The sequence below is a fragment of the Pristiophorus japonicus genome, chromosome 8 (genome assembly GCF_044704955.1).
Source record: "Pristiophorus japonicus isolate sPriJap1 chromosome 8, sPriJap1.hap1, whole genome shotgun sequence".
NCBI lineage: Eukaryota > Metazoa > Chordata > Chondrichthyes > Pristiophoridae > Pristiophorus > Pristiophorus japonicus.
In genome coordinates, this window is record NC_091984.1 from 41974334 (window position 1) to 42046422 (window position 72089).

The 72089-nt window shown below is 45.8% G+C and overlaps 1 protein-coding gene across 1 annotated transcript; it reads right to left on the reverse strand.

Moving 5' to 3' along the window:
• Positions 1-8766: 8766 nt before the first annotated feature.
• ptger4c (prostaglandin E receptor 4 (subtype EP4) c) lies at positions 8767-44813 on the reverse strand. The gene is made up of 5 exons (XM_070888220.1): positions 43977-44813; positions 36879-37464; positions 14262-14350; positions 12022-12166; positions 8767-9113 (listed from the first exon to the last, which is right to left on the reverse strand). Exons 1-5 carry the CDS (start codon positions 44811-44813, stop codon positions 8767-8769), a joined length of 2004 nt encoding a protein of 667 aa, XP_070744321.1.
• Positions 44814-72089: the final 27276 nt, after the last annotated feature.

Here is a 72089-nt window from a genome sequence, read left to right on the forward strand (position 1 = left end):
CCGTGCTCCGGCAATCGACCTCAAACATGGATCCATCGCTGTATCTGGAGGTTCCGCTGTCCAGCTCGACTGCGAAGCGACGACTCCACAGCACCCCGGCGAAATCTCCAGGACCGAGGATCAAAACTTCATTTTCCGGGCTGAGGCAGCACTCCAAAAGAGGAACATTGACGAAAGAAATGGATTTCCGATGTCCAGGGTGGAACCTGTGGAAGAAAAGAGCACCACAGCCTACCTGCAGGAGAGCCAGAAGATGGCTGCCGCATCACGAGGAGCAGAACCTAAAATCAAAACGGCCACGGCCATACCACGAGGGGCAGCATTAGAGAAGCATCACATGACATCGAGTGGCTAATCGGATTTGAAGGCTCCCTTAAAGGAGACCGGTAACCAAAGACATTTGAAGGGGAAGTTTCAACTATTTGAGTACAAGGACTTTAAAGCTAGAGATGCAATTAAAGGGTGCAAGTATGAAAATGTACGCAATGTAACCATGAATTGTGATGCTGATTTAACTAATGTGACTGATGAGATGAATTCAGGTGTCAGTAAGGTTAAGAACAAGTTTATTATGCTTAACAATAATGATAGAGAATGTGAAATGCCTAATGTAACCATGCCTGTTGAAACCAGGACACCCAAAAGTGATGCAATTGATAGGCAAGTCTGCATTGTACATTCTATGTGTGATCAGACCCAAGGTGTCATGTATACTGGTAGGACACTGCCAAAAGACATTGGGTCCTATAGCGACCATGCTGATACCAATGGAATCCCATGTGGGAGACCCCCAGGTTCAGCAGGCTACCTGACCATGTAGCCTGGACCTTTGCAACAAATGAGATGCCCCTTGCAGGACACACACACACCCAGTGGGAGCAGACCCACTACAGGGACAGTGGTCAATGGGCAGCCCAGCCACCACCAATGGCAACCTGCACCAGACCAGCCCGACAACCGTTGGCCACCAGGGCTAACACCAGGAGCGTGAGGCCAACACCTTCCAGTTTCCCTGGCAAACCCTGGGATGACCTGACCCTCATCCCAATTGGTGGGCAAGGAGCCTACCTAGTCCTGTGGCCCTGCCCACCATCCCACAACTATCCACATCACAGTGTACACACACCACCCACTGCTGCCATAGCTACCCCCTGAGGGATCCCACAACAGTAACACCCACTTGGTCTGTGTGTGAGGGAGGAGAAATGTATGAGGGCACTCAAGCACAGGGATCACACTTGGCACCCACACAACCCTCACCACAACCTCCCTTAGTACACCACTGATCACCTCTCCAGGTCTTGACAATAAGGATATAAAAAATGCTTAAGGGGGAAGTGTTGTTATATATGCATATCTGCTTACTGTGTGATGTTTGTAACACTGTTATGCAACACTGAATGTACCCTTACACTGTACACACCTTACCTGTACACCAGAGGGTGCTGCTGCTGGAGACCTAAGGACAGGTAACCCAGTATAAAAAGGAGCTCACAGCTTGTTGTCCTCACTCGGGAGCTGCAAATAAAGGACTACAAGTTTACACAGTTTAAGTATCATACCCTGCCTCGTGGAGTCATTACTAAAGTCTCCATCTTATGCAGCTATACAGTGACTACACAGAGAGTATATCTATAGTCTGCATGTATAACATCACTCTCCCCCAAGTCCTTTGTGCCGATTACTTTGCACTATGGGCTCTGGCTTAGCTCTCCCCAGACTTAAGTACCAATAGCCCTTGCACCTCGGCTGTGCTTCGGCTTGGCTCTCTCCCTGTTAACCCCCAAGTCCTTTTGCCACAACGTTGGGTAGTGGTTACCAATTTGGATGGTTCGATGATGCAGTGGAGGTTCCAGTGTGTCCATGGCTACACACATCCATCCACCCCCGCCCACACAGCGAGATCATGCAGCAGGCCCATTACATTAACATACAGGATCAGACACAGTGCAATTACAAATAAAGGAAGTTACAATTTGTATCTTGACACCTTGGTTCAGTGACTTACATTTGTTACGTTTTGCAGTCGTGCGCCAGGATTGGGTAGATCGCATTCATGGTAAGTACTGAGGTAGCAGTACAGGTATGCGAGAACGCAGGTTCCAGAGCAACCGGATAGGGTCCTAGTCGTCTGATAGCGGTGCTGCACCTCCTGCTATTGGGGTGGGCTTGGTTTGCTCACCTAGCCAGGACTCGGGGCCTTTGCCGTTGCCTAGTGGTGGGCAGAGCCACAGATGTGTGTGGCCTCCCTGTTCTTCTTTAAGGGCTGCAGAATCTTCTGCCAGCTCACTAACGGTGTTGGGAACCTGGCTGTTCCAGGTCCCGTTTGGGGTACTCGTTGGTTCTGATCTTTCGCTCCCTGACATGGCTGAGGTAGTGACTGGGTCTGGGGGCTGCACCGTCTCCACCCGGGTGGGGGGCAATGGCGGCTGACTGCATGTATTGGCACCGTTTTCATTTCCAGGTCCATGGCGAATAGTGCCATTGGGTGCCTGCAGTATGGGATAGACCTGGGGCAGTGTATCAGGATCAGTGCCTTCACCCTCCTGAGGTTGCTGGCCTGTAGCTTGTGGGGACACCTGGGGCAGGGTATCAGGATCAGCACCTTTACCCTCCCAAATTCACTCGCTTGCTACTTATGGGGATACGGTGCAGCGTGGCTGAAAAAAAGATGGTTGCGGCCATATCATCAGGTGCAACGCTGAGGGACCAACACATGATGATAGTACAAAGGACTTGGGGGTTAACAGGATGTGTGTAGTCATGGACACACAAATGGATCACACCAAGAACTCACTGGATCTTCCTCATCCACCTTCTTCCGAGTAGCGTTGGACCATCACCTGCAACAATCCACAGAGGTAACTTGTGCACCACGCCATTGGGATCAGCTCCTTGGTGTAGGTGCGCAACTTTTCCTGTACTGCAACCAGCTTGGGTCGTTTTTCGTTCCATAGCCTCTCAAAGGCATCCTGGCTCATCACTGACTGGCTCGCTCCCATGTCCACTTCCATGAAGAATGGAATGCCGTTTATCTCGACTTCCATCTTCACTGGAGGACAATCAGTGGTGCAGGTATACACTCCATACACTTCTTCTTGGGGCTGAGCTGCCTCTCTGGCCAAATCATCATACTCCCTGCTGGTTTCAAAGTCATCTACCAACTCCTCTGGTAGACAGTGAGTCGTATTTCTTTTACACATACGCTGGAGGTGGCCCTTCGTGTTACAGACTTTGCATACATACTCAGCAAACTGACACTGGTGAGCCCTATGGTTTCCTCTGCAACACCAGCATGGTGCTACTCGATTAGCACCCCTCAGTGGGCTCCGAGTTCTGGAACCCCGAGGTCTGTGCTCTCTGCCCTGCGCAGAGCCACGTTCTACAGTCTTGCTTGTGAAAGGCATCATTCTGTGTACAGTACTTGCCGGGTTTGAGTCCACAGGATGAATAATTTGCTTGGTGCTGATGGCCTTCTGCAGGTTGACTGTGGTGTCAGCAGATAATAGCTTGTGAAGGAGACCCTCGTGGCCAATTCCCATAACGAAGATGTCTTGCAATGCTTCGTTGAGGTGTGCCGAAATCACACGGTGCCGCAAGTCTCCTGAGGTTGGCAGCATATTTTGCAATCTCCTGGCCCTCAGGTCTGTGGTGAGTGTAGAATCTGTGCCTGGCCGTGAGGATGCTCTGTTTTGGTTTTAGTTGGTCGCGAATTAGTTCAGTTAGTTCATCGTATGTCTTATCCTTGGCCTTCGTGGGTGCCAGCAAGTCCCTGATGAGGCGGTAGACCTAGCGCCCACAACTGATCAGCAGTATAGCCTTGTACTTCTCCGCCAATGTGTCCATCTCCCGTGTCAGGTCGTTTGCCACGAAATATTGCTCGAGCCTTTCCGTGAAGGCAACACAATCATCACACTCTGCGAAATCTTTTAGTGTGCCAAAGGTAGCCATAATTGCGTGAAAGTCCGTATTCTTGTTGCCAGTTGTTATGTCTGTAATACACTTCTGAATGACTCCACGAGGCAATGTGTTGTACTCAAAATGTAGTGACCTTGGTCCTTTATTCATAACTCCAGAGTGAGGCACAAGCATGGTGAGCAGCCTTTTATACTGAGCCCTGCACATCTTTTCAGGTGACCCTCAGGTCTCCCACCGCAGTGCCCTCTGGTGGACAGCCTTTGTCACAGGAGCAGGAAACCCCGATCTCCACCAGTTGCACCCTCTAGTGGTGCCAGCATAGTATATACACCGTGTAAACCTTACTGATTGTACATCATGTGACACGTCTCCATCTTATGCAACTATACAGTGACTACACAGACAGTATATCTATAGTCTGCATATATAACATATGGGGCTTGCCTTATCCACGATACTGTAAAGTACAGTGACTCAAACGTTCCTACACGAGCATAGTTTCAGACCATCACCTGGTCCCCACTCATGCGTTTTCTGGGGCTCGAGCAGCAACCGATTACTCTGGTGATGCTTCCCCATGTTACTGGCTGTCTGCCAATGAATCTGCTTCAACCTCTCGTACAGATTCTTGGCAAACTCATCCCGGTTTACTTCTCTCACTTGACCTTCGGTGAGAACCTGTGCCAGAACATGGATGGGCATGCGCATGACCCTCTTGTTCATGAGCTCATGCGGGGAGGACCCTGTGCTCCTGGAGAGGCTGGCTCGGACCCCCATCAAAACTAATGGCAGGACCTCATCCCACTTTTTCGAGGATGGCCCTGTTTCCTTCTGCAGCCTTTCTTTGATGGTCCGATTAAGCCGCTCCACAACCCCTGATGACTGTGGGTTGTGAGCCTCATGCCATTTACCCTCTATCCCCAGAACCTTCAAGGTGTCCTGCATGACTTGCCCCGTGAAGTGGCTCCCCTGGTCAGACTCCATGATCTGTGGCAGTCCCCACCTGGAGAACACTTCCCTTACCAAAATCCTTGCCGTTGCCAACGCCGTGGCTGATCGGCAAGGGAAGGATTCCACCCACTTGGAGAACACGTCTACTAGGACCAAACAGTAATTGTAACCCCCCCTTTGTGGTGGGCAATGGCCTGATTTAATCGACCTGTACCGACTACCATGGTTCCTCTACCCTTCTCGTGTGCCCCAAGGGAACCTTCCTATGTTGCGGATCGGGTTTGTTCGCCGCGCACACCAGACAGTCCATGTAAAAATCGCGGACATCCTCCCTCAGTTGCGGCCACCACCCTGCCTGTTCTATCCTTTGCCAGGTAGTCTCCGTCCCTGGGTGTCCCGCTCTTGGGGGCCCCCGTGGGCCAACTGGAGGAGTTCTCTTTGGTGCGTCTCGGGAACTGTCCACCGATTCCCCCTTAAAGAGCAACCCCTCCTTTACGGTGATGCCCACTACCCCGAACGGACCTTCTACCTTCTCGCCCTTGGCCAGCTGCTCTAGGGCGACCTTGAGGATGGGATCCTGTGCATGGACTTGTCTCAAGTTCGGGGCCAATGTTACCCCTGCACTCCCTGGTATCCCCCCTTAGTCCTGGATCGCTGCTAGTGGGCTGGACCCATATGGATCCCAAAAAATTATTTCCCTGGCTCCCTCCTTTGCTAATTTGTCTGTCCTTTGGTTGTCTTAGAGTGAGTCTTTACTTTGTGGATGTAATGACAGCCCGGGGTCCCCGTGGCCTCCAAGACCTTTCTTAGCAAAGGTACTGTTGCTAAGGGCTTCCCATCTGTGAATGTGAAACCGTGACGAGCCCAGATGGCCAAGTATTCGGTACACGAGTTGCACGTAAACATTGAACCCGAGCAGATGGTGTATGGGGCTGGGAACTCGTCGGCGTGGGTAACGACGTACAACACTGCCGACAGTTCGGCGTGCTGGGCGCTCAGGGTGCTCGGGAGTTTAATGGCCCTTGCAATGCCTGTCGTTGGGTCATAAATCCCGCACCCGGTGAAAAATGTTCCCCATTCACTACTGAACTAGACTCGTCGACGTAGATCTCGCCCGGCCCAGAATCCTATGTCCACTTCCCATACCCCTTCCACCGTACATTTGTAAGCCGTCCCTGGGTAGATCATGTTGATGGCCAACTTGCGCTCACTCAGGCCTTGCACACTCAGATGCATTTGTGAGAGCAATAAAGTCCAGCGGGCAATGCGAGCACTGCTCGCCCGTCGTCCTTTATCCTCCCTTCTAATAACATCTGAGTGGGGGTATGGTGGATTAGTAGAATGATCAGGGATGATCCCTAAAGAGCTGTGAGCACTTTACGGCCCAATGCGTGGCAAGGAAATGCCTCTCACAATTGGAATATCCCCGTTCTACATCCGTGAGGACTCTTGATGAGTACACCCCAGACCTCAGCTTGCCGTGCTGCTCCTGGAGCAGCACTGCGCTCAAACTGTCCCCGCTGGCTGCTACTTCCAAAAATAAGTCCTCCCCACCATTAATCACCTCTAGTGAGAGTGAGTGTGCCATCTGCAGGTCTCTCTTGAGGCGATTAAACTCTGCTGTGCAGTCCTCATCCCACTCCCATCCGACTCCCTTGCGGAGGAGCCGAAGCAGAGAGGCTGCCGTGGCGGCGTAATCTTCAATAAAATCCCTGCAGTACCCCGTGAGCCCCAGGAAGGATCTCAACCCCATCCCTGTCATGGGGGCTGGTGACTCCTGTACCACCTTCCACTTGGCCTCGTCTATAGCCCTTTCCCCAGCCCTCACGATCAGCCCGAGGAATTTTACTTCCCTCTGACCGATCTGAGCTTTCTTAGGATTGACCTTGAATCCTGTCTCTCTCTCTCAGCAGCTCCAGCAGCTCGGCCAGCAGTGGACCATGCTCCTCCCCCTCATCGGAGAACAATAGCAAATCGTTCATATACTGCACCAACTGCTGGGGTTTGCTGAATCCCTTTTAAGGCGTCTGTCATGCATTGCTGGAATATGGAGGGGCTGTTATGAAATCCCTGGGGGAGGCATGTCCATGCTGTCCCTTAAAGGTGAAGGCAAACTTGTACTGGTCTTCTCGTTTCAGGGGAAGCGACCAAAACCCGTTTGAAATGTCCAGCATTGTAAATGTGGTTACGGTTGCTGGAATACTCGCTATCAGATCAGCTAAGGCCGCGACTGTGGGTGCGCAGGCTGGAATATTTTCGTTCAGCACCCGATAGTCCATGGTGGCTCGCCATGGCTGGTCCGGTTTCCTAACTGGCCAAAGTGGCGAGTTCACCTGTGTGGCAATGGGCCTCAACACTTCCTGTGCTACCAGGGATCCCAGTGCCGTCTCCAAGTCGGCCTCTGCCTCTCTGGGGAAACTGTACTGCTTCTGTGGCCGTGACATGTGGTCCTGTGGTATTCGGACTTCCACCCCAGTCACCCTACCACAATCGTGCTTGTGTGTGGCGAACGATGCGAGGTTGTCCCGCACGTTTGTCTGGTACTTGGCTGGGGTAGTATTGACCAATTGCTCTAGGTCGTACTCGCCTTCGGCTTCATGGTATACATGCTGCCTTTTCATTCCCCTTTCCTTGGGATCATTACAACTTCTTTCTCCTTATCGGAACCCACTACTCCCCAAAGGCAGTGATTCCTCAAATCCGCTATAATTCTGTGGGCTAACATAAAGTCGGCCCCTAGGACTCCTGATGGTGGAATTACTGGAGCGGTCGGGATTTCCCTGCTCATGGCAGCGTCTACCCTTCCCTGTTCTGGCACAAAAACTGTCCGAAGGGCGGCCACTAGAACATCAAATTGTTCCGCAGTCGGTCCCTTCGCCTCGACAGGTTTAGTCTTGGGCACTGGAGGATCCCCTTTGCCTTGACCTCTCCTCGGGGCCGGGCAGTCTTTCCTCCAGTGTCCCATCTTCCCACACCCGAAACACGTCCTAGCCTTCCCTGCGCTAACCCCTTTCTGACGCCATTCCTTTTTACTCGCTGGCCTTCATTTCATGTACCTTGCCCTTATTTGGTTTGACCTCCTCCTCTGAGCCAGTTTTAAAGGCCAGGCTTAGGAGACGGAGCACTCCGGCATTCGCGAGGTCCACGGAGTCAAACCAGGCCTCCACTTTTACCCTTATTTGTTGCAAACTGTTTGCCACGAGGGTCCTGAACCAATGGTTTCTCGGCCCTCCCTGCAACTGTGCTCTGTCGAGCACCCCACCCATGGCCTTTTCGTAGATGGGCCAGAGCCTGTCCACGAATGCCTGATGTGCTTCCCCTGCCAGTTGCAGTGTCCTTTCTACCCTAGAGAACGGACTACCCTGGGTGTGACCCATGGCTTTCAGGATTTCCTCCTTTTAAGCCGGCCGTGGTCCCCTGTCCCTGTTTGCTTTCAGCGGACAGGGCCTGTTACAGTTTCCCATCCAGGGAGAACAGCAACAGTTTGTGAGCCTCACTACACCCGTTAATCCCCCCCAAACTGGTCCACCTCAGTGAAGTGAACTGAGGGGTCCCCTTCTTTCTTTAACTTGGGCACCCCCGAGATTATATTCTGCAGCTGCGGGGTGGTGAACGGAACCACGTCTATGGGCGGGCCGAACTTCTGCTGCCTTATGGGACACATCAGTCCCTGTGGCACTTCAGGTGGTGGTTAGATATTCCTACCGTGCCCCCAATCCTCGCTATCTTCTTCCTCTTCTCAGTCCACCCGAGCTTCCCCCGGGGCTATCAAACAAACCATGCCTTTGGCTTTGGATAGAGCTCGAGTCAAACTTTGGATGTTTTCTTGGCAGGGCCCGTGATTCCCACTCTCAATGGCCCTACTGCTAGCTACCCTGCAAGCTGTCTTAATATCTCTCAGTTGCCCCTCCAGCCCGTCAAGCGGGTGTTCTCCTCCTGTACAGCCTGCTCATTGAGCTTGGCCTCGATGACCCGGCATTGCAGGTACTCCCCGGTGTTACGGGAGGTTTCCTCCTGAGTACGCCTTTCCTGCCTCTCCTCGCGTAACTCATCCACTAATCTGTTCCCCACTATGGCCCTTGTGGCTGACTGCTCCTCTGACTCTTGGAGCTCTGCCTTAAGCCTACCGACCTGCTCCCGGAACAGCTGGACTTGCTTCTGCAAACACAGGAGCCAAATGGCCTTTTCTTTTGCCTTTTTGTGCTCCGTACTCCCCGTCCACTCAGCAGCTTTGTCCTCAGGACCTGTAGCCCACAAAAGGTCTAACACCCTGTGTTACATTAACTTTTCCAAATATGTACGAGGAAACCCCATTGCCGGACTCTTGACCTTGAGATCTTCCATAACTGTCTGTTCACTCAAACCAAGGGTCCCTTCGTGGTCGCCAGATTCTGTAAGTGGTTTTGCCAACTTGGTGGTTTCGAATCATCCCCCTTACAACAGTTCTAGACCCCAGGAATTATAGTGGTGAACAGAATACTCAGTTATAGACAGATCTTTCGGTCTCAACCGTCACAATGCTTTTATTCAAGTTAAAGCACACACCTGCTTCCAGTAAAACACACCCTGGTGGTGTAAAACAAACACAGTACAACACACAACACTGGCCCATCTGAACAGGCCTCTATTGAGAAGTACCCACTAAAACACCCCTGCTTGGCTCAACAGGGCACCACCGAATCTATCCAACAGACTGTGCATACGCCTATGATCCACGCAGAAACCTCCCCACTAAACCCCTAAGGCTTGGTTGAGACACATGACACCCCTTCACACAATGTGGTGGTCTAGAGGATGTGTGGGTTGGGATAATGCTCACCAGTTACCCCTCTGGCTTACTCGCTGCTTCTTCTGACGAGGCTTATCTTCTGGTTCTGTACCAATCTGTGGTTTCCAAGTCCAGTCTCAAGGTCAGCTTCCCAGTCGAAATAGCGAGGCTCTCTTTGCTCTTAGATGGTTTCTTCTCTCCATCCCTGACGGAGTGCTCGGTCCTTGAATGCATTGAATAAAGCAGCAAGCGTAGAAGAGGAGAGAGAGAGATGACAGCAAATTGCCTCTCTTATACATGAAAGATGCTTGCTGAATTCTCGTGCCAAAAACCAGTCCTTTGCCTGAGGCAGTCCAACTAAGAGCAATGAATCACATCTTCAGCCTGTGTCTTTGTTACTGGGCTGTTCCTGGGGATAAAGGCTCCAACGAGTCTGGGTAGCCAAATAGCTTCCTTTGTCCTGAGGTTCCCACGCTCCGGGGCTCTCAGTCATTTTGATGGCTTGAGCACTGACCAGTTTACCTGATCTGTCACTGATGAGTTCCCATTACATGACAAAAGAGTCCTCCACCTGCTTTCAGCCATCCCAGACTATCCCCGCCCATCTGATGTGTATTCCTGTGGAACAAATCTCGGCCTGTCCCAGCTCTTCTGAAATATGAAAAAGTAATGTCCAAAACTTAAAGTCCGAAATGTTTACGCCGTTGCTGTCGATGTTTACGCCGTTGCTTACATGACCAATGTCGACGTTCGCCCTAGTCAGTGCAACCATGTCCAGGTCGACATCTGCCTGTCTTCGAGCACACCTGCCCTGCCCAATCAGCCTCCCTGGATTCGGCACAGAGGCTGTAACACTCGATGTACCCTGCTGCACACCGCTTGGCCCCGCTACTTCCTCGGAGCCCAATCCATAAAATATGGATTCGACTGAGGAAGAGGTGGTCACAGGTATAATGGACCCTTCAGTCACACCACACCACCCCCCGCCTCCCCCCGCAATATCCCCTAGGACATGTTCGGCACATGAAACATAGAAACATAGAAAATAGATGCAGGAGTAGGCCATTCAGCCCTTCTAGCCTGCACCGCCATTCAATTAGTTCATGGCTGAACATGCAACTTCAGTACCCCATTCCTGCTTTCTCGCCATACCCCTTGATCCCCCGAGTAGTAAGGACTTCATCTAACTCCCTTTTGAATATATTTAGTGAATTGGCCTCAACTACTTTCTGTGGTAGAGAATTCCACAGGTTCACCACTCTCTGGGTGAATAAGTTTCTCCTCATCTCAGTCCTAAATGGCTTACCCCTTATCCTTAGACTGTGACCCCTGGTTCTGGACTTCCCCAACATTGGGAACATTCTTCCTGCATCTAACCTGTCTAAACCCGTCAGAATTTTAAACGTTTCTATGAGGTCCCCTCTCATTCTTCTGAACTCCAGTGAATACAAGCCCAGTTGATCCAGTCTTTCTTGATAGGTCAGTCCCACCATCCCGGGAATCAGTCTGGTGAATCTTCGCTGCACTCCCTCAATAGCAAGAATGTCCTTCCTCAGGTTAGGAGACCAAAACTGTACACAATACTCCAGGTGTGGCCTCACCAAGGCCCTGTACAACTGTAGCAACACCTCCCTGCCCCTGTACTCAAATCCCCTCGCTATGAAGGCCAACATGCCATTTGCTTTCTTAACCGCCTGCTGTACCTGCATGCCAACCTTCAATGACTGATGTACCATGACACCCAGGTCTCGTTGCACCTCCCCTTTTCCTAATCTGTCACCATTCAGATAATAGTCTGTCTCTCTGTTTTTACCACCAAAGTGGATAACCTCACATTTATCCACATTATACTTCATCTGCCATGCATTTGCCCACTCACCTAACCTATCCAAGTCACTCTGCAGCCTCATAGCATCCTCCTCGCAGCTCACACTGCCACCCAACTTAGTGTCATCCGCAAATTTGGAGATATTACATTTTGAGGGGGGTCGTCATCATCATCATCCTCCTTGGTCTCTTCTCCGGTCAAGAAAACCTGTACAAGGATTGGTGCTCCAGTGGACTCAGCATGTTCATGCGTAATATGAGAGGAAAGCAGAAGGGGAAGGGAGGGAATTTCAGGATGACATTTTAACGCTACATTGCGCAGACATATGTAGGCATATGTAGAGGAGCAACACAACTGCATTATATATCACCAAGAGACACTGCATGCAATGAACATGAACAGAATTTACAGAGACTGCATGGCATTATAATAAGATTTCTTGGTCCCAGCATTACATTACATTACTTAGCATCATTTATACATTATGTTCACATGACTCTCAATTACATGAATGCTGCACAGCCCGGGGATTATGCGTGACTGATGTGGCACCAACACCAGATCTGCACCCCCACGGGTGGCCGAGCGATCATGAGCCCCTGTGAGGGCTGCGGCCCGCTCCTCCAGATCCGTGAGCTCTTCCAGCTCTGCCGGCCCTCCTCCGGTGCACCGACGCTCACCGCGATTGAAAACACTTTTTTCTGCAAAGATGACAATAGCATGGTGTAAGAGAATTGCCCAGGTTCTAGGACGCAGCACACAGATAGACATCCACAATTACTCACCCCAAATACCTTTCAACACTGTCCCATTAATGCACCATTAGCATGCAAGTGATGATGCCTGATGAACACATCTTAATACATGAAAACAATATAATAACATCATTGATAGTAATTATTATGTGACACCAAGCTTACCAAGATTAACAACATCACAATGTGCCAGATTTACATTTTAATTAATGAGTCAGTGCATGATTAATGTTATCAAAGTTATTACTTACTCTCGTGGCCAAAACAAGGTCGTTCCAGCGTTTGCGGCAGTGGACTGGCCCCCAGCGGACCTGGGCAACCGAGGACACTGTCTCTGCAATCTCTGCCCATATTCACTGGTACACAGCCAGGGTGGGTTTCCCACGACCACCCCGGGTCAATTGGTTCCAATGTGCCTCCACTTCGTGGACCAAGGCAGCTTGGGCATCCATCGTGAAGCGTTTTGCCCTCTTCCTCCCTCCTACCTTAGCTTCCACCATTAATTGATCCTCACTATCTATTATAATAAGTGACCTCTATCTTTTTTTATGAATAAGAAACAGAGATGAATGATTTCTCCTCGAATGAATGACAGCACACAGAACAAACAGGTAGGCAGTCTCTCTTTTCTTTCTCTCTCTCCCTCTCCCTTCCTCATCTGCGCATGCGTGGGTTGACCCCTGGCCCCCGAATCACGGGAAAAAGAAATAAAAAACGCGCATGCACAGTAAGGCCGTTGCCAAGGATGCCAGCCTTACACGAGGAAAAATACCGCTCCCGTCTGATCACTACCACTACCGCTACTGTCGGGGGGGAAAAAACAAAACTAGCGGCTTTGGAACTTAGGTGCATTCCGGCAGTATTGAAAAGTCGAAAAGTCGCTGGAATACTGCCGAGATATGGGCAGTAGCGGTAAAAGTGTAAAGTCTTTTTTAAATCTCCCTCTTTATCTCATCTGAAAACTCTATAACCAGGAATGTTGAGCTTCCATTCCTGCCCTTTTAACCATGTTTCAGTATATCATACTTTCACGTATCTAGCTGTGCCTTCAGTTCATCTGCCTTATTCAGTCGACTCCTTACATTGAAGTATATACCATTAAGCAATGCCAAATCCCTTTGTTGTCTGTTTTTACATAGGATTACATTACATAGGATACACGACACAGAAACAGGCCATTCAGCCCAACCAGTCTATGCCGGTGTTTATGCTCCACTCGAGCCTCCTCCTGTAGTTCCTCGTCTAAATCTATCTGCATAACCCTCTATTCCCTTCTCCCTCATATGCTTGTCTAGCCCCCCCCCCCCCCTTAAATACATCTATACTATTCGCTTCAACCATTCCCTGTGGTAGCGAGTTCCATATTCTCACCACTCTTTTGGTAAAGAATTTTATTCTGAATTCCCTATTGATTTTTTGGGTGACTATCTTATATTGATGGTCTCTAGTTATGCTCTTCTCCACAAGTGCAAACATTCTCTCTGTATCCACACTATCAAAACCTTTCATAATTTTAAAGACCTCTATTAGGTCACCCCCTCAGCGTTCTTTTTTCAAGAGGAAAGAGACCCAGTCTGTTCATCCTTTCCTGATATGTATACCCTCGCACCCTCTCCAGTGATTTAGCATAGCTTCCCTACTTTTCAATTCTATACCTCAAGAAATAAACCCTAGTGCTTGGTTTGCTTTTTTTAATGGCCTTGCTAACTTGTAGCACAACATTTAACGATTTGTGTATTTGTACTCTGAGATCCCTTTGTTCCTCTACCCCACCTAGACTCCAAGTAATGTGTCCTCCCTTTTCTTCCTACCAAAATGTAATACTCCACATTTATCTGTGTTGGAACTGAATTTCCCAATGATATGCCCATTCTGCAAGTTTATGAATGTCCTCTTGTAATATGTTGCAGTCCTCCTCAGTATTGACTAATGCCCCCAATTTGGTGTTACTTTTCTGTCCACCTGACCAGCCCACTGCTATCTTCCTGCAGTCTACAGCTTTATAGTAAGCCACTCAGTTGTATTCAAGAAGGCGGCTCACCACCACCTTCTCGAGAGCAATTAGGAATGAGCAATAACTGATGGGCTTACTGGCGACATCCATATCCCGTGAATTAATAGAAAAAATATCTAACAGCGAAAGAGGGGAAAACATCAAAGCTCCAAGAGAGGAGAGTAAATAGTTGCCTTTCTTCGTTCTCTCCTTCACATTGCTGCTGCTAGATTTTCCTTTATCTGGGAGTCACAATGCTCCTGTCAATAATTGAGTGAAAAGATCAGCGTAAATACTGGGAGCTAGAACCGCCACTTTTTTTTACCTGCTTGACGCTCATTTTACCGCTGAAATGACGGATAACGCCTATATATCGCCCATTTTGGCACAAAATGGAAACTGGCGGGCATTTTTCGGAAACTTATCGCCAAGCATTACTTTTCCCATGTGCTTAACACCAAGAAAAAATAAAAAATAGCATTGGTTAGGTTCTGACAGTATGATAACAAAGTGTCACTCATTAAGTGAACATCAGCTTTCCTTAAATCGATGGTTCCTGGCAGCGACATGGGTCTTCCTGTTATAATTTCAAATGGGCTTAGACCTGTAGTTCTGTTCGGGGTTGCCCTAATGCTACATAGCACTATTGGTAGTGCCTGGGGCCATGGTGTTCCTTCTTGGTGATTTGTGCTTTGTCGATGCTGGCTTTATGTCCTTTCAGCCGAAGGTGATCCAGCAAAGCTCGTAAATCTTGTTCATGCTGTTCTTCTGTGTTTGAAGCTAGCAGGATATCGTCTACATATTGTTTGGGTAAGCATGTTAATTCCGCCCCTGTGTCTAAAAGACAGTCCACAGCCTTATCGCCCACCCTCACAGTTATATATATATATAGCCCATCTCCCCTTTGTTGTATTAGTGCGAGGATGGGGGCCAGGGTGGGCTCTAATCGTTTTTTGCTATCCCAAGTAACTCCTTCTGTTGTTGTATTGTCAGTCGCTTAAATGCTTCTATGAGGTCGTTATCTTGTGACAAGCCTGGTTTGTTGGCTGAATTGTATCCCTGGCTGCGTCCTCTTCCCCAGCCATGACCTTTCTGTTTTGCCCTGCACGTCTTGGCCCAGTGACTTTCTTTCCCACAATAATGACATTTTCCGGGTAATTTTCCTAATGACTGTTTATCGGAATCCTGGGATTTCCATCCCATAGCCTGTATAGCTCGGACTTTAGCTCCCATATCCCGATCTAATTGGTTACATCGATCCATCAATGCTGCAAAGGTAGTTCCTCTACCTTCCCAGTCCGGTAACACTACCTTAAGCATTTTGGACAGTTCTGGCTTTAGACCTGCCACGAAAGCTGCTTTCAGGGGTCCAAACGCTTGTTCATCCATTTCCTCATCCGTATTATTCATACCCGAATGTTCTAGCCACGTGCATCTAAACCGCTCGTCATACTCCAGGACCTCCTCTGTTCCTTTCTGTTGGCAGGCTGCAATTTTTCCCCAGTCTGTCTTAGCTGGACTGAAGGCTTGCAGCCAGTGTTTAATCGCTTCCCATCCTGCGTCTAATTCTTGCTCATTCTGCCCCAAAGCTTCATCTACCTTGTCGTGCAATTTTCTTCCCTGTATTTTTGGCACCATTATGGTCAAAATTTGCACTCCGTCCCAGGGATGAAGTTGATATATATTTCTTAAGCGGTCCAATTGGTCTCACATTTTTACTCCCCCTTTCTTTGGATTGGGCAATTCCTTTGACCATTTATCAATTTTCTCTGGGTCTGCCGGATCATGAACTAAGTATTCTTCGTACACCCTTCTCTTTGTTTTTTTGGTTCCGCCCTCATCCACAGTCTCTTCTGATTCGACTACAACTCGTCTTTTTTTAAACGGGGCAAAGAGCACCCCTAATTCTTCATCATCCTCCGACACTGTATTGTCGGAGGATTCAGAAACCGTATCTATTCCTCGGTCGTGTCTTCGGGTTTGCGCTTTTAATTTATCCAAACATGGGTACCCTGGGAATTGATCAATACATTTTCCTTTTCTTATTACTGTGTCTTGACCAAATGATTTTTTCCATTCTTTAATTTCACCTTTAAGATCTTTAACTTCCGCTTCCAGCTTTTCAAGTTCAAGCTTTTTCTGTCGCAGCTGTGCACAAACTGCTTGCAATTGGTCCTTTGTACTGGTCAGTTCTCGATCATGTTGGGAATGCATTATAATTTCATTCCGCTTTCGAATCTGGCCCATAACCGCTAGGAACCATCTAGTTCGCTCTTTATTTTTCATACGGGTCGTTTTTCCCCAGACCCTTTTAATCTCGTCCAAGGACCATTGTCCTTTGGAGGTTCCGTACTTTTGTTCGATCTTAATACAGGTTTTAGATAAGTTGAATTGTTGCTCTATGTATTCTTTCAACTGTTTGAGAATTAAATCTAGCGAAACTTGAGGTGGTGCCCGCCCACCTTTAACAGTTGTAGGCAATTCTTTGCCCTTTTCTCCTGCTGCCATTTCTTTACTGAGTTCTTTACTGGGGTCTCGAGTCGTAGACCTGCTAGCCGATCAATAGGTCGGTGATTAATTAACTAACACACCGCCGAAGTTTAGACGTCTATGGGACCTTGAGCCGACTACCAACTGGAGGGTTCGCAAACCAGAGGCTTTCGGAATCGCGTAGAAGGAGAGACGAATTTAGACTTTTGACCGAGGACTTTTTAAAAAAAAGAGGAGTGCTTACCTCAATATGTAGGTCCGATGTCCAAAATTCAGTTTCTTCCCTCAGCAACCCTGCTCGCAGTGCCAAAATTGTTAGATCTCTTAATTTCCAATGAAATACGAACTCCAATGGTAGTTTTAACTTTTTAATTTCGGCAGAGAGCAACAAACTTCTTGGCTTTCCAGGTCTTTGTTCTTACTGAAACCACATGGTCAAAATGGCTGTATTTATGCCTGGATCAATTTACAGAAAAGAACTCACCTGCTTTGATCTTATTGGCTCAATTGAAAGTCTTTTAACGTTTTATTGGCTCGCTACCCAAGGTCCGAAAATGTCAAGTTGATTGATGAGTTAATGCAACATGCCGAACTGCATGTAGCAGCCTTGACTTGGGGGTCTGTGAATTTTCACAGTCTGTCTAAATGAGCCTGTTTGAATACTCTATCAGCTGCATTATACAGGTCACTGAAGCCCTGTATGCACGCAGGAGGGATTTGATCAGCTTCCCTATGACCAGGGAGGCACAGAGTGAGAGGGCTCTAGGATTCTCCCGAATTGCTAACTTCCCTAAGGTGCAGGGAGCAATAGACTATACAGACATCGTGATACGGGCACCTTTTCAGGATGCAGAGGTTTTCAGGAACCGCAAGGGATTTCACTCCCTGAATGTCCAACTGGTTGTCGACCACCAGCAAATTATACTGGCAGTGAATGCTCAATTTCCTGGCAGCATCCATGATGCGCACATTCTGCGTGAGAGCACTGTATCTGACTTGTTTAACTATGAGCCACAAGGTCAATGCTGAATGCTTGGGGACAAAGGATATGGCCTCGTCACCTGGCTGATGACCCCCCTGCGAGACACCGAGCCGAGAGGCAATACAACAAAAGCCACAGAGCAACTCGCAATATCGAGGAGAAAACCATTGGAGTGCACTTTAGATGCCTGGACCACTCAGGGGGTGAGCTCCAATACCACCCTGAGCAGGTAGCTCAATTCGTGGTGATGTGCTCCATGCTGCAAAACTTGGCCTTCACGAGGGAACAAGAAGTGCCTGATGAGTCTGATAATCCACCTCACCAGAGAGAGGAAGAGGAGGATGAGGAGGCGGATGCTGAAGCCATCTCCCCCGCCCCCCTGTAGACCGCAAAATGGGCCCATGGTGCATGATAGTTGCAAGACCCTTACGTCAGGAGCTCATCAATGATCGCTTTGCCTGAAAGAACGTTGGTGTTATTTACAAGGCTGACACACTGCTGAGTGTGCAGGTCACATCAATGGTGGGCATCACCTTGGTGACAGTTAAAGTTTAAGTTGATTAAAGTTAAGTGTGATTATACCCTTTGATAAGGAATCACCAGCGTGTAATGGTGCAGCTATCTGAGCCAACGTGCTGCAAGGTTTTGTTAAATAAAAAACATTTAAACTGAACATTAGTCTGAAATCATCAGTATTTCAGTACAAACCAGCCCTCCCCCCCCCCCCCCCCCCCCCGCCACCGCTTCTCCTCCCCACCTCTACCTGTTCCCCATGCCCTCCTGACTTCAAGCTGCCTGGCCGAGGAGGTCCTCAGGCGATGCTTCATTGGGGGGGAGGGGGTGACGGCTGTAGTGCTGTTTGGATGGATATGGGAGAGGACTGTCCCAAGGTGAGAGCGTGCTCCAAGCCATAAGCAAGATGTTGCTGCTAGCTCTCATGTGTGGTTGGCAATGGGAGTGCGTAACCTTGGGGTGCAGTGCGGTTCTCCGGGACCACTGGGAGCTCTCTGCCACCAGTGTTCCTGGCCACCAGCTCCAGGGCCTCCTCCATCCCTTCCATTTTATTTGCTATTTGTTGGACAAAAACTCGGTGCCAACTATGTTCTTGGCGCTTAGTGGGCTTTTTGCTGCTGGTGTATCTCTGTTGTGCCTCCCGACAAGCAAACACCACAGCCACACACGCTTTCAGTGCCCCTGAGCTCCCTCTCTCTCTGTCTCCTGTTCTGTGCATGTCATGATGACCTGTGACCTCCTGAATCGTGGGAATCGAGTGTTGCTATGCCGTTGCTAACGACGGCGACACTTTACGGCAGAAGGTCAGAAAAATTTAACGCTACCGCCCATTTGATATCGCTCACGGTCGCGCCCATTTTCAAAAATGTAAACTAGGTATTTTGAGAATGGGCTGGAAGCCGGCGATCTGTAAGCCCTTTTTTAACGCCCACGCCAGAAACAACGCCCAAAAGTGGAGGTTCTAGGGCATTATATTTCTTCTTTTGTACTCAACCCACCCTTTTCAGTAAAATTATGGACAGTGGGAATTCTCCCTCCTTTGTCCCTTTCCTCTCTTTATGTTGCAGATTTGCTCTTATTCTACCCAAAGAATTAAAAAATTTTCATGAGCCAACTGTTAATCACAAAGGTGATTAACAGCTGCAGTTGGGAGATTCCTTATTGGGGAGAGACTGTTAGATCTCTTAATTTCCAATGAAATACGAACTCCGGTTGTAGTTTTAATATAACTTTATTCTGGCAGCAGCAACAAGCTTCTGGCTTTAAGCCAGGTCTTTGTCCTTCTGAGACCACATGACCAAAATGGCTGTACTTATACCTGGTTCAATTGACAGAAAAGAACTCGCCTTCTTTGACCTTATTGGCTCAATTGATAGTCTGTTAACCTTTAATTGGCTCGTTACCCAAGGTCCTAAAATGTCAAGTTGATTGATGACTTAATGCAATGTGGTCTGTGTTTTTTCAAAACTGCAGCCAGGCTGCAGAGCTTGAATTCTATATCACTCCCCACTTTGATTCTTTCACAAACTGAATCATAAAACATCAGCTATCACTGGTTAAACATTCTACAAAATAATTTCATACATGTTAATAGAGTTTCCTTCTAAAATTTGTTGATGTGTTTCGCCACATGTCCGGACTAGTAGCTTCCACACAAATTTACAACAACCTGAGTTCCATCGTGGCCACAATGGAAGTCTGGTTTTAGTAGGTTAATTAACCTTATTCCAATTTAATCCAAATCAATATCTTAATTCAACCAGTAAACAACCTTCCCTGAAGTATAACATACCCCTGTGCCACGTACAGACGGTCTGCTGGGACCTGCAAGGTGTCTCACCTGCGGGACAGCAGCTACAACCACCTGGTCACAACAACATTTAATCAACATAAACAAACAATATAAAAGTAAAACAATTACAACAACTAGAATTAAACCTTCCACCAATGAAGTTCCTATTGAACCTAGCCATTCAGTGAATGATGGGGGTTGCTTAAGTTTTTCTACCTCCTTTTGGATATGCTCCGCTAAGTGGGTAATTTCTTCGGAGCTATCTGGGATATATGTGCAACACTCAGTTCCGAGTAGGGCGCAAGTACCTCCCATGTAATCAAGGGCCAGTCTATTCTGTAGGGTTACTGTGCGGATTGCGACCATTTCTGCATTGATTTTAATATGCGCACACACCCAACAACTAGAAATGTTACCTTGTTTGGCATAAATGTATGACATATATAAAAAGGTATTTACATGTAATTCCCTTGCTACCTTACTATTTCCCGTTGGTGCAGAGGGTCGGCTAGTAAGAAGTAGGCAAATGCCTAGAATACCTACAATCAGTAATACAGTAAGTTTATACATTTTGGCAAAATGTAATTATAAGGTCCCTCCCACTTGGCACCCAAAGGTTCTTTATGCAACTTTTTCACATACACCCAGACTCCCGGGATGATGTCGTGTCCTCCTTCGGGTGGATTACCCCAAGTTGCCGATACCTGTCGGGGAAACAGAACTAATAGCATTGGTTAGGTTCTGGCAGTATGATAACAAAGTGTCACTCATTAAGTGAGCATCAGCTTTCCTTAAATCGATAGTTCCTGGCAGCGACATGGGTCTTCCTGTTATAATTTCAAATGGGCTTAGACCTGTAGTTCTGTTCAGGGTTGCCCTAATGCTACATAGCACTATTGGTAGTGCCTGGTGCCATGGTGTTCCTTCTTGGTGATATTTGACAAGCTGTTGTTTCAGAGTTCGATTCATTCACTCTACTTGTCCTGATGATTGTGGATGATAAGGACAGTGTAAATCCCACGTAATGTTCAGTAACCTACAGACTTCTTGGCAGACAGCACCTGTGAAGTGTGTTCCCGGATCTGAGTCAATGCTACTCGGGACTCCCCATCGGGGAATGTAATCCTTACACAAGACCTTTGCAGTGTGATTGGCTGTGGCTCTTTTAGTTGGGACAGCTTCTACCCATCTAGAGAATCTGTCGACCATGACATAGAAACATAGAAACATAGAAAATAGGTGCAGGAGTAGGCCATTCGGCCCTTCTAGCCTGCACCGCCATTCAATGAGTTCATGGCTGAACATTCAACTTCAGTACCCCATTCCTGCTTTCTCGCCATACCCCTTGATCCCCCTAGTAGTAAGGACCTCATCTAACTCCTTTTTGAATATATTTAGTGAATTGGCCTCAACAACTTTCTGTGGTAGAGAATTCCACAGGTTCACCACTCTCTGGGTGAAGAAGTTCCTCCGCATCTCGGTCCTAAATGGCTTACCCCTTATCCTTAGACTGTGACCTCTGGTTCTGGACTTCCCCAACATTGGGAACATTCTTCCTGCATCTAACCTGTCTAACCCCGTCAGAATTTTAAATGTTTCTATGAGGTCCCCTCTCATTCTTCTGAACTCCAGTGAATACAAGCCCAGTTGATCCAGTCTTTCTTGATAGGTCAGTCCCGCCATCCCGGGAATCAGTCTGGTGAACCTTCGCTGCACTCCCTCAATAGCAAGAATGTCCTTCCTCAGGTTAGGAGACCAAAACTGTACACAATACTCCAGGTGTGGCCTCACCAATGCCCTGTACAACTGTAGCAACACCTCCCTGCCCCTGTACTCAAATCCCCTTGCTATGAAGGCCAACATGCCATTTGCTTTCTTAACCGCCTGCTGCACCTGCATGCCAACCTTCAATGACTGATGTACCATGACACCCAGGTCTCTTTGCACCTCCCCTTTTCCTAATCTGTCACCATTCAGATAATAGTCTGTCTCTCTGTTTTTACCACCAAAGTGGATAACCTCACATTTATCCACATTATACTTCATCTGCCATGCATTTGCCCACTCACCTAACCTATCCAAGTCGCTCTGCAGCCTCACAGCATCCTCCTCGCAGCTCACACTGCCACCCAACTTAGTGTCATCCGCAAATTTGGAGATACTACATTTAATCCCCTCATCTAAATCATTAATGTACAGTGTAAACAGCTGGGGCCCCAGCACAGAACCTTGCGGTACCCCACTAGTCACTGCCTGCCATTCTGAAAAGTACCCATTTACTCCTACTCTTTGCTTCCTGTCTGACAACCAGTTCTCAATCCATGTCAGTACACTACCCCCAATCCCATGTGCTCTAACTTTGCACATCAATCTCTTGTGTGGGACCTTGTCGAACGCCTTCTGAAAGTCCAAATATACCACATCAACTGGTTCTCCCTTATCCACTCTACTGGAAACATCCTCAAAAAATTCCAGAAGATTTGTCAAGCATGATTTTCCTTTCACAAATCCATGCTGACTTGGACCTATCATGTCACCTCTTTCCAAATGCACTGCTATGACATCCTTAATAATTGATTCCATCATTTTACCCACTACCGATGTCAGGCTGACCGGTCTATAATTCCCTGTTTTCTCTCTCCCTCCTTTTTTAAAAAGAATGTTAGTGTATCCTTGGCATGAAGGAAGAGATATATAATCAACCTGCAGATGCTGGAATGGTCCACACAGCGGTCTGCTATCAACTGGGCATGTTTTTTAAAATCTCCAACCCCACCAGCTTTTCTGGAACTGTGCCGTCATCTGTTGTGAGGCCAAGTGTCCCCACGAGTGGATCTGTTGGGCTAAAAAAGGCATAAGCGCTTGTGGCGCGACTGGCTTGTCGGTAACTCTTTGTCTCCAGACACTATCTTCACATAGCTTAATTCCTGCCTCAATCCATGTCCATTTTTCCTCTCGGGAGCACTCGCCTTGCATTGTTTGAAGGTCTCGTGTCAGAGTCCTGAGTGCTTTCAATCTGCACATCTGTGTCAGTTCTTCTGGGGGAACGCCCTGTGAGGCGGCATCTTTAGCTGCCTGGTCGGCTAGGGCATTTCCCTGTGCTTCCGTGGTATTTTCCTTGGTATGGGCCTTACACTACAGGATGGACACTTCCTGAGGTAATTGTATGGCCTCTAGTAAGTCTCAGACATCTTTTCCATTTCGGATAGGTGTACCAGCAGCAGTGAGGAATCCTCTTTTCCGCCATAACAGACCAAAGTCGTGAGCAACTCCAAAAGCATAACGCAAATCTGTGTAGACATTAGCTGTCTGTCCTTCTGCTATTCGACATGCTTCTGACAGGGCCCGTAACTCGGCCTGTTGTGCTGACGTTCCTGAGGGTAAACATCCTTTTGCCACTACCTCATATAAGGTTGTAACTGCCCATCCTGCTTTTCTGGTACCATTGTCAACAAAGGAGGAACGACGTGTAAACAGGATGAGGTCTGGGTTGTGCAGAGGCTCCTCTGCTGCTAAGGCTGCTTCTTCTGTTTCTTTTAAAATCTCCACGCAGTCATGCTCTTCACTTTCTCCCCCATCTTGCTCCCACGATTCTGACATCGGGAGCATAGTTGTGGGATTAACTGGGCTGGCCCGGACGATATGGAGATTAGGAGCTTCCAAAACTGCTATCCAGCGGGTCCATCTGCCGTCACCTGCCATCACCTGAGACATTCTTTTCAAAGACAGTAAAGCATGTACGGTGTGGGGACACTTGACAATCAGCTTTTGGTCGAGGACTAGACCTGCAGTGGTCATTACCACTCGACATGTAGCTTCCATGGCCCTTAGGCAACTTCCCCATCCGAGGGCTACCGCATCCAGTTTTGCCGAATAATAGCCAATCGGTCTTTGCCGATCCCCATGTTCTTGTGTCAGTATAGCTGTCATATATCCTTCTTTCTCGTGGACAAACAGGGTAAATGGCTTACCACTGTCGGGGATTCCCAGAGCCGGTGCCGAACACGAAGCCTTTTTCAAACTCAGGAAGGCCTCTTGCTGTTCCTGAGTGAGGGTGATGGCTTCTTTAGAGGCATGTTTCCCCTTTAAGATATCATTCAATGGCTGAGCAAGCTGTGTGAAGGAGTCAATCCAATTTCTGTTAAAGTTACACAATCCCAAAAAAGACCTTAGTTCCTGAATAGTGGTGGGTTTTTTAGCAGCCCGAATGGCTGCAGTTCTATCCTGGGTAAATTCTCTCTTTCCTTGTGAAATCTTTTGTCCCAGGTATACAACCTCTTCTTGGGATATTTGTGCTTTGTCGATGCTGGCTTTATGTCCTTTCAGCCAAAGGTGGTCCAGCAAAGCTCGTAAATCTTGTTCATGCTGTTCTTCCGTGTTTGAAGCTAGCAGGATATCGTCTACATATTAGAAACATAGAAACATAGAAACATTGAACATAGGTGCAGGAGCAGGCCATTCAGCCCTTCTAGCCTGCACCGCCATTCAATGAGTTCATGGCTGAACATGAAACTTCAGTACCCCCTTCCTGCTTTCTCGCCATAACCCTTGATCCCCCGAGTAGTAAGGACTTCATCTAACTCCCTTTTGAATATATTTAGTGAATTGGCCTCAACTACCTCCCCTGTGGATGACAGGGGAGGTAATTCTCATGTAAAGCCATGTGGAATACCGTAGGGCTGTTGTGGAAACCCTGCGGTAACCGGGTCCAAGTATACTGTTGTCCTTGGACCGTGAAAGCAAACCACTGTCGAATTTCCGGTGCCAGAGGCACCGACCAAAATCCGTTGGCCATATCTATAACTGAGAAATATTTATGTTCCAGTTTAAGGGCATTAAAAATGGTGGAGGGATCTGCGACCAAAGGAGCTTTTTGGTCAATACACTGGTTAGCTTTCCTATAATCGACAGTCAAACGCCAAGTCTCATTAGATTTCTGTACCGGCCACACGGGGCTATTGGAGGCGCTATGCGTTTCATTAAGCACCCCTTGTTTCTCCAATTGCAGAATAACCGGTAAGATTCCCGCGATGGCAGTTGGACTGATGGGATACAATTTAGTGCAAGGAGGCTTGGTCCCGGTAAATGACGCAGGCTCCATCTGGAGTAGGCCACAATCATTCTTATCTTTAGCCCATATCGTGTGTTCCTTCAATTCTTCTTTCTTCAAAGTTCGAATTGACCATGTCACCCGACCATCCTCGAAATGCAACGATGAATCTACTTGGATCCATTCCCAAAAGGGGTTGATCTACTGGGCCTATCCAGACCGGCGTGGTTTGTTCATGTGGACCCAGCCCTATAAGTACCAGTGTTGTCCTTTTAATTTCCATTTTATGGCCCCCAACTCCATAGGCTGTACGTGCCCTACCATCCAACGGCAAAACGTCTCCATATTGTAGGGGTAAGCATGTTAATTCTGCCCCTGTGTCTAAAAGACAGTGCACATCCTTATCGCCCACCCTCACAGTTATATATAGCCCATCTCCCCTTTGTTGTATTAGTGCGAGGAGGTGGACCTGGGTTTTTTGCTATCCCAAGTAACTCCTTCTGTTGTATTGTCAGTCGCTTAAATGCTTCTATGAGGTCGTTATCTTGTGACAAGCCTGGTTTGTTGGCTGAGTATCCCTGGCTGCGTCCTCTTCCCCGGCCATGACCTTGCTGTTTTGCCCTGCACGTCTTGGCCCAGTGACCTTCTTTCCCACATTAATGACATTTTCTGGGTAATTTTCCGAATAACTGTTTATCGGAATCCTGGGATTTCCATCCCATAGCCTGTACAGCTCGGACTTTAGCTCCCATATCCCGATCTAATTGGTTACATCGATCCACCAATGCTGCAAAGATTGTTCCTCTACCTTCCCAGTCCGGTAACACTACCTTAAGCATTTTGGACAGTTCTGGCTTTAGACCTGCCACGAAAGCTGCTTTCAGGGGTCCAAACACTTGTTCATCCATTTCCTCATCCATATTATTCATACCCGAATGTTCTAGCCACGTGCATCTAAACCGCTCGTCATACTCCAGGACCTCCTCTGTTCCTTTCTGTTGGCAGGCTGCAATTTTTCCCCAATCTGTTTTAGCTGGACTGAAGGCTTGCAGCCAGTGTTTAATCACCTCCCATCCTGCGTCTAATTCTTGCTCATCCTGCCCCAAAGCTTCTTCTACCTTGTCGTGCAATTTTCTTGTGTTTTTGGCACCATTATGGTAAAAATTTGCACTCCGTCCCAGGGATGAAGTTGATATATATTTCTTAAGCGGTCCAATTGATCCCATGTTTTCACTCCCCCTCTCTTTGGATTGGGTAATTCCTTGGACCATTATCAATTTTCTCTGGGTCTGCCGGATCATGAACTAAGTATTCTGCATGCACCCTTTTCTTCATTTTTTTGGTTCCGCCCTCATCCGCAGTCTCTTCTGATTTGACTACAACTCGTCTTTTTTTAAACAGGGCAAAGCGCACCCCTAATTCTTCATCCTCCGACCCTGTATCATCGGAGGATTCAGAATCCGTATCTATTCCTCGGTCGTGTCTTCGGGTTTGCGCTTTTAATTTATCCAAACATGGGTACCCTGGGAATTGACCGATACATTTTCCTTTTCCTATTACTGTCTCTTGACCTAATGATTTTTTCCATTCTTTAATTTCATCTTTAAGATCTTTAACTTCCGCTTCCGACTTTTCAAGTTCAAATCTTTTCTGTCGCAGCTGTGCACAAGCAGCTTGCAATTGGTCCTTTGTACTGGTCAGTTCTCGATCATGTTGGGAACGCATTATAATTTCATTCCGCTTTGGGATCTGTCCCATAATGGCTAGGGACCATCTAGTTCACTCTTTATTTTTCATACTGGTCGTTTTTCCCCAAACCCTTTTAATCTCGTCCAAGGACCATTGTCCTTTGGAGGTACCGTATTTTTGTTCGATCTTAATACAGGTTTTAGATAAGTTGAATTGTTGCTCTATGTATTCTTTCAACTGTTGGAGGATTTCATCTATCGAAACATCAGGTGGTGCCCGCCCGCCTTTAACAGTTGTAGGCAATTCTTTGCTCTTATCTCCTGCTGCCATAATACTGATTTCTTTACTGGGGTCTCGAGTCGTAGGCTTTCGAGCCGATCAGTGGGTCAGTGATTAATTAACTAACACACCGCCGAAGTTAGACGTCTATGGTACCTCGAGCCGACTACCAACCGGAGGCTTTTGGAATCGCGTAGAAGGAGAGGCGAATTTAGACTTTTGATCGAGGACTTTTATTAAGAGCAATCCTTACCTCAGTATGTAGGTCCGATGTCCAAAATTCAGTTTCTTCCCTCAGCGATCGTGTTCGTGACGCCAAAATTGTTAGATCTCTTAATTTCCAATGAAATACGAACTCCGATTGTAGTTTTAATATAACTTTATTCTGGCAGTAACAACAAGCTTCTGGCTTTAAGGCAGGCCTTTGTCCTTCTGAGACCACATGGCCAAAATGGCTGTACTTATACCTGGTTCAATTTACAGAAAAGAACTCGCCTTCTTTGACCTTATTGGCTCAATTAATAGTCTTTTAACCTTTAATTGGCTCGCTACCCAAAGGTCCTAAAATGTCAAGTTGATTGATGACTTAATGCAATGTGGTCTGTGTTTTTTCAAAACTGCAGTCAGGCTGCAGAGCTTGAATTCTCTATCAGAGACTATTGAAATCTGTTTTGTTTTCCATACAATGTAGTAATGACAGTGATCATAAAGGGATTTGAAAAGGACAAATATTTATTTTCTTGTCAGCGTAGACAGCAAGTACAATTGCCAGCAGTGGAATTGTATATTTGAGGAGATATGCCAAACAGAAGGCAACAACCACAATGACAGCATTAGCTTGCTCGTATTTCTGGAAGCATCATTATAAATGGATCAATCTTTCTGCACAGTTCCCATGCGATTTTGCTTGGAACACTTATTACTCCTCAGCACATTCAGCCTGAATGTATTTCATCACAGATTTCTGGACTTGGAACAAACCTTTTCAGTTTACACAATGTGTTGTGAAGTTTCCCAATGTTATTGCGCAGTCAGACTCAAGAATGCAAAGCAGTCTTGGGGTTTATATAGAATTCATATCCATCAGGACTTCTCTCCCCTAAAAGGCTGTAGATGCTAGGTTACAGAATCATAGAATCATACAGCATAGAAAGAGGCCAGTTGGCCCATCATGTCTCTGCTGAATTTTGAAAGAGCTATCCAATTAGTCCCACTCCCCTGCTCATTACCTAAAACCGTGTAATTTTTTTCCCTCTTCAAATATTTAACCAATTCTCTTTTGAATGTTACTATTGAATCTTCACACACTTTCCACCATGTTAAATTGTGAAATTGACTTCAACAAAACTGGTAACAGCAAACAAAGACCATGGGCTAGATTTTCCATTATTTTTGCATGCATAACGCCCACTTAACGTCCATTTTACCGCTGAAATGAGGTATAACACTCAGATATCGCCCATTTAGCCACAAAATGGAAACTGCCGCCCATTTTTCAGACACTTATCGGCGAGTGTTACTTTTGCCATGTACGTAATGCCGGGAAAAAATAATACCGCCCGCCCACTTTTTTGGGGCGGAATCATCAGAATGGGCAAAACCAACAGCCATAATATCGTCCAGGGTTACTTTCCACATGTAATTAATGCTGTGATTCAATAATACCGACCGCCCACTTTTTTTTGTCATAAAGATCACATTTGCTGAAGCTAACGCCCAAGAGATCGCCCAGCGTCACTTTCACCACCTCGCACACATCTCGCCCACAATATCGTTCACCCAAAACACCGCTCTGAAAAAGGGGAACTGTTCTGAACTAATCACAGCGATGTGGGCACCATTTTTCAAATCGCAGGTCACTTCATTGAAAAGGCTGCTTCAACTTCGGCGGAGTTTGGATTGACTCTGGAGCTCTTCTCAGATGAAGTGACCATCTCAACACACATATTTTCAGACTCTGGACAATTGGGTTTTACTGTCTTTAGTGAGGAAATTATTGCTTTTGATCAATCGCTATTATACTTTCATTGGAATGGGGCCAGCCATTTCTCAGCCTGAATCGATTAATGCGCAGATGCTGCAGAGTGCAAATGGCACAATGTCTAATGCACATCATTATGTGCCCAATCTAAGACTTACCAGAATGAGGAGGAGGTCAAGACCATACACACCCCACACTTACAGGGAGAAGAGGTCTTACCTCGATGTGTGTGAGCAAACCTGCCTTCGGAGACTGCGCTTCCACAAAGTGGTGATCACTGAAATATGCCAGCTCATCAGGCCAGATATGCAGCCTGCCATCAGGACATCACTGTCAAGGTCACCGCGGCACTGTCTTCCTACGCATCCGGTTCCTTTCGGGCCTCCGCGGTTGAGATTTCCCCTCTGTCTCACCATACCACACATCACTGCATTAGACAGGTCACAGAGGCCCTGCACGCGCGTAGGATGGACTTTATCAGCTTCCCCATGACCACAGAGGCTCAGACCAACATGGCTGGGGCATTCTATTGCATTGCTAAGTTCTCCAGGGTGCAGGGAGCAATACAGTGCACTCACATCACCATGCGGCACCTTCTCAGGACCCAGAGCTTTTTCGTAACACAAACGGATTTCACTCCCTGAAGGTCCAACTAGTTGTCGACCACAACCAGATCATAATGGCAGTGAATGCCAGATGTCCGGGCAGCTTCGATGAGGCTCACATCCTGCGTGAGAGCACTGTCTCTGACATGTTTAAGAGTCAGCCACAAGGACAATGCTGGCGATGATCCCCCCTGCGTGACACCCACACCGAGGCCGAGAAGCGATACAACCAGAGCCACAGAGATACACGCAATGTGGTCCAGAAAACAATAACTGTGCTTAAGCAGTGCTTTAGATGCCTGGAGCACTCAGGAGGGGAACTACAATACAACCCTGAGCAAGTAGCTAAATTCATGGTTGTGTGCTCCATGCTGCACAACCAGGCTGTCAGGAGGGGACAAGAATTGCCAGAAGGGAACTGATGGTCCACCTCAGGAGAGAGAGGAAGAGGAGGTTGAAGGGCTGGATACTGAGCTAGGGTCAGACAATCAGGCTGACTATGCAACCATGCCCACTCCCCCTCCAGACCGCAGGAAAGGGCCCATGGTGGCTACATAGCTGCAAGACTATTACATCAGGAGCTCACAAATGAGCGATTTGCCTGAAAGAACGTTGCTGTGATTGACAATGCTGACACACTGCTGTGTGTGTGCGACTCAGACATCAATGGTTCCCATCATCTTGGTGCCAGTTAAAGTTTAAATTGATTCAAGTTAAGTTTTATTTAACCCTTTCATGTTAAGGAATCACCAGTGTGGAACAGTCCAGCTATCTGAGACATTGCGCAACAAGGTTATGTTGAATAAAAAACATTTTATACGAGCATTGGTCTGAAATCATAAGTATCACGGGCAAAAACACTCCACACCCATCGCACCTTTTTGACCATTGACATCAATCAAATGGTCAACATGTCCAGCAACACAGAATACAAATGCAAAGCAGGAGGGTGGCCCCCTACCCCCATACATTACAATAAATTGCATACACCGAGATGGAGATATAACACAGCCATCACCTGCGGACATGCACCTCACTTTCCTTCCCCCCTCCCCTTCTTCTCCCCACCTCTACCCCTTCCCCTCCTCGCTCCATGCCGCCTGGCCGAACAGCTCCTCAGGCGGTGCCTCATGGGGGGGGTGGGGGGGAATGAAGGCAGAGGCAGTGGTTGCAGGGGAACGGGAGCGGGAGCTGCCGAGGTGGGAACATTCTCGGATCCAGAAGCAGGATCTTGGTCCTGCCTCTCATGTGTCGTTGGCACTGGTGGTGCGGAACCTGGGGGTGGAGTGCTGCGCTGGGAGGCCTGTGCCAGCAGTGTTCCATGGCTATTGCCTCCAGGGCCTCCACCATCCATGGAACGTACTCAGTCATGGTGCCGGAGATGGTGGCCAGCTGTCGGGATATGCTCCCCAATGCATCAATGATCTGGTCACCAATGTCTATAGTCCTCCTGGACAACTTTACTATCTCTCCGCTCTCATCTGCTGCTCATGGACCAGACCTGCTGCGTCCATGAAACAGCCGTGGGGTCGACGCTGTCCTGAGGACAAATGGGGTGCCCTGTGGCGAGATGCTTGGGCCCAGAGTGGAGGCGGGAGTGGCCGGAGGACCACCAGATAGCCTTGGGGTGGAATGCCTTCTGGAGCCTGACGATGCAGGTTCCTCAAAGTCCACGCTCTCATCTATAGAAAACAGACCCAGCAGATTGACGGGTGACGGGTGAGAATCGGAGCTCCTCAGCAGATGTAGGATCGTCCGGCGAGTCCGGCCCTGCGCCCGCACCTTCTGGCCTCTGTGGTCTTGCCTGGGGCCGCGCTGCTGGCTGAGCTGCAAAACACAAATGAGGTTATTAGAGGAACAGGGGTGCTAGGGTCACAAGGTGAGTCCAGTGCTACACAGCATATGCAGGACAAAATCATCGTAGACATCACATTTCATGACCATCAACACATTGTGCATTCCAATGATTTTCATGAGGTCAACATTATTTCTAGGACAATTTTAGAAATCATCTATCATATATGATTATTCAGATATGAGTGGGTGTGGCATCTATTGACTTTGCATCACGCAATGGTGTAAGCTTTACTCACGTCGCATCACTTCAGGGTCTGCAAATGGCTGTCCGCGGGTGCTTCCCCATGAGTGTGAACACCTGCTCCTCCATGTCAGTGATAGCGCTGGAGACTGGTGGCCCCCCCACCTGTTCATCTCTGCACGGACCTCATCATCGATAGCTTCTTCTGTAAAAGGTAACAGGACGACATGGCATGAGATCATTGCGTGATATCATTGCTAGGTATTGTCACAGAGACTGATACAAAACATAACCGATAGATGTAATCATAATTATTATGATAATTATCATTCTTTACCTAAAGACGTACACTGTGACTGCGGGCTTTGAGTACAACATTCTCGGTAAAAGTGAAAGACCTCACATCTGATGATAAGTCACTCATGACTCTTACAAATCAAATTATATAAATACATAAGTACATGTAAATAAATGTAATACTTATTTTTGCGAATCTGACAAGGTCATTCCATCGTTTGCGGCTTTGGTTGCTCTCACACACCTTGTTGGTCGCCGATGAGACCACCTCTGCTATCTCGGCCCACATCTTCTGGTAGGCCTTTGGGGTGGGCTTCCCACGCCCTCCCTGGGTCAAATCACCCCAGCGTACTCGACCTCCTGCAGGAGGGAGGCATTTGCCTCATCCGAGAACCTCCTGGTTTTTTTACGCCCTCCAATGTGCTCCTCTCCCAGCTCACTGCTCTCTCTAGCATCAGTCTCAACAGCGTGCTGTGTCGCCTCCTCCTCTCCCTCCCTCCATTATAGGCACCAAATTCGGGCAAATATCTGACTGGTAACAGCTACATTTTTTCCCAATTTGCTCTAAGCTCTAAACTCTCCCTCCTTCCTCCCAAAGCAGCCACAACATACCCACACACGCCTTCAGTCCCTCTTAGCTCCCTCTCTCTGTCTCCTCTTATGCGCATGTCATGATGACCCTTGACCTTCTGAATTGCAGAAATTGAGCATTGCTATGCCGTTACTAAGGACGGCGACACTTTATGGCAGAAGGTCAGAGAGATTTAACGCTACTGCCCATTTCATATTGCTCGCAGTAAAGCCCAATTTCAAAAATGGAGACTAGAGGCTTTGAGAATGGGCGACAAGCCAGTGATCTGAAAACCCATTTTTACTGCCCATGCTGGAAATAACGCCCATTTTTGGGCGATCTGCACAAAAGTGTAAAATCTAGCCCATGTTGTTGTTAAATACCCAACCTACTATCCTACCCTGGCTGGCTTACATGTAACTTACATGTTCCACATTGTGCTTGATTTTTATTGCTTTCTGAAATGGACTTGCATTATAAAAACAATCCATAACTAGGAATGGGCAATAAATGTGGCATTACATGCTATCCATTAGTCCTTAAATCTGAAATGTTTACTATGTTCACAAACTAAAACATTTAATAAAACAAATTTTAAAATAATATTGAAGATTCACCAGAATGATACTGGGGCTAAATGGGTTAAATTATGAGGACAGGTTGCATGCACTTGGCTTGTTGAGGTTTTTAAGGTGAGTAAAGGAGATGATAAGGGAGATAGAGATAAACTATTTCCTCTGGTGGGGGAGTCCAGAACAAGGGGGCATGACCTTAAAATTAGAGCTCGGCCATTCAGGGCTGATGTCAGGAAGCACTTCTTCACACAAAGGGTAATGGATATCTGGAACTCTCTCCCCCGGAAAGCTGTTGACGCTAGATCAATTGAAAATTTCAAAACTGAGATTGACAGATTTGTTTGGCATAGATATTAAGGATTATGGACCAAGGTGGGTAGATGGAGTTAAGATACAGATCAGACATCATCTAATGGAATGGCAGAACAGATTCGAGGGGCCGAATGGTCTACTCCTGTTCCGAGATTCCCAACAAATTTAATAGTCTTCACAAGTTCATTTAAGGGTAATAAAAATGAAGTTTTGTTCTGTGAATCAGCACACCAATGGATTTCTTTATTTGTAAATCTCTTTTTATTGAACATAAAAATACTTTACGTAATTGATTCATCTGAGAGAAAAGTCTGCAAAGGAAACAATTAAGTGAAACATATAGTCAACCTCTCCCAGCATGCAATGCAGGTGCAAGTGGAAATTCAAAATATTTGACACAGGAATCACCATTACAATTGAATTATTGATCATGAGAGAAATGGCTGCGGCTTGTACATAAATTACAGGTAAACAATACACACTTACTTCACTATAATAAATTAATAATTGCTGTAGTTTTGCTCACATTATGCAATGCCTGCACAGTGTGTTAGAAGATGCAGTGCCAGGTACGGTAGGCTCGACCAGCAATTACCAACAAGCTGACTTCCTGATCAGAGTCGAGCCATCAAAGAAAGGTGGATTTCAGGTGCTCCCACAAAGAAATGAAGGTGAAATCAGAGGACAACTCGCGCGAATCAGTGAGTAGCTGGTACATACAGATCTGTAGGGTCTCAGATACAATGTCTGGTCTGTGGTGAGTTAACTGAACTCAGTAGGGATGCTGCGAATGGCCACAATGGCGTTGGGTTAGATAGAGAATAATGAACCAGGATTCTCATTCCTGATGGCTGTCCAGCGACAGCATAATAACATAAGAAATAGGAGAAGGAGTAGGCCATATGGCCGCTCGAGCCTGCTCTGCCATTCAATAAGATCATGGTTGATCTGATCTTGGCCTCAACTCCACTTTCCTGCCGGTTCCCCATAACCCTTGATTCCCCTATCGTTCAAAAATCTGTCTATCTCCACCTTAAATATATTCAGTGACCCAGCCCCCACAATTCTCTGGGGCAGAGAATTCCAGAGATTCATGACCCTCTCAGAGAAGAAATGCCTCCTCTTCTCCATCTTAAATGGGCGACCCCTTATTCTGAAACGATGCCCCCAGTTCTAGATTCTCCCACAGCACCTCCCAAATCTACGACCTGTACCACATAAAAGGACAAGGGCAGCAGGTGCATGGGAGCACCATCACCTCCAAGTTCCTCTTCAAGTCACACACCATTCTGACTTGGAAATATATCGCCGTTCCTTCATCGTTGCTGGGTCAAAATCCTGGAACTCCCTCCCAAACAGCATTCTGGGAGTACCTTCACCTCACAGACTGCAGCGGTTCAAGAAGGCGGCTCACCACCACCTTTGCAAGGGCAATTAGTGATGGATAATAAATCCTGGCCTTGCCAGTGATGCTCACACCCCATCAATTAACAACCCCATCTCCCCCGCCCCCCCCCTTGCTGAACGTGCATTGCATGTGTGGCAGAATGAAGAGGACAGGATTAGGCTCAACTCTGGTGATCCTTGTGTAAAATAGTTTGCTAACCTACCTATTTGACTCAATGTTTGCCCTCCAGAACTAGACTGCAACTGGGGAAATGCACCCCAGCAAGCAGTCAACACCGTCAGGAGTCTCGGAGAGAAAATTGGAAAGATTTTTTTTTTAACTCAGCCTTTAATTCACCCCGGGGCAGGACTGCTACCCGTCACATTGGTCATTTGTAGAGTAACATTAACAGAGGCCCGGTAGTGGGTCATTCTTCTGCCCTCTCAATTAGGATAGGCTGCTTAGCCTGGAGAGGGAAGATAATGCAAATAGCTTCCATAAAAATAAATGGTTTTGATTCAGACTGTTATGGGCCAAGAACTGTTAAATATTTTCTACATTTCCAGATTTACTACATCTTTACACTGCTCTGATATAGCCTATGTAGTATTTGATTACTGGTCTGGTGCCTACCTCTGGTATGGTTGTGTAGTATTGACATAACAACATCAGTCACATGTATGGAGAGATCACAGAAGTTACCGTGTTAGCCCTTATTCAAAATCTGAAATGTTATATTTATGATCCCCCATGAGGTGCTGACTGATCGAGTGTGTGTTTCCAGCATTTTCAGTTCTCATTTCAAAGCGCTTAACATCCTGATAATGTAATAAGGCGCCTATATAAATGCAAGTTATTTACCTACTGGTCCTAGGCTATTCTCTAGTAAGTCCTGGATAGAATTTATAAACTGATATAATGCCAGTCTCTGGTAAGGCATGGATAATATTTACATACCATTGTGGTGCCAGTTTCTGGTAAGGCATTGATATTATTTACATGCCACTCTCCTGCCAGTGTCTGGTAAGGGCTGGTTAGTAGTTATATACTAATCTGGTGCTAACTTCTGATACTTAAAGCCTGGATAGTTGCCAAACAAGTGTTATAAAATTCGGTACTACTAAGATAACAATGTTACAAAACTACCCCCTTTGATTTAGCTTTGTCTGTTACGCTTGTGATCTGATGAGTGGCTGGATGTGAATTTTGTTTAATCTTAAAAACTGTAACATTTTATTTTCACCATTTCCTAAAACCTAGATTTTCGAAAGTGAAACATTATAGGGTCGGTTTTGAGTTTTGGGCGACTATTCTCGAAGTGAGGAAGCAGCAGTAATTTTGAGTCTCATTAACATTGGGCCAACGAGCTGTAGCGGAGCCAAACGGGTTTCCCAATGTAGCTCGCTGGATTGAGGCCTACCAAAATTTGACCTCCCCGGCTGGCAGAAAGGTAAGTGCATGGGGAAGGGGAGGCACGATAGCGGAGGGGAAGTATCAGGATGGCAGCGGCCCATATTATTAATGTGGGGACCAGAGGAGCACTCCTGCTCCTCCTGGCCTGACAAAATAACATCAAGCTTACTCTGGCCGAGTCTTTTCTCTAATTTTGTCCATGGGAAATGATCGAAGCATGCCATTTCCAAACCATAGGACCCCAATTTGTTTATTGAAATGGGCCTACAGCATGAAGCAGGCAGGCACAAGGGGTGCCCAGTGGTAGGCCTCTTTCAAAATGGCTTCATCTGCATTGTCAGGGTTAACGGGGAGGTAAGGTTATCGACCCCATTTTGAGGCCATTACTACCCCGTTAATGCCAGGCGATACAAGTTAAAATCAACCCCTATGAGTGCTATTAGACTCTATTACACACAACTAGACATATGAATGATTCGGATTGTAGAATAGGGCTTCAAAATTCAGTGAGATGCCTTAATATTGCTGGTATGTCCAGATAACTTTGCCTCAGTGTACAACATTCCATTTAAGAGAATGGCAGCAGTTTCTATGCCATAAATGAGACTGACTCAGTATTTTCAAAGTCTATAAATAAATGTTCAATACTTTCTTTAAATGCTTTTTTCTGATATGCCCAATGAAGGTGTACTTAAAGTGCAATTCAAAATGTCAAACGTTCTCCTCTCCTGGATCAGGGCAGCGTTGTTTTGTGCGCTGACTCCTGGTATGGTAGTCTCCTGCATTATTGTGCATAAGCTGGCTTTAGTCTGTGAAGGAGCCTCGGAATGAATCTTGGCGAGGCCAGTGTGATTCTCCTGAGGGATACTGAAAGGGTGAGCTGCAGCCTCCCATGCTCGCTGGCTTGTGAAGTCTGCAAAAGAATGAGTCAAGGCACCAGCTCTGTGGCAGGCTTCCCTGTGCAACGCTTTGCTTTCGTCTTTTGCTCGGACTGAGGCGTAGCTGGTGGCAATGCTGTTGGTATACGAGAGTGGTGTCTGCTGGCCACTGGCCCAGCCCACCCTGCGTGCCTGGCCGTCCCTTGCAGCGCTCACCGTTCGCTTCAGTCGCTCGCACCCCATGGTAAGAAGCTTTTTCCGACAGAGTATGTACACCCAGGGATCCAGGATTGGATTGAATGAGGCAAAACGGATGGCTAAAAGGTCACCACGGTAGTCCAGTTTCTCGCCTGCCTGGATCTGTGCAGGGCCATACAGCTGATTCACAAAAATGCGTATCTGATTGGAAAAAAAAATGAATGCATTAATTTAAAATACTTATTTAATCTCACCAGCCATTCAATTAGGCACAGATCAGCAGAAGGGATTTCCCTTCCACCTAACTGGGTTCAGTTTGTTTTTTTAACTGCTATTCATCTGCATAATCTTTCCAGAAAGTGACAAAGTCTCGGACCTACTAGATTATAATCTACTATTACAATGTTAACTCTGTTTCTCTCTCCACAGCTGCTGCTTAACCTGCTGAATATTTCCAGCTTTTCTGTTTTGTTTTGAAGAGCTGAATTGGTTAATTAACATGTGAATCACTTCTCCAGCATATACATGCTTTTTTTTTCTGTTACAGATAATAGGGATAGAACTTTACAATGAAAACAGGAAATGCTAAAGACATACAATAGTTCCACCATCATCTGTAGAAGAGAAAAAACAAGTTAATGTTTCAAAACTAGGTCCTGGTAGGGTACATTTTGCATGCAGCCACACATAATTTTCCGATATGCACTGGCTACATGCAAGGTCCTGCCAGTAACAAGAGGTCTTGCAAAATTTACTTTTTTGTCTACAACCAAACATTAACATTTCTTTGCTGTGCATTTCCAATGTTTTCTGTTTTATTCCAGATTTTTTGAAATTTCCTTGCTTTTATTTGGGATGTAGCTTTGAGCATTTCACACCTGAAATTCAAAGTGTGTTTAATAAAAATTATTGCTTATTCATTTATAATTATTGCTTGTTTTATAATTAGAATCTACTATTACAATATGGTTAGCGTAGTTGTGGAAAAGGACAAGGAACGATAAAACATAAAAATACTCAAGTCTTTCTTTTCTTTCTTTCTATCATAGAAACATAGAAAATAGGTGCAGGAGTAGGCCAACTGGAGGAGGGCTAATTTCTGTGTATTGAAAAGAGATTTGGCCCAGGTGGATTGGAACCAAAGCTTGGCGGGTCAAACGGTAATTGTCAAACGGTAATTGAGCAATGGGAATCCTTCAAAGAGGAGATAGTTTGGGTACAGACTAGACACATTCCCACTAGGGGGAAAGGAATGGCATCTAAAGCAAGGGTTTCCTGGATGACTAAAGATATAGAGATTAAAATGAAAGAGAAAAAGGAGGCTTATAATATATGTCAGGGTCATCATGCTGTAGAGAACCAACCTGAATTCGGAAAGTGCAAGGAGAATTGAAAAAGGAAATAAGAAAGGAAAAGGGATTGTATGAGAATAGAATAGTTTCCAGTGGCAGAAGGATCAGTAACCAGAAGACACAGATTGAAGGTAATTGGCAAAAGAGCAGAGTACTAATGAAGCAGTACTTGGTAAAGAACATAAGAAATAGAAGCAGGAGTAGACCATTTGGCCCTCGAGTCTGCTCTGCCATTTAATAAGATCATGGCTGATCTGATCATAGACTCAGCTCCACTTCTCTGCCCGCTCCCCATAACCCTTTACTCCCTTATCGCTTAAAAATCTGTCTATCTCCACCTTAAATATATTCAATGACCCAGCCTCCACAGCTCTCTGGGGCAGAGAATTCCATAGATTTACAACCCTCTGAGAAATTTCTCCTCATCTCAGTTTTAAATGGGCGGCCGCTTATTCTAAGACTATGTCCCCTACTTTTAGTTTCCCATATGAGTGGAAATATTCTTTCTGCATCCACCCTGTTGAGCCCCCTCATTATCTTATGTTTCAATAAGATCACCTCTCATTCTTCTGAACTCCAATGTGTATAGGCTCAACCTTTCCTCAAAAGTCAACCCCCTCATCTCCGGAATCAACCGAGTGAACCTTCTCTGAATCTCCTCCAATGCAAGTATATCCTTCCTTAAATATGGAGACCATAACTGCACACAGTACTCCAGGTGTGGCCTCACCAATACCCTGTACTGTTGTAGCAGGACTTCTCTGCTTTTTTACTCTATCCCTCTTGCAATAAAGGCCAACATTCCATATGCCTTGCTGAATTACTTGCTGTACCTGCATACTAACTTTTTGTGCTTCATGCACAAGGAGACCGCAGGTCTCTCTGTACTGTAAAATAATGAGACTAAAGGTGGACAAGCCCTCTGGACCTGATAGCTTACATCCAAGAGTCTTAAAAGAAGTGGCTGCAGAGATAGTGGATGCATTAGTTGTAATCTACCAAAATTCCCTGGATTCTGGGGCGGTCCCAGCAGATTGGAAAACCCCAAATGTAACACCCCTATTTAAAAAAGGAGGCAGACAAAAAGCAGGAAACTATAGACCAGTTAGCCTAACATCTGTCATTGGGAAAATGCTGGAGTCCATTATTAAGGGAGCAGCAGCGGGACATTTGGAAAAGCATGATTCAATCAAGCAGAGTCAGCATGATTTTATCAAAGAGAAATCATGTTTGACAAATTTGCTGGAGTTCTTTGAGGATGTAACGAGCAGGGTGGATAAGGGGGAACCAGCGGATGTGGTGCATTTGGATTTCCAGAAGGCATTCGATAAGGCACTATATAAGAGGTTACTTCAAAAGATAAAAGTTCACGACGTTGGGGGTAATATATCAGCACGGATAGAAGATTGGCTAACTAACAGAAAATAGAGAGTCGGGATAAATGGATAATTTTCCGTTTGGCAAATAGTGACTAGTGGGGTGCCGCAGGGATCGGTGCTGGGTCCTCAACTATTTACAATCTATATTAATGACTTGGATGAAGGGACCGAGTGTAATGTAGCCAAGTTTGCTTATGATACAAAGATGGGTGGGAAAGCAAATTTGAGGAGAACACAAAAAATCTGCAAAGGGATATGGACAGACTAAGTGAGTGGGCAAAAATTTGGCAGATGGACTATAATATGGGAAAATGTGAGGTTATCCACTTTAGCAGAAAAAATAGAAAAGCAAATTATAATGTAAATGGAGAAAAATTGCAAAGTGCTGCAGTACAGAGGGACCTGGGGTTCCTTGTGCATGAAAGACAAAAAGTGAGTATGCAGGTACAGCAAGTAATCAGAAAGGCAAATGGAATGTTGGCCTTTATTGCAAGGGGGATAGAGTATAAAAGCAGAGAAGTCCTGCTACAACTGTACAGGGTATTGGTAAGGCCATACCTGGAGTACTGCATACAGTTTTGGTCTCCCTATTTAAAAAAGGATATACTTACATTGGAGGCTGTTCAGAGAAGGTTCACTAGGTTGATTCCTGAGATGAGGGGGTTGACTTATGAAGGTAGGTTGAGTAGGTTGGGTCTATACACATTGGAGTTCAGAAGAATGAGAGGTGATCTTATTGAAATGTATAAGATAATGAGGGTGCTCGATAAGGTTAATGCAGAGAGGATATTTTCACTCATAGGGGAAACTAAAACTAGGGGACATAGTCTCAGAATAAGCGACCGCCCACTTAAAACTGAGATGAGGAGGAATTTCTTCTCTGAGAGTTGTAAATCTATGGAATTCTCTGCCCCAGAGAGCTGTGGAGGCTGGGTCATTGAATATATTTAAGGCGGAGATAGACAGATTTTTGAGCGATAAGGGAGTAAAGGGTTATGGGGAGCAGGCAGGGAAATGGAGCTGAGTCCATGATCAGATAAGCCATGATTTTATTAAATGGTGGAGCAGACTCGAGGGACCAAATGGCCCACTCCTGCTCCTATTTATTATGTTCTTATGTTCTAGGTGACATGAGGAAAATAAAATGTATGCAGCGAGTAGTTATAATCTGTAATGCACTGCCTGAAAAGGTGGTAGAAGCAGATTCATTAAGAACTTTCAAAAGGGAATTGGATAAATACTTTATCAAGCTGCAAATTTTGCAGGGCTATGGTGAAGAGCAGGGGAGTGGGACTAATTGGATAGCTCTTTCAAAGAGCTGGCACAGGCACAATGCGCTGAATGGGCTTCTTCTGTGCAGTATGCTTCTATGATTAGTGGGTAGTATAAAAGGGAACACTAAAATCTTTTATTAACATACAAATAGTAAAAGTATAGTCAAAGGAAGGGTGGGGTTGATTAAGGACCAAAATGGAAATCTTCTCGTGGAGGCAGAGAGCATGGCTGAGGTACTGAATGAATATTTTGCATCGGTCTTCACAAAAGCAGTGCATGCTGCCAAAGTCACAGTAAAGGAGGAGGTAGTAGAGAAATTGGACAGGATAAAAATAGATAAAGAGGAGGTACTTAAAAGGTTGGCAGCGCTCAAAATAGAAAACTCGCCAGGTCCAAATGGGATGCATCCTAGGTTGCTGAGGGAAATGAGGGTTGAAATAGTGGAAGCTCTGGCCAAAATCTTCCAATCCTCCTTAGATGTGGGAGTGGTGTGAGAGAACTGGAGGATTACAGATGTTACACAATTGTTCAAGAAAAGGGGAGAGGGATAAACCCGGCAATTATAGGCCAGACACCCAACGTTAACATCAGTAGTGGGAAAACCTTTAGAGACAATAACGTGTGACAAAATTAATTGTCACTTGGAAAAATATGTGTTAATCAATGGCAGCCAGCATGGATTTTTTTAAAGGCAAATCATGTTTGACTAACTTGATTGAGTTCTTTGATGAAGTAGCGAAGATGGTGGATGAGGGTAGTATGGTTGATGTTGTGTATATGGACTTTCAAAAGGAGTTTTATAAAGTGTCACATAATCGACTTGTTCACAAAATTGAAGCCCATGTGATTAAAGGGACACTGGCAGCATGGATACAAAATTGGCTAAGAGACAGAAAGCAGTGCGTAGTGGTGAACGGTTGTTTTTCAGACTGATGGGAAGTATACAGAGGTGTCCCCCAGGGGTCAGTATTAGGATCATGTTCTTTTTGAAATAAATATATATTATTGACCTGGACTTGGCTAGACAGGGCATTATTTCAAAGTTTCCAGATGACATGAAACTCGAAAAGTAATAAACAGTGAGGAGGATACTAACTGACATCAGGAGGATAAGTTGATAGGCAGTTAAAAAAGCATATGGGATCCATGGCTTTTTAAATAGAGGCATAGAGTACAAAAACAAGGACGTTGTGTTAAACCTTTATAAATCACTAGTTCGGCCTCAGCTGCAGCATTGTGTCAATTCTGGGCACCACACTTTAAGAAGGAAATCAAGGAAAGTTTCAACCTGTACTGACTGTGACTTTCTACACAATCACAACCAGAGCTCACTGTAAACTTCTATATAATCACAATCAGAACGTGGCATTGTAAAGATCTATAGGCAACTGAAAAAGGTCAAATTTCTCATTTAAAAAAATACTTGCCTTTATAAAGCACCTTCCAGACCTCAGAACATCCCAACGTGCTTTACAGCCAATTAAGTACTTTTTGGAGTGTAGTCACTGTTGTAATGTTGGAAATGCAGCAGCTAATTTGCACAGAGCAAACTCCCACACACATCAATGTGATAATAATCAGGTCTGCTTTTGTTATGTTGATTGCGGGATAAATATTGGCCAGGACCCAAGGAAAACTCCCCTGCTCGTCTTCAAAATAGTGCCATGGGATCTTTTACATCCACCTGAGAGGGCAGACAGGGTTTCGGTTTAACATTATCACATTGCTAGTTGTGGGAGCTTGCTGTACGCAAATTGGCTGCCGCGTTTCCTACATTAAAACAGTGACTACACTTCAAAAAGTACTTGGCTTTGTATACTAAGTACTACGCCCAGTGGTCCTGAAAGGCGCTATATAAATGCAAGTCTTTCTTTTTTCTTAATGTCTAATCTGAAAGGGCACATCCACTGGATTGTCAGCCTAGATTTTTGTGCTCAAATCTCTGGAGTGGGACTTGAACCCATAAATTCAGACTCAGAGGGAGAGTGCTAATCACTGAGCTAAGCCTGACACTAGTATGACACAGGTAGTATGTGTATAAGTCATACCTTCATGGTGTACTTAGATAACCCTTAGATATAAGAACATGCCTTCAACAACATGATTTTCACAGATATATTTACCAAAATATCCATCACAAAACGTGTGCGATGTCTATACTAGATCTGATAGATCTCATGTCAGAAATTCAGTTTCTGGATGCGTTATAACCTGACTGATGATGTTTCTGTTTAAACACATCAATTCATATTTCGCCTTTGAGAACTGTAGCAACATTTCAACACTCAAGTCAAAATCAAGCGCGACTGAACTATTTGTTGGGTAGAATATTACAAATTAAGATCTGTCCCTTGGTTTCGCTGATTATATTTCTGAACACATTCAAAATTAAGAATAACAGACTTTAAAACGTTTTAATTTCAACTGAACTGTGAGACAACACTCAAATGGTTAAAATATAAAACGGAGAATTTTAAATATAACGATTTAATATTTCATTATTGTTTTGACGTGGTGAATTCAAGCCGATACAGTTCTCAATGGGTCACCCTAAATCTGTCTGGGATCAGTCCCAATCATTAAGTGCAAACATTTTTCATTTAAATTGCTTATTTACATTCAGAGTAGTGATCAGGCAGAAACTCTCCCAAGTTCTCCATCTCCCTTTTTTTTATATAAAAGTGTTTTTATCTCTCTCCTCGCTTACCACCAGAGGGATGGAGCAGACCAGGAAGACTATGGTCATGAAGACCAACAGCCAGAACATCTGCATCTCCGCTGCGGAGGTTGCGAGGGTGGGGAAGCGGCGGCCCCTGGAGCTTCCCGGGGCGGTAGCATCGCCCCTCCCCATGGACCTCTTCCTCATGCTGATTAGCGTGGCACAGACGGACAGGTTGCACAGGACGGTGACCAGGATCAGGAAGGCGCTGAAGCCCCCGTACATGTAGGTGTAGGAGGCGGACACCGTGCTGTTGGCTCTCCAATCCACAAAGCACCAGGTCCCGGGGAAGTGCCTGACGTTGCTGCCCAGCCCGAAGAAGGGCAGGATGCAGAAGACCAGGTTGAGCAAGTAGGCGCCCATCAGGGCCAGTCGGGCCAGCCCCTTGTCGATGTACTGGCTGTAGAAGAACGCGTGGTTGATGGCCAGATAGCGCTCAAAGGACATGGCGCACAGGATGGTCATGCCCGCCGAGCCGAAAAAGAGCATGGAGAAGGAGAAGAAGTGGCAGAGTGGTTGTCCCCCGGGCCAGTGCTGGGTTAGATAGGTGGCTATCACCACCGGGCTGGTGCAGCAAGTCCCCAGCAAGTCGGTCACCGCCAGCCCGCACACCAGCGTGTAGAAAGTGGTCTCTTTCTGCTCTTTCTTGGAGACGCACAGCACCACGATGGCGATCAGATTGCCCACCACCCCGACGGCGAACATGCTGGCCGAAGTGGCTACGTGGCTGGACTTGATGTTTAAAGACACCGAGCCGTTAGTTGAGGTGTCATTAACTTCCTCCCAGCTCGATTCGTTCAGAAACTCAGTCATCACGGCCAGCATCCTTCCGAGCAAGGGTTTAATAACAGCACCGCACCAGGAATGTAGGAACCCCCACCACACACACACACACAGTGCCTGGCGCTCACCGGTCTGAAAGCTGCAAGGGAACCCGAGCACTTACACTGCAGGGCAAACCTTGGGCTTCTCTCGTCTCCCCTTGTCGCTCTTTGCCACACCGCTTTCTTGCTGTGCTGGCTGCAGTTCTGACTCTCTCACAACGCGCGCTCCCTTTTTTAAATCCGAAGCTGCCGCCTGCAGGTGACACAAGTGGAGATCACCGACGTCACATTCGCGCGTTTAAGTCGTGGATGTGACAACAGCAACATGGCACTGCTAACGGGTAGGGCCTACCGGGACCCTTTCCCATCTGCAGAGACTGCATCTCCATCTTCAAATAAGGAATGCAGGAGCAACTTCCTCACTCAATGGTGAGAATGTGGCAGTTACTACCATGAGGAATAGTTGAAGAGAATATATAGATGCAACTAAGGGGCATAAGTACATGTGGGAGAAAGGAATCAAGGTTCTGCTGATAGAGTTAGATGAAGAGGAGTGGGAGAACATGTGGAGAATAAACACCAGCATGGACCAGTTTGGTCGACTGACCTGTTTTTGTGCTATAAATTCTACATAATTCTATGACTTCATATCTAGAAATAACTATCTAATTTGATTATGCCATCTAATACAGTCAAATTGTGTTTTAATACTTCTTGCTTAAAGTAAATGACTTTAGGCATGGCATTTTGATAGCTTTCTCACTGCGTTTTCCCCTTTCCTTAAGTTTTCTTTCTTTGGCTGCAGAACCAACTCCTTTCAACCTTTCACATACTGAGGGAAGCTTTAGGTGAGTCAGAGCTCGGATAAATGTAAGCCTCCTGTTCCCAGAGTTCGTTATTCAGTTTGTATTTCAGTACTGGGGGAGGAGAGCAGTGCGTCTGAGCTGAAGTTAATTGGCCAAACTCAGATTCGGAGCTATCAGATTTATAACATGTCACAGCACACACTCCTATTAACAATTAAGAGTACATTAAACATTCTTCATTTCTTGCTGCTTATATACTTTCTCAGTTTCTGATTCTGTCTGTGAACTCGGTTTTAATTTTTCTTTCCCATTATCCACATTTTTAAATACGCATTTAACGAATATTTGATCCCAGTGATCAGTGACATCACTGTAATATAAGGAGCATGTGTCCCCTTGTGCAAATTGCTGCACACACATACTTTGTGATCATTTATATATATTGGGCTCTATTTTCCTCTTTGCCAATTTTTGGCGCCCAAGAGGATGTAAGTCTGTTTTTTTTGTGCTTGTTTGCGCCGAAAAAATAATACAATTTTCGCCAAAGTAAAATTTAATTTTGGCACGCTACCCAAAGTTGAATCTGGGGGTGGAGCTTCAAGTGTGCGCCAAAAAGTCAGTGAGCATGAGCCGGAAAAAAAACGTTTCCCGCGTGACGGGTGTGTCCGCGCATCCATAGTGAACTTCCTGGTCTGGGTCAGTAGCTGGTGAGAACACATTGGGATCGGAGCTGGATCTGGACATTTAAATTTTAGCTGCAAAAGATGGATCCAAGGGAAGGGGAAGGAGAAGGAGAAGGTGAAGGGGGAAGTTCCAAGAGATTTCAAGCAGAAGAAATTTAGCCCCTGGTAGATATCATTGAAAGAAGATGGGATGTGTTTGAGAACATGGGAAGAATGGGACAAAATAAACTGAAACCCTCTCTACTAGCAAAGCTTTGGGAACAAGTTGCAGAAGAGTTCAGTGCAGTGGCCATGACCCCGAGAAGCGGTGTGCAGGTCAAAAAGTGGCAGGACCTTGGCCAAGCAGTTTCTGCAAGTATTTATGCACTGCAATTACATTTGTAAATGTGACTAATGTTTGTGTGTGTGTGTGTGTGTCTGTGTGGCCACCATAGCAGAACGACCCTCTCTTAAAAGGTTCTATTTTCATATTTGCAGAGGAAGGTGCCACAGATCAACCGAGAAAGATCAAAAACTGGAGGAGGTGCGCCAAGTCATCATCATAGGCAGTCCCTCGAAATCGAGGAAGACTTGCTTGCACTCTAAAAGTGAGTTCTCAGGTGACTGTACAGTCCAATGTGGGAATTACAGTCTCTAACAGGTGGGGCAGATAGTGGTTGAAGGAAAGGATGGGTGGGGAGTCTGATTTGCCGAACGCTCATTCTGCTGTCTGCTATATTTCTGCATGCTCTCGGTGACGAGACTCGAGGTGCTCAGCACCATCCCGGATGCTCTTCCTCCATTTTGGGCGGTCTTGGGCCAGGGATTCCCAGATGCTGGTGGGGATGTTGCACTTTATCAAGGAGGCTTTGAGGGTGCCCTTGAAACGTTTCCTCTGCCCCCTGGGGCTTGCTTGCCGTGTAGGAGTTCCGAATAGAGTGCTTGCTTTCGGAATCATGTGTCAAGCATGCTGATGATGTGGCCTGCCCAACGGAGCTGGTCGAGTGTGGTCAGTGCTTCGATGCTGGGGATGTTGACCTGAGCAAGACCACTGACGTTAGTGCGTCTGTCCTTCCAGTGGATTTGCAGGATCTTGCGGAGGCTGAGCTGGTGGTACTTCTCCAGCGCTTTGAGGTGTCTGCTGTATAAAGTCCATGTCTCTGAGCTATACAGGAGGACAGGTATCACTACTGCCCTGTAGACATAAGCTTGCACCAGATTTGAGGTCCTGGTCTTCAAACACTCTCTCAGGCGACCGAAGACTGCGCTGTCATACTGGAGGCAGTGTTGGACCTCGTCATCGATGTCTACCCTTGCTGATAGTTGGCTCCCGAGGTATGAAAAAGGGTCCATGTCCAAGGCCGCGCCATGGATTTTGATGACCGGGGGGCAGTGCTTTGTGGTGGGGTCAGGTTGGTGGAGGACCTTTGTCTTATGGATGTTTAATGTAAGGTCCATGCTTTTGTACGCCTCGGTGAAGATGTTGATGATGGCTTTGAGTTCGGCCTCTGAATGTGCGCAGATGCAAGCGTCGTCCAAGTACTGTAGTTGGATGACAGAAATAGGCCAATTGTGCCTACTGCGCCAAGTAGGCTGCAACTAACAGCCGTGGAACAGAGGATCGCTGATATGATTAAACCTCGCAAGAGAAGATCAACCATCAATGTGGACGCTGGGCCCAGGTTACCGAGAGAGGATAAACCCTGCCGCATACTCATGTCACCCTGCCCCCTCTGCCCCCTCCACTGCTGCTAACCAAATGCTCTGTTATGTTTTGCAGATGTTGCGCATCAGGAAGAGACAGAAGCTGAAGCAAAAGATCAGGAAGCTGTCCAGAAATTCTTCATCAACTTCAGGATGAGGATGAGCTGGACAATGAAGGGCAGCAGGAAGACCCCAATAATGTGATGGTTACATTACAACTGGAGCCGGTGAACCCCCTTTGCTGAGCGATACAACATACGCGACATTTCATGGGGTAGAGTCTGAGGCTGTGGGTTCCAGTGGGTTGCGGCAAGTCACACCTGTGAGACGGCCGAGGAGGTTGGAAAGGAGAGCTGAACCTGAAATGCAGGATGCAGGGGACATAGGACAGATTATGGGAATGAGTGGGGAGCGTATTGAGCTAACCAGATCGCTCCTGGCCACCATGGATGGGGTGAGGGTAGAATTAGGGTGACTTTCAGTAGAAGTAGCAACACTGTCTGGAGGAATGGGAGCAGTGTCGGGACAGATGAGGGAAGGAATATCGGAGATGTGGGAGAGGATGTCGGGGATGAGGGAGGGGATGTCGGAGATTAGGGAGGGAAAGTCGGAGATTAGGGAGGGAATGTTGGAGGCAGCTGATGCAGTGTCGGGACAGATTAGGGAGGGAATGTCGGAGATAGCTGCTGCAATAAGTGGACGCACCCAGGCTGTCATTGCCCAACAGCAATTGGCAGCATCGACTGCTGACACTCACTTTCCAATCCCCAGACCGGGGGTTCATCCACAGGCTGAAGAAAATTCTGATGATGAACCCGGGCCTTCCACAATGCTGTCTGCTAGGTCTATCCCTGTCCAACCCCACTAACAACAAATGCGCCTTCACACAGAAAGCAGAAAAAACCTTGGGGTCATGGTGAGGATGCAGGTCTGAGACAATGGGCATGGGTAGGAGTAGAGGCAACAATAGGGGCAAGAGGGGCGCACAGCGCTAAGGTCTTTGAATAAGGGGGAGGTGAAATGACTGCAGCTAGAGTTTGTTTGTTGCTGCTACTTGTTGTTTTCTTCATTGAAAAGTTTAAAGTTTGATACAATTTTTAAAATTAAAGTTAAGTAAAACTGTACAAATATTTAATAAACCTAATTCTTTTTTGAAATTTAAGCAGAATCCTGCACACTACTTTTGAATTAAAGCAACATACACCAACACAACATTACGTACATATGATGTACAATATTTTTTCACACTAACAGGTGCAAATAGTCAACACTGTCGGGCTGTTTAGCCTTCAGGCAGCAAAAGCGATCATGGATTAGCCACTGACGCAAGTCTCTAGTTATGGTTATTGGTGCACGAGGCCGTCTCCTCTGCCATCGTCCTGCGAGTTAAGGTGTGGCATGGGTTCGTCATCTTCCTCCTGCTGCTGATCCTCCTCATCCTCCTGCTGCTCCTCCTCCTCGAACTCATTGTCAGCCTCCTCATCCTCTTCTTCCTCCCCAACCCCCCTTCTCCCTCAAGAGGATCTTCAATATCCAGGGCCTGACCCCTCATGATAGCGAAGTTGTGCGTGCAGCACACGACAGTGAAATGACCGATGTGGTAAGGGGTGTATTGCAGGTAGCCTCCAGAGTAACCCAGACATCGGAAACGCAGCTTCAGTATGCCAATTGTCTGCTCTATGATGCTCCGTGTTGTTATGTGCAACATGTTGTATCGACACTCTGGCTCAGTGTGGGGATTGCGTAGGAGGGTCATAAACCAGGTAGTGAGTCCATATCCTTTGTCCCCGAGCAACCAGCTGTGCCCTTCTGGCAGTTCCTGAAACATGGCAGATATAACACTCTCACGTAGGATGAAAGCATCATGGATGCTACCTGGGTATTTGGCATCCACTGCCTTGATCTGATGCATATCGTCGCAGACGAGCTGCACATTTAGGTAATGGAATCCTTTCCTGTTCCGATAAACCTCAGAATCATCCACAGGTGCTCTCAAGGCAATGTGGGTACAGTCGATAGAAGCCTGTACCTTTGAGAAGCCAGCAATTCTGGAGAACACCACAGCCCTGTCTCGCATTGCCTGTGTGGTCATATTGATGAACTGGTCCCTTTTGAAGTACAGTGCAACAGTCACCTGTCGAATGCAGCAATGTGTGGCGTGCTGAGAGATGCAGCACATGTTCCCAGTTGCTGCTTGAAATGAGCCCGAAGCATAGAAAACAAGTGCTGATGTGACCTTCACTTCTACAGGCACTTCTTGGCTGTATGGCTGACCTGACTAGCTGGCAAATCTTGGTCATGACCTCCTTTCTAAATCGCAGCCTGCAAATGCAGTCTGCCTCACTCAGGTGTAGGTATGAGCTGCTGTCCCTGTAGATTCGCTCAGGGTATGGCACTCTCCACATTAATGTTCGAGCGATCTGGTTTGTGCGACGATGGTGTCATCTTAGCCGTCACCTCCACATGTGAACCAACCGTACTACATGAGGCATAGTAAAATGTGCACCCATAATTATTATTATTAACTTTGTTATTCTTGTTATTGTGAGATTTACTGAAGCACAGCACACACACACCTTTGCTGGGTAACACCCTCGCAGAACGGACCACACCCGGGTCTGCACGCATGCGCAACACTAAGCTCGGTCTCTGTGGAGACGCAATGCATGTATGGCACTTTAATTATAGCGTGTTCCGAAATGCCTATGTTTGCTGCTGTGTTGTTCCATCTCCGATGCACAGTTTGGAGTGCATGCTGGCAGGATCGCTCCCTCGGCCGGACAGAAACACAGGAGCCCGGCGTTTGGATTCCACACGCCCCCCCACCGGGCTTCTTTACAAGCTGTGCCGGGGGTTTGGGGGGTGGAATCCAAGTGCCGAGCTCCTGTGCTTGTGTCCGACCGAGGGAGCTATCCTGCAGCCGGCCGGCCGACAATCCTCCAACCTGTGCCTGGAGCCCTGTGAGCAGAGATTCAGTGGTGTGGTGGGGTGGCATCGCAATTTGCCCATTCTCAAAAACGTTTTGTGGGAAAAATGTACTTTCCGAGTTATTTTCCGAGTTCCCTTTGAAAAAATCATCATGAATTTGTGTTTTAAATTGTCTTCTTCCCTCGCTCCAAAAACTCAGAAATATACTCAGTGCCGATTTCCTTAAGTTAACGTAGGGTTTTTCTCATCAGTACTTAAGGTGGTTGTTGGCGAAAATCGGTTAAAGGTCAAAAACGGCGCGGAATCAGTTTTCAACCAGACCTGCGCCAAAAAATCTTGCGTACAAAAAACCGGTGCTGGCAGTCACCGCCGGCGTACAAACTTTGAGGAAAATTGCAAAATCATAATTGCTCCAACAAAAATCAGCGGACGCCAAAAAAACGGCACCCAATGGTGGCGAAAATCAAGCCCTTACAAAAAACTTACAAAAAAATGTGTCTAGCATTAATCAGGGAATGCCTCACTGTAAGCTGCTTCCTTGACAACTGAGGAGGTCGACTGTTGCCCGAGGACTTACCTGGGAAGCTAGAGGCAGCTAAAGGGAGGCCGTTGTTCAAGGGAGGCTCTGATTGAATCACCAGTGCCTGACTGGACAATGGGCCATAATTTGCTATCAATATAACGGTGAGGCTAATGGCGCTCACCGTTATTTATGTGCAAATGCTACAGCAACTTCAGCCGAGAGGCAAGCACGCAGTGAAACTCAAATATCCAAAAGTTGCTGTCCAATTTGCGCTGCTTCGCCATTAGCTTCATGAAAACGGCATCACACTGTCTGGCTCACCATTCAAATACATTGAATGACATGAAGTTCCTGTATGTGTGTGGCAGATATACACTAAATTCGTCACAGAAGTTTAAGTCTTGCGCATTCTATTCTAAGTACCCTTTTAACAAAGTAATAGATGCGAATTACTGCCAAACAATCTCTCTGGCACTAAAAATTAATTATTACAAATGTGGAGTCATCTTTTCAGGTTTTAATTGGTGGAGATATAAAAAATGCAAGGCAATATTTTTTTTATTTTGCCATTTCGTCTTTGTTCTCTCTTAATCCAATCTTTCCTTCCCTCTTAATTTTTTCTCTCTGTACCTGATTTAGCATTGAATTCACCCACTCTAATTTACACTTTCTTCTCAGTCCTTGCACTGTTAATTTCACAATCCTTGAATCGGATTGGTTAAGGAGATACACAATCGCTGCCCTGTTCACAGGTCCCAGATGCTCATTTCCTTCGGTGCGATGTAAGGAGATCGCACTTTCACCAACTTGCCATGTAAAAAATGTAAAAGCCTAAATGTGTAAGGGCAAGTTTAATTCACAACAGATGCACTATTAGATGACCTGCAACAGAAAATTATGCCCAATGTTCAATGAGTGCCTTTGCCAGAAGGTTAGGGGCAGCAAAAGAGCTATTTTTATTATTAATGTGGTTCATTGTGCTAGGTTTGATTAAAACCTAAAAAAGCTACTCCGACTCAGACCAGAAAACATTGATCCAAATAGTAACGACAGATGTGGTTTACTTAAGATAAAGGTTATCCGTCACAATGATCCCCAACTGCACGTGAGCTATCAACGGCAGAATAAGCTGTTGGGGCTTCCATGATCCCTTTCCCTTTTGCAACTGTCTTTATGGCAAGCACTGTGAATTGGATTGAAAGCGCTTCTTCTGGCCACTGTGAGCTAGACAATGCAAAATTTCTCTCTTCATGTTCTGGGAATAAGGACAGAGACTGGTGCACAAGTAAATGGCAGATTTTCTTGGAATGCTGGGAGACTACTATTGCTATCTCTCTTGGACATGCTGGTGAAATGGGAGTCTGCCCAAAACAGGCGGATTCGCATTTGGTGACCATCATACAACACGCGCGATATTCCGTTCTATTGAAGTCAATGGAACGGAATATCGGACGCAGCGTACAACAGGTGGCCGATGCTATACTGTCTTTTCTGTGTCGCCGTCTATATCCAATTTCACTCCCAATAAGTCCCACAATGATGTTCCAGTTTCCTTGGGTAGTTACTTGGCCCATGTTTCTTATCTCTCCCTCCTGTTGGTCTCACTCTTATAAACCGCACTCTTGAAATTTACTTTCTCTCCTCCCCCACCCCCCCGCCCCCCTGCAAGGGGACCTGAGCATACACTGTAGGGCAAACCTTTGGCTTCTCTCGTCTCGCCTTCTCTCTCTTTGCCACATCGCTTTCTTGCTGTTCTCACTGCTGTTCTGAATCTCGCAACGTGCTCTATTTTTTAAATCAGGTGACACATGTGGAGATCACATGGTTCCTTACTATTATGGTCAGTGTTTCTTTATGTTCCTCTGAAACTGCAAAGACGACAATACATCATACACTTCTGCTTCTCTAAATTCCCACACTTTTGAAATCAGAGTTTATTGCACAGTCTCCAACTCATTCCTTTTCAGAATCCCAAAGCTACAGAGTTCCTTCATCCTTCTGTCCTCCTACAAGCTTCAGCCTTTTGACATCTAACCAGTTACTAGTTGATTGATATCATTTGTTACTCTTTTCTGCTGGCACCATGGGCGTTTACCTTTTCAGAACATAAGAACATAAGAAATAGGAGCAGGAGTAGGCCATATGGCCCCTCGAGTCTGCTCCGCCATTTTATATGATCTTGGCTGATCCGATCATGGACTCAGGTCCACTTCCTCGCCTGCTCCCCATAACCCCTTATTCCCTTATCGGTTAAGAAACTGTCTATCTGTGTCTTAAATTTATTCAATGTCCCAGCTTCCACAGCTCTCTGAGGCAGCGAATTCCACAGATTTACAACCCTCAGAGAAGAAATTTTTCCTTTTGCCTTGCACCACCATTCCCTTTGTCATTCAATCTCTCCTGACTTCCATCCTGTTACAGACCTTCCTTTTTGTGTATTTATCCCCTCCCCCCTTTTCCTCCCTCTGTAATTGCTTAAAATCTATTACATCGCTAACGTTTTCCAGTTCTGATGAAAGATCATCGATCTGAAACATTGGCCGCGATTTCCCCTACCTTTCTATGTTTCTACCTCGGTGGGTTCAGTGCAGCCGGGGTCAGTGGCGGGTCCCGGCCTCGCTGCTGGCTCCAGCCCGCTGTGTAGAAATAATTTTATGCTGATTGGGCTTGTTAAGTCCGCCCAGCCAATTGAAGGAAGTGGGTCATTTGATGACGCGCCATCAGCCGATTTCCTTAAAGGGACCATGCCCATATTGATTTTGACATTTGTCCTGTCAGTGTTCTACAGCATTGATGTGCTGCAAACACTGACAAGCACTGCACATAGGTGCAGGGCTGCACTCAGGCTTTCCCATGACACCCTCCATATACTTAGGGAGCTTCTCTTCCTTTCCAATGGGCAGCAGAGACCTCACCACGAGACCAAAAGAGCCTGGTTGCACATTGCACAGGAAGACACAAGCAGGGTTGTCATCAGGATGACCTGGCTACAGTGGCACCAAATCTCACTGGATCACAATTCTTTACTGCAAAACCATACTCAATCTCATCCTGCTGTGCCACTCATCACATCATTCTGCCTTCCCTACCCTATTCCGACACATCCTTACTCACAGCAACTTAACTTGTACCTCTACCCATCCCTCTCTATCTACATTATCACTTCCCCATCTCACTAGCCATCTCTCCCACTCCCCCTCATCCTAGTCCAATCATACCAACTAACAACACACAAGGGTAGGCACTTGGGTGTTTTATGCAATGGTCATGTAAAGTTTCTGTTGATGTGCTGTCAAACATTGAAACATGAATTTTTAACACTTTGCTTTCTTGGACAAATTTGTGTTCACCTTTAGAAGTGGCTTATTGAATTGTAGTGAATTGTAAGACACAACAGTGCCCTCTGCAATGGTCATGAGTGTGAAAGCATTGTAGGGATGCTTTATGGTGTTGGTGTGGGGTGGTGCCAACTTGGCGCATCATGTGGCAGCCAAGGTCTACAGCATCAAGTGAAGTAAATCTGGCTATCTCTGGCCTCCTGGGCAACAATGTGATCGGGTGCTGACGCCCTGTGTCCTGGGCAGCATCAGGTGATTGCAGAGAAGGTTGGTGTTGTTGGTGCTGCTAATATGCCTGGTGCTGTGGTGTTGGGGCTGATCATGGTGGGATTCTGAGGACCAAGGTGAGATAGTTTCATGGGTAATGATACTAATGTAATAGATGGCAGGTGAAGTAGAGATGACAGAAGCGATCTGTCAATGGTGAGAGAGGTTGTTCCAGTGACAGTGAATAGAGAGTTCACTGCAAACACTTCAAACACTGCATACAGGTCAAAAGTTTCTTCAAAAACCTGAAGGCTTCAGCTTCTAACATTGGAAAGTGAACAGCCGTGAAATGGTAGCTTTGATACCACTTCTGCAGCTCTCAACTAGCCAAAGTAATGGAGAGTCACTGAGAACCTGACTCCACTTACCGGACGTGTTCTCCGAAGGACGGCAAACCTGTCAAAAGGTTGGTAATATTGATATGCCTGTTTTTAATCCTCTGAAGTAGCATTCAACTACCTCCTAACTATCTTAATTAACTGACCTACTGTTTGCTGTCGGGTCTGCAATCTGCACGTAGAACTGACAGTTGAGAAACTGACATGGAGGTGGATTTAGAGCAGGATCCTGCCCCGCTGTCAATCAAGGCCATTTTGACAGCGGGCCCACCTCCAAACCTGCCCTCGCAGGGCTGGGAAGATTCTGACCATAGTTCCCAAATATTTCTACCACTAGGAGTTTTCCTTGCCTCAAGTCTGGATCTGTTGTAGACTAATGGATAGAGATTGATTGCTATGATTAGTCAACAATTTCATTATTGTTGTATCATGCAACTGCCAGGATGGTAGAAAGCAATCTAGATGGACCTTGCTTTTTTTCATCTAGCAATTCCTAAGTTCCACTCAGTCATGCACTTATTATATTACTTCTCTGAACCTGACAGATTCAGTCTTTTTCTAATTTCTCTAAATTACTTGAGCTATAATAATTATGGATATCAGAGAGTGTTTTATAGGCTGTAGTGTAATTGAGAGTTCAGGTGGTTTATATGTAGAGTAATGGATACCTGGGGCTTCCGCTTGGTTGCACTGTATTTCTCAGCTCAATTTGGCCCAAATAGGCCAAACCAACGCAGGAGGTCTTGGAATTTCATGGGCAAATTATGTCCATTGCAAATCGAATTTCTCTGATCTTTTGCGCTAGTTTTAACACATCGTGCACCACAAAACTGGCCATGCCCCCAGATTGAATTAATCACCATTGCGAGTTTCTACTAATCACGCTCGTTTGCAGGTCTTCGAGGAGGCTCTAAAATTAAGGTCTTTTTTAGGTGCAATGACACTTATAGGCACGTTTTAAATTTTTCTTAATATAATTTTTTCTAAAATTTCCAAAGAAACTGACAACTGTACATACATATAACTAGCAAATGGTTCAGTGCAGTTTTTTAAAGTCATTTTCAGTTAGATGTGTATAGTAGACATACAACCCGTGACAGTAGAGAGCGATCTATGACCCCCGAAGTGGAATGCCACGACCAGACGGACGAACGGAACAACGTGGAGGTCGCAGGTCAGCAAGTGTCTGCAGCCTGCAGCAACGATCACTTCTGACGAAGGCTCATCGACCCGAAACGTTAACTCTCCTTTCTCTCCAAACCTGCCCTCTCCAAGATGCTGCCTGACCTGCTGAGATTTCCAGCATTTTCTGTTTTTATTCCAGATTCCAGCATCCGCAGTATTTTGCTTTTGTATCACTTCTAGTTTGTCCCTCGAGCTGTTGGAGGTGTTAGGTTATTTAACCAGCATCGATGCATCTCAGAAGCTAAACTTGATCAAGGTGTTAGGCATAAGCCAGCACTCATCCACCCTGAGAAAGCCTTCACCCCTCGCTGTGTTTTTCCCTCTTGGTCACCCATTTTTATACTTTATTTCGATGGGCTGGTGGATACCTGGTGTCAGTCATCTTTTACCCATCCCATAGTCCAATTACAGGGTAAATGTACATACGAGGTCATTTTCCTCCTGATCTCTGTCTGAATGTCTTGTTGCCCTTTGAAGAGACATATTGTTTATCTTTAAGGCTCCTTGCTAAATCCTTAAAGGTCTGTTTTTTTGCCTTGTTTTGCTGTGACCTTAGCTCTTTGTGTTTGCTGAGCTGGCACAAGTATTTCTTTTATAAAATCATTACTTCTTTCATAATTCGCAATTTCTTCGGGTTTTAAGATTTCTTACAATTCCCAACTTTGAGCAGGAAATATCCTTATTGACTTCTCACAATCGGCTTTTGACTAATCTAGCTAGTTCTAAGTTATTGCTTTCTCAATTTGGGCGTTAGTTAGTTGGGAGTCTCAGAAATGTAGATTTCCCCCTTCTTTGCAGTCCATTCCTTTGAAGGGGAGGAGCAACCTGCGACCCCTTACTTAAATTCAATGGTTCCAGTGTTCCAATTCTGCCCCGCCTGGGGTCTCCTCTGTTTCTGGTATCTTTCCTGATCTTACCCCGCCGGGGGTCTCCTCAACGTTGCTTCGGATCTTCTCTTTTGTGCTGGTTAGTCATAGACATTGGATTATGCATTAAAGTCTTGCTACATGGAGTACATATATCAAATACACTATCATTACAAGTTGGAGAACTACCAGAGCGTGTGAAATAATATGACCCTAAGGGTGTGCTGATACGTTATGCCCAATATCCCACCACTGTGAACATTGTACCAATGTGCAGCTTATACTTAAGTATAGGTTTTGAGACAGTTCCTGTTAGACCCGTAAAGCATGGTCGTTGCGGTAGTAGTGACACAGGAGGCACCACTAAAACCACCTCATACTGGATTCATACTGGTTTTTCCCATGCCCTGTTACTTACAAAACACAATTATTACAGTTACAGTTAAATTCAGTCTCACAAACTGTAGTGTCGCTTGAAATGATTAACATTTAATCAACAAGTCATGGACTTAAAAAAAGATTCTCCAGATCTCACTTTTACTCGTATCCATTTTGTGGAAAATTCTTGCTACATTTATTTCTCTCTAGCCTTCAATTGTCCCAATCCAATTCCACAGAACGAGACACTTCAACTTCAATTTCAATCCCTCTAACAGGTACCAGTGTGCTTAACTCTCGTTTGTTTGTTTCATTAATCAGATAATTTCTCGATGGACTATGTTTTGATGCTTTAAAAATTGTTTCACTTCCTGAGCCACATTAACCATTTCATGTCTTGCTGTTGTCAAGTAACTGAGCATGTCTGAGACCTGTTCTTCTGTGCAAATTAATTTGCACACTCATACTGGTATCTCATGTCACACGTGCCATACAAGCCATTCTCGGGTTTTCAAGTGATCTTTTCAAAAGATTGTAGTCGTCTGGAGATCTTTGCTCATCTCCCACTACATGGTCCCAGTGTCTTGCATAATGGCCAGGCCATCAAATTCAGTTTTCTTAAAAAGGTTCTTAGGCAAGGACACAACTGTCTCCAAGAGAAAGCTATCAGTTTACTATTCTTAACCACACTTTCCTGACTTTCACTACAATCTCAGGAAAATTCCCACTTGTTGCTGTACTTTTTCTGTTTCTATCTTGCATCTTAAGTTGGGCATCACATTAATTATTATTCATAGTCATGAGCTCTGGAGGAACGTTACTGTCCAATACAATCATCATAGGCAGTCCCTTGGAATCAAGGAAGACTTGCTTCCACTCCTGAAGTGAGTTCTTTGGTGGCTGAACAGTCCGATACAAGAGCCACAGAGTCTGTCACAGGTGGGATAGATAGTCGTTGAGGGAAGGGGTGGGTGGGACTGGTTTGTCGCACGCTCTTTCTGCTGCCTGCGCTTGATTTCTGCACGCTCTCGGCATTGAGACTCGAAGTGCTCAGTGCCCTCCCGGATGCACTTCCAAGGGCGGTCTTGGGCCAGGGACTCCCAGTTGTCAGTGGGGATGTCGCACTTTATCAGGAAGGCTTTGAGGGTGTCCTTGTAGCGTTTCCGCTGCCCAACTTTGGCTCATTTGCCGTGAAGGAGCTCCGAGTAGAGCACTTGCTTTGGGAGTCTCGCGTCTGGCATGTGAACAATGTGGCCTGCCCAGTGGAGCTAATCAATTGTGGTCAGTGCAATACAATATTAAAGATAGAAAACACAAATCAAACGTTCCCACTTGGTCCAAGTATCAACACACATTCTTTTAAACAATTCTTTATAACCAGTTATATTGTGCCCAAATACATTTCATAATTTCAAACTTATCACAAATCCAAACAGCAGTGTTGCTGCACTGACAGGTTTTGTCAATGTTCAATTTTATTTCCCCATAAACTTTTCTCTTGATACACAGCAATTATCCCCTTAAACATTAGTTAGATTTTCCTTTCTTGAGTGTTTGAATTGTAGCTCTGCTTAAGAGCCCAAAGAGTTAATTTGTCAAATCATAATTTTCCTTCTGGCACATGGGAAAATATTCATTTAAAATTAAGAAATTAAATTAATAATGTTGAATATTTCATTCAGCAATACTAAGGCTGTTTGGTGAACAAAACAAAAGCTGTCAGCGGAAAGGGTTAACTCCTTTGCTGGTTTGTAAGAAGGCAGAGCAAATATTGTCAGATGCACGCAATCGCGTCACTTTACGTAAAATTGTTTTAAAAACCTTTCCCGATAGAAACTTTTTTCTCCAAGTCTTACACAGCAATGGTGTCTTAACATTAGAGACACAAGTACTCGCAATTCATTTACAAGGTAACTTCCCCACCTCGAGCTCTTTTGTCTCTCATCAGAGAAAATAGCATTTTAGATTGTTTCCAAACATTTAGTATCGTTTCTTTAAAAAAATGTTTCCAAACCCAAGATTTTCTAGTATAACCAAAATGTTTAACAAGAAGAGTCACTTCAAATTAACTAAACACAATACAAAGCAGATAAAATTTAAACAAATCAAATCAAACTGATTTGGAAATTGTTATAGCAACTGTGACTCCAAGGTTAAATCTTGGGCTGAAAGGTAGGGGCTAAAATTGCCCCTTGTGATAAGACCTCTGACCACATGAAAGTGGTGGCCACGGGGTGGCGTGGAATGGCCGCAGACTCTCTGTGGAGGGGCCACTATTTTGTAAAGTGCCCTTCGTCAGGAGCGGAGTGGTGTCCGGGACCACTCCGCCCATTTGCCTGCCGTGGCATGCACGTGCCGACCCCATACCGTCTGGCGAAATTGCCCTACCGAAATTGGACCTTACCTGACATTGCCCCGCCGGAGTGGTGCCGCCGCAGGCCGGTGACCCTGTCAGCTTTTGCTGTCTGTGCACTCTCTGTGAAATGGCAGCGTGGCTGCCCTTAAAGCGGGGGGGGGTGGTGGGGGGGGGGTGGCACTGCTGTCGACGCCATGTTTTTTTTTTGTCGGCCCACTGCCAGGTCAGGCCGACAATTATGGTCGCTGTTTCGGCTGGGCCACCAACATGCAGCCTGGCACCCCCTCTTGGGTGCCAGGCCGCAGGCCCAGCCAAAACCCTCCCTGGTGGCCCAGTGGACCTAACTAAAATGAATGCACAGTTTGCAGCGACCTTCTCCTTTAACTGAAGGGGAGAGACATTGTGACTCGCCAGCGCGATGATGTCATCAGCGTAGCGCTGATGACTGACAGCAGTGGATACTCCGTCCTGCTCCCACTTCTGCCCCGCTAGTGACGGCCACTCCGCTCCGCCCCCACTTCCGCCCTCATGATTAGGCCATTTCCGACCCGCTGGAAAATAAACTATGAAGAGCTCAATTTTGACAGATAGGCCGTCGCATTCGTTGCAGCGGCCAGAACACTTCAAAAATAGTAGGTGCGCCCCGTTTCGGGTGGAGGTGAATTTCTACCCTGTAATCTCTTGTTAAAAGCCAGGCTTTTTTACAACCATCTGGTTGTTTCATGTTTCAGTTTTTAAAATTCCAGATTTATTTAATTAATTGAATTTAAATTCCCCAGCTACCATGGAGGGATTTAAACTTGCATCTCCAGATCATTAGTCCAGGAGTTTGAATTACTAGTCCAACAACATAACCACTATGCCACTGTACTCCTATGACATGGCAAAGATGTACTAGCACTGGAAAGGGTAGAATGAAGGGCATCAAGGGTTACAATACAGTCTATTCCTGATATTTTATCATTTCTGAACTAAAAAGGTTTGAATTATCCAATAATATCAATCTAAAGCAACATATAAATAACAGCAAAATAAAATGTAGTGTTCTTCTTTGAGATGTTAAAACTGACTAGGTTCCATCTTTGCATTCCACCCAGGCTGATGCTTAATATCCCATGGCACTAAGTTAATAAAAGCAGAACGTTTCTCCTGGTACTCTGTCCAATAATCCTCCCTCAAACAATGCAAAAGGCATCAAGGGTAAATATAGATTGTAAATAGTTGAGGATCCAGCACCGATCCCTGCAGCACCCCACTGAAAATGACCCATTTATCCCGACTCTCTGTTTTCTGCCATGATGTGCTGAGTATAGTCGCAGAAGATCTGTACCTTCATGGAGTAGAATCCCTTTCGTTTTTGGTAAATCTCTGGATTCTGTAAAGGTGCTCACAGGGCGATGTGCGCAGAGTCAAGTACACCCTGAACCTTGGGGAAGCGGGCAAATCATCCAAAGCCTACAGCCCTCTCATTTTGGGTCTCCTTGATCATTGGGAAGTTTATGAAGTCCATCCTGCATTCGTACAGTGCAGTTAGTCACCTGGCGAATGCAGCAATGTGTAGCATGCCGTGAAATGGAGCATATGTACCCCGCTGGTGCCTGAAAGGAGCTGGAGGCATAGAAGGCAAGTGGCGCAGTCATTTTCACCTCAACAGGCAGTACAGTCCTGTTGCCGCTGGTAGGCTGTAGTTTGCCTGTATGAACTGGCATATCTCTGTGACCATCTCTTCTTGGAAGCGCGGCCTTCTAACACACTGTGCCTCAGAGAGCTGCAGGTATGAGCAATGTTCCCTGTAAACTCGTGGGGATAAGGCCTCCTCCCCATACGACTGCGCTTCGCTTACATTGAAAATTATCATCAATAAGCCTTCTTCCAGCTTGACGCCATATAAATAGAGCAGCCAGGATTACTGGCTCCAGACAAGCATGGCCCCATTTTTTAAAATTCCATAAATGTCCTTTAAAACAAACTATAAACTCACATAAACTTCACAACCAAAAGTATGCAGTAACGTAGCTTTCTTCTCCCAATGCTTTTAATCACTCAGAACGGTGACTTTCTCCTCTGTTTTCAAGATGGCCGTTAGCACCTGGTGTGCCCTGGGTCCGACTGTTTTTTGTTGGCGGGTTCCCGGGCAGACGCTAAATTGGGCAAAATGCTCGAAAGTCCCGCTTGGGGCACGAGTGCAGCGATGCACGATGATTTACATCATCCAAACGGTCAAAACAGCGGCGGGGCACTAAGTTTTAGCGCTGCCGCAAAACCATTGGTGAAAATTCTGCCTGGGTGCAAAATCTTGTGCGCCTTGTTTCACGCCCCAAAAATCATTTTGCGCTCCGCCGAGGCGCTAAATGGGGCGCAAATCAACCAAAAATTCAGCCCCTAGTGCTGAAAGGTGGGATTAGGTAATCGTTTTTCATTGACACAGACACAATGGGCTGAATGGCCTCCTTCTGTGTCAGAATTGTCTATGATTCTATGACACACAGCACCATACTTTAGAAATAGGGCATTTTCTGAGCTGTTTTCCCATCTCCATTGCTGTTTCATTTACAGTTGGTTAGATTGAAATAATTTTAACTTATAATACACTTCACATCTTCAGGCTGTCTTGACACACTTCACAGCCAATCAATTATATTTGAAGTATAGTCACTGTTGTTTTATAGGTAATTGCAGCAGTCAATTTGCACACAGCAAGGTGCCTCAAACCATAAAAGGAATAAATAACAAATTAATCTGCTTTGGTTGAGAACTGGTGTGTCAATTACTGATCATTGTGACATTTAATCATTGGATTTCGACATCACAAATTTGCAATTTAAATTTTCACCAAAAGACAATGTGACAGAATGTCTCTGGTTGTTAGATCTCTTAATTTCCAATGAAATCCGAACTCCAATTGTAGTTTTAATGTGACTTTATTCTGGCAGCAGCAACAAGCTTCTGGCTTTAAGCCAAGCCTTTGTCCTTCTGAGACCACATGGCCAAAATGGCTGTACTTATACCTAATTCAATTTACAGAAAAGAACTTGCCTTCTTTGACCTTATTGGCTCATTTGATAGTCTGTTAACCTTTAATTGGCTCGCGACCCAAGGTCCTAAAATGTCAAGTTGATTGATGACTTAATGCAACATGCTGAGTTGCACGTAGCAGCTTTGATTTGGTGTCTGTGAATTTTCACAGCCTGTCTAAATGCAGCCTGTTTGAATTCTCTATCAATCCCCCCTTTGATTCTTTCACAAACTGAATCATAAAACATCAGCTATCACTGGTTAAACATTCTACAAAATAATTTCATACATGTTAATAGAGTTTCCTTCTAAAATTTGTTGATGTGTTTCGCCACATGTCCGGACTAGTAGCTTCCACACAAATTTAAACCAACCTGAATTCCATCATGGCCACAATGGAAGTCTGGTTTTAGTAGGTTAATTAACCTTATTCCAATTTAATCCAAATCAATATCTTAATTCAACCAGTAAACAACCTTCCCTTAAGCATAACATACCCCTGTGCCAAGTACAGACGGTCTGCTGGGACCTGCTAGGTGTCTCACATGCGGGACAGCAGCTACAGCCGCCTGGTCACACCAACATTTAATCAACATAAACAAACAATATAAAAGTAAAACAATTACAACAAATAGAATTAAACCTTCCACCAATGAAGTTCCTATTGAACCTAGCCATTCAGTGGCTCTGCTCCACAAAGTGAATGATGGGGGTTGCTTAAGTTTTTCGACCTCCTTTTGGATATGCTCTGCTAAGTGGGTAATTTCTTCGGAGCTATCTGGGATATATGTGCAACACTCAGTTCCGAGTAGGGTGCAAGTACCTCCCTTTTCAGAATTCCGAGAGCAGTTACTATAATTCCCTTGCTACCCTACTATTTCCCTTTGGTGCAGAGGGTCGGCTAGTAAGAAGTAGGCCTATGCCTAGAATACCTACAATCAGTAATACAGTAAATTTATACATTTTGGCAAAAAGTAATTGTCCTTATTAGATTTCAGCTTCAGTTACGGGTGCTCGTTTAACGTGTGAAGCATGGATCCAGGCTTTCTTTCCTTGGACTTTAACAGCTGCCTGGGTGGTCAATAACACTTGATAAGGTCCCTCCCACTTGGCACGCAAAGGTTCTTTATGCAAGTTTTTCACATACACCCAGACTCCCGGGATGATGTCATGTCCTCCTTCGGGTGAATTACCCCAAGCTGCCGATACCTGTCGAGAAACAGAACTAATAGCATTGATTAGGTTCTGACAGTATGATAACAAAGTGTCGCTCATTAAGTGAACATCAGCTTTCCGTAAATCGATAGTTCCTGGCAGCGACATGGGTCTTCCTGTTATAATTTCAAATGGGCTTAGACCTGTAGTTCTGTTCGGGGTTGCCCTAATGCTACATAGCACTATTGGTAGTGCCTGGGGCCCATGGTGTTCCTTCTTGGTGATATTTGGCAAGCCGTTGTTTCAGAGTTCGATTCATTCGCTCTACTTGTCCTGATGATTGTGGATGATAAGGACAGTGTAAATCCCACGTAATGTTCAGTAACCTACAGACTTCTTGGCAGACAGCACCTGTGAAGTGTGTTCCCTGATCTGAGTCAATACTACTCGGGACTCCCCATCGGGGAATGTAATCCTTACACAAGACCTTTGCAGTGTGATTGGCTGTGGCACTTTTAGTTGGGACAGCTTCTACCTATCGAGAGAATCTGTCGACCATGACAAAAATGTTAGTGTATCCTTGGCATGAAGGAAGAGATATATAATCAATCTGCAGATGCTGGAATGGTCCGACAGGGGCAGGGGGCCTCAGTTGGGGCATTACCATGATGGATCCAGAATTATTTTTCTGGCAGACCACACAGCGGTCTGCTACCAGCTGGGCATGTTTTTTAAATCCCCGACCCCACCAGCTTTTCTGGAACCGTGCCGTCATCTGTTGTGAGGCCAAGTGTCCCCACGAGTGGATCTGTTGGGCTAAAAAAGGCATAAGTGCTTGTGGCGCGACTGGCTTGTCGGTAACTCTTTGTCTCCGGACACCATCTTCACATAGCTTAATTCCTGCCTCAATCCATGTCCATTTTTCCTCTCGGGAGCACTCGCCTTACATTGTTTGAAGGTCTTGTGTCAGAGTTCTGAGTGCTTTCAATCTGCACATCTGTATTGGTTCTTCTGAGGGAACGCCCTGTGAGACGGCATCTTTAGCTGCCTGGTCGGCTAGGGCATTTCCCTGTGCTTCCGTGGTATTTTCCTTGGTACGGGCCTTACACTTCAGGATGGACACTTCCTGAGGTAATTGTATGGCCTCTAGTAAGTCTCGGACTTCTTTTCCATTTCGGATAGGTGTAGCAGCAGCAGTGAGGAATCCCCTTTTCCGCCATAACAGACCAAAGTCGTGAGCGACTCCAAAAGCATAACGCGAATCTGTGTAGACATTAGCTGTCTGTCCTTCTGCTATTCGACATGCTTCTGACAGGGCCCATAACTCGGCCTGTTGTGCTGACATTCCTGAGGGTAAACATCCTTTTGCCACTACCTCATATAAGGTTGTAACTGCCCATCCTGCTTTTCTGGTACCGTTGTCCACAAAGGAGGAACCATCTGTAAACAGGATGAGGTCTGGGTTGTGCAGAGGCTCCTCTGCTGCTAAGGCTGCTTCTTCTGTTTCTTTTACAATCTCCACGCAGTCATGCTCTTCACATTCTCCCCCCTCTTGTTGCCTCGATTCTGACATCGGGAGCATAGTTGCGGGATTAACCGGGCTGGCCCGGACGATATGGAGATTAGGAGCTTCCAAAACTGCTGTCCAGAGGGTCCATCTAGCTGCCGTCACCTGAGACATTCTTTTAAAGACAGCAAAACGTGTACGGTGTGGGGACACTTGACAATCAGCTTTTGGTCGAGGACTAGACCCGCAGTGATCATTACCGCTTGACATGTAGCTTCCATGGCCCTTAGGCAACTTCCCCAGCCGAGGGCTACTGCATCCCGTTTTGCCAAATAATAGCCAATAGGTCTTTGCCGATCCCCATGTTCTTGTGCCAGTATAGCTGTCATATATCCTTCTTTCTCATGGACAAACAGGGTAAATGGCTTACCACTGTCGGGGATTCCCAGAGCCGGCGCCGATCACAAAGTCTTTTTCAAACTCAGGAAGGCCTCTTGCTGTTCCTGAGTGAGGGTGATGGCTTCTTTAGAGGCACGTTTCCCCTTTAAGATATCATTCAGTGGCTGAGCAAGCTGTGTGAAGGAGTCAATCCAATTTCTGTTAAAGTTACACAATCCCAAAAAGACCTTAGTTCCTGAATAGTGGTGGGTTTTTTAGCAGCCCGAATGGCTGCAGTTCTATCCCGGGTAAGTTCTCTCTTTCCTTGTGAAATCTTTTGTCCCAGGTATGCAACCTCTTCTTGGGATATTTGAGCTTTGTCGATGCTGGCTTTATGTCCTTTCAGCCAAAGGTGGTCCAGCAAAGCTCGTAAATCTTGTTCATGCTGTTCTTCCGTGTTTGAAGCTAGCAGGATATCGTCGACATATTGGATGACTGTGGATGACAGGGGAGGTAATTCTCGCAAATGGCCTTGTAAAGCCATGTGGAATACCGTAGGGCTGTTGTGGAAACCCTGCGGTAACCGGGTCCAAGTATACTGTTGTCCTTGGACTGTGAAAGCAAACCACTGTCGAACCTCCGGTGCCAGAGGCACCGACCAAAATCCGTTGGCCGTATCTGTAACCGAGAAATATTTATGTTCCGGTTTGAGGGCATTAAAAATGGTGGAGGGATCTGCGACCAAAGGAGCTTTTTGATCAATACACTGGTTAGCTTTCCTATAATCGACAGTCAAACGGCAAGTCTCATTAGATTTCTGTACCGGCCACACGGGGCTATTGGAGGCGCTATGCGTTTTAATAAGCACCCCTTGTTTCTCCAATTGCTGAATAACTGGTAAGATTCCCGCGATGGCAGTTGGACTGATGGGATACTGTTTAGTGCATGGAGCCTTGGTCCCGGTAAATGATGCAGGCTCCATCTGGAATAGGCCACAATTGTTCTTATCTTGAGTCCATATCGGGTGTTCCTTCAATTTTTCTTTCTTCAAAGTTCTAATTGACCATGTCACCCGACCATCCTCGAAATGCAACGATGAATTTACTTGAATTAGAACGTTCATTCCCAAAAGGGGTTGATCTACTGGGCCTATCCAGACCGGCGTGGTTAGTTCATGTGGACCCAGCCCTATAAGTGTTGTCCTTTTAATTTCCATTTTATGGCCCCCAACTCCATAGGCTGTACGTGCCCTACCATCCAACGGCAAAAATTCTCCATATTGTAGGGGTAAGCATGTTAATTCCGCCCCTGTGTCTAAAAGGCAGTCCGCATCCTTATCGCCCACCCTCACAGTTATATATAGCCCATCTTCCCTTTGTTATATTAGTGCGAGGAGGGGGACCAGGGTGGGCTCTAACCGTTTTTTGCTATCCCAAGTAACTCCTTTTGTTGTTATATTGTCAGTCGCTTAAATGCTTCTATGAGGTCGTTATCTTGTGACAAGCCCGGTTTGTTGGCTGAATTGTATCCCTGGCTGCGTCCTCTTCCCCAGCCACGACCTTGCTGTTTTGCCCTGCATGTCTTGGCCCAGTGACCTTCTTTCCCACAATAATGACATTTTCCAGGTAATTTTCCGAATAATTGATTATCGGAATCCTGGGATTTCCATCCCACAGCCTGCAGGGCTCGGACTTTAGCTCCCATATCCCGATCTAATTGGTTACATCGATCCACCAATGCTGCAAAGGTAGTCCCTCTACCTTCCTAGTCTGGTAACACTACCTTAAGCATTTTGGATAGTTCTGGCTTTAGACCTGCCACGAAAGCTGCTTTCAGGGGTCCAAACACTTGTTCATCCATTTCCTCATCCGTATTATTCATACCCGAATGTTCTAGCCACGTGCATCTAAACCGCTCATCATACTCCAGGACCTCTTCTGTTCCTTTCTCTTGGCAGACTGCAATTTTTCCCCAGTCTGTTTTTGTTGGACTGAATGAAGGCTTGCAGCCAGTGTTTAATCGCCTCCCATCCTGCATTTAATTTTTGCTCATCCTGCTCCAAAGCTTCTTCTACCTTGTCGTGCAATTTTCTTCCCTGTGTTTTTGGCACCATTATGGTCAAAATTTGCACTCCGTCCCAGGGATGAAGTTGATATATATTTCTTAAGCGGTCCAATTGGTCCCACGTTTTCACTCCCCCTTTCTTTGGATTGGGGAACTCCTTGGACCATTTATCAATTTTCTCTGGGTCTGCCGGATCATGAACTAAGTATTCTGCATGCACCCTTTTCTTCGTTTTTTTGGTTCCGCCTTCATCCACAGTCTCTTCTGATTTAACTACAACTCGTCTTTTTTTAAACGGGGCAAAGCGTACCGCTAATTCTTCATCCTCCGACCCTGTATCGTCGGAGGACTCAGAATCCGTATCTATTCCTCGGTCGTGTCTTCGGGTTTGCGCTTTTAATTTATCCAAACATGGGTACCCTGGGAATTGACTGATACATTTTCCTTTTCCTATTACTGTCTCTTGACCTAATGATTTTTTCTATTCTTTAATTTCACCTTTAAGATCTTTAACTTCCGCTTCCGACTTTTCAAGTTCAAATCTTTTCTGTCGCAGCTGTTCACAAACAGCTTGTAGTTGGTCCTTTGTACTGGTCAGTTCTCGATCGTGTTGGGAACGCATTATAATTTCATTCCGCTTTCGGATCTGTCCCATAATGGCTAGGGACCATCTAGTTCGCTCTTTATTTTTCATACGGGTCGTTTTTCCCCAGACCCTTTTAATCTCGTCCAAGGACCATTGTCTTTTGGAGGTGCCGTACTTTTGTTCGATCTTAATACAGGTTTTAGATAAGTCGAATTGTTGCTCTATGTATTCTTTCAACTGTTGGAGGATTTCATCTATCGAAACCTCAGGTGGTGCCCACCTGCCTTTAACAGTTGTGGGCAATTCTTTGCTCTTATCTCCTGCTGCCATAATACTGATTTCTTTACTGGCGTCTCGAGTCGTCGGCTTTCCAGCCGATCAATGGGTCGGTGATTAATTAACTAACACACCGCCGAATTTAGACGTCTATGGTACCTCGAGCCGACTACCAACCGGAGGGTTCAGAAACCGGAGGCTTTCGGAATTGCGTAGAAGGAGAGGCGAATTTAGACTTTTGACTGAGGATTTTTATAAAGAGGAGGCCTCACCTCAGTATGTAAGTCCAATGTCCAAAATTCAGTTTCTTCCCTCAGCGATCGTGTTCGTGACGCCAAAATTGTTAGATCTCTTAATTTCCAATGAAATACGAACTCCGATTGTAATTTTAATGTAACTTTATTCTGGCAGCAGCAACAAGCTTCTGGCTTTAAGCCAGGCCTTTGTCCTTCTGAGACCACATGGCCAAAATGGCTGTACTTATACCTGGTTCAATTTACAGAAAAGAACTCACCTTCTTTGACCTTATTGGCTCATTTGATAGTCTGTTAACCTTTAATTGGCTCGCTACCCAAGGTTCTAAAATGTCAAGTTGATTGATGACTTAATGCAACAAGCTGAGTTGCACGTAGCAGCTTTGACTTGGGGTCTGTGAATTTTCGCAGCCTGTTTGAATTCTCTATCACTGGTAGTTGAGTTTGTATAGAATGCTATATTTGCATTTCTTTTTTTGACTCAGATTGAATTGAATCCAGACTGATTAGCTCAAGATCTCCTTTGCCTGTAAGAGTCCTGAGTGAAGTAACTTTGGGGCAGACTCAACAATATTTCAGTTTACACCACAAGACGATTGGGGCTGGATTTCCAGCTTTCCCGATTTGGGGGCGTTAATCGCGGCAGGGCAGTAAAGATACCACCTGAAAAAAGTTTGTGCCCTCAACTAGGAAATTCACCAAAAAATGAGGATCCATGATCGTGGGCATTAAATCAGGCAAAAATCGCAGCGTTAAAAAAGACTTGTTGTTGTTTAGTGCCCTGCAACATAACGTTGTATTGTGTATGGTTTTATTTTGGTGGGGGGGAGATTTTGTGACTTTGTTGCAATAAAATTTCTGATTCATCAGTTGCTATTGGTACCTTGGTGTATCATTCCAATGTTTACCGGAGATGTGCCTTTATGGGGCACATACATAGCATGTCCAGTATTAGCTCCATCCCTCAGTTTCCTCCAATTAGGAGAGCCAGTCCATTACGAGCTGGCGACGTGCGACTCTTCATCCAGCAGCATCTCTGCGCTGCCTCTTCCGTGGATGGGGGCCTTGCCAGGCTCCTCTTCATCGTCCTCCTCCTGAGGTGGGCATGCAATCCCCACTGGCAATGCCCGGCCCCTCATGATGGTCAAGTTATGCAGTATGCAGCACCCCACAATTAATTCGGATACCTGTTAAGCAGAGTATTGAGATGAGGACCCATTTCTTCATCCAGAGGGTGGTGGGAGTCTGGAACTCAGTGCCTGAAAGGCTGGTGGAGACAGAAACCGTAATCACATTAAAAAAGTACTTGGATGTGCATTTAAAGAGCTGTAACCTACAGGGCTATGGACCTAATGCTGGAAGGTGGGATTAGGCTGGTAAGCTCTTTTTCGATTGGCACGGACATGATGGGCCAAATGGCCTCCTTTTGTGTCGTAATTTTTCTATGATTTTATGATTAAATGGGTTAGTCTGACCATTCTCTGTGGTGGCTCTGTGACTGGGTGCTGAGTAAGGTGAGATGTAATAGTTTAAGATGGCAGGAGCTGTATCAGGTTAGAGAGGAACTGGGGAAGGCAGTCACAGCTTTCTGAGCTACTGAGCTGACTGAGACAAGAGGCTGAGTAAGGAGATGGGACACTGAAAGCTCAATGAAGTAAGGTTAGAAAAAGGGAGCTGCATGAAATGAGGAAGCTCCAAAATATATGAGTGATCCAAGTGAGGAATGTTAATCCCCAATATTAAAACAACATATATATTACAATCTTGTCTTATAGATAAATATATATATATATATATATATATATATATACACACACACACACACACATGAACATATTGAGTGCTGCACCTTGTAACCCCTGTATTACATGACATCAATTATATGATGCGGGGAACCACACAACAAAAAAGCAGTTGTCACAATGGTAGCAGTGGTGAAATAAACTGTAAGATGCAGACTTGAACACTGAAACTCAAACATTTAAAAAGAAAATATAATATTATCTATTATCAGCTGAGTAATTGTCAATAAATCGGGTCTCCAAGGGACCGTGAAGGAAATAAAAGGGAGTTTATAATCCATCCAGCAAAATGGTTTCCAGCAGGTTTCACACCACAAACACAAATCTCTTTGGCAGTATAAATGAAGTCTTCGGGAATTTGGATTCACAGCTGTAATTCCCATAAGCATGCAGCATCGTGACATCACCATGCTAAAGTCAGGAACGCAGGAACGCAAGTAGAGCTGAAAACCTGCTTTAGAATCGTGAACTGAGATTGACCTTGAATTGTCAATATAAAATCGACTCTCCATACCCGCAGATAACTCAAGAACAAATCGCTGTATCTAAAATGTATGATTTCTCCTATTGTTCAGGGAGTTTAAAACTACTTTTGTATAATAACTAAAATGTCGGTAGCTTAAAAGCCGGATGATGCAGGTATTAGAAACTGTTGATAGTTCTATGAGTTAATGTTACTGATCAGGTTAAGCCAATTTCAGTATTCTGGTGCTGCCTGCAAATTTAAATTAGCGCACCGCTAAACCTATGGTGCAACCCTCTATTTCCGGCGCTACTCTCAGCAGGAGGCCCAATGTAACATTGCTGAGGCATCGCTGAAGCAAGAACAGCGTTGTCTTAAAGCAAGGCGATCATTTTAGAAAGCTGTGTCGACCCCTGAAAGGGGAAC

Bases quoted from the DNA above. Each gene is read 5' to 3' on its own strand.
- ptger4c (XM_070888220.1), bottom strand. From the start codon at position 44,813: ATGCTGGCCGTGATGACTGAGTTTCTGAACGAATCGAGCTGGGAGGAA. The intron at 37,465-43,976 runs GTAAGCGAGGAG...TTTTCCAATCAG, and splicing joins TCTGCTCCATCCCTCTGGTG to ATACGCATTTTTGTGAATCA. The intron at 14,351-36,878 runs GTACACCTTCAT...TTTCGCTGTTAG, and splicing joins CATTTTGAATTGCACTTTAA to ATATTTTTTCTATTAATTCA.